Source organism: Netta rufina, assembly GCF_964035555.1.
Source record: "Netta rufina genome assembly, chromosome: 13".
Lineage (NCBI taxonomy): Eukaryota > Metazoa > Chordata > Aves > Anseriformes > Anatidae > Netta > Netta rufina.
Genome location: NC_140136.1, coordinates 14,599,675 through 14,671,763, shown reverse-complemented (window position 1 = coordinate 14,671,763; position 72,089 = coordinate 14,599,675). Strand labels below are relative to the sequence as shown.

General features: G+C 41.9%; 1 protein-coding gene across 1 annotated transcript; it reads left to right on the top strand.

Annotated features, from left to right (window-relative positions):
- The first annotated feature begins 31,578 nt into the window (after window positions 1–31,578).
- MMP2 (matrix metallopeptidase 2) lies at window positions 31,579–66,979 on the top strand. Its single transcript, XM_084294508.1, has 13 exons — window positions 31,579–31,741; window positions 36,610–36,836; window positions 38,901–39,049; window positions 41,142–41,270; window positions 42,875–43,048; window positions 48,992–49,165; window positions 51,217–51,390; window positions 52,533–52,688; window positions 54,126–54,279; window positions 58,874–59,010; window positions 60,903–61,062; window positions 64,749–64,858; window positions 66,009–66,979. The coding sequence occupies exons 1-13, from the start codon at window positions 31,598–31,600 to the stop codon at window positions 66,110–66,112; spliced, it is 1,992 nt and encodes a 663-aa protein (XP_084150634.1). The 5' UTR covers window positions 31,579–31,597; the 3' UTR covers window positions 66,113–66,979.
- Window positions 66,980–72,089: the final 5,110 nt, after the last annotated feature.

The following is a 72,089-nucleotide window of genomic DNA, read 5'->3' as shown; positions in this document are numbered from 1 at the left end:
TTCATCAAGCTCAAAAATAGTTTGATTCTATACGTCCCGCCAGTGCCTCTTTAAGTAAGCATTGCCTGGCCACAAGTAAGAAACTGAGCAGTCACAGGCAAGATGGCAGTACGCTGATCTGATAAGGCTTCATTACAATAGGTAGCTCCATTTGATGATACAAAAAATTAATTCCATTTCTAAATCAAGTCATTCAAAAAACAACAACAACAACAAAACACTAACCGTAAGGCTCAGGGGAGATGTGGAATATCAAAGAAATAAAACATTAGAATCGTAGAATCATTTTGTGTGGAAAAGACTTCTAAGATCATCTGGGCCAACCTCTAACTAGCACTGCCAAGACCACCATTAAACCATGCCCCTAAGCTCTGCATCTACCTGGTTTTGAAGGCCTCCAGCGGTGGTGACTCAGCCACCTCCCTGGGCCTGGGCAGCCTTTTTTTGTGGAAGCCAATTGTGTGTGGGAATTTTACAGTTAGCAACTTGGCAGCTATCGAAGAGTAGTGACAAAACATAAAATACCCAGTTTAAACTTCACTTTTTTGAAAACATCCTCATGGAGGAAATATTAACCATCTTCCCCAAGATTCCAACAGCCGCTTGGGCTTCAGAGCCCCCACAAGCTTCCTACCAACCTCCCTTCTTCGTGTCCTTCTTGCCCGTAGCAGGGAGCTGAGAACAGGACCAGGGGACTTCTGGGCTGGGTGCCACCAGGGCCAGCAAGAACCACACACACGTGGGCAAGCTCAAAAGGAAGCAGCTCTTCTGGAAAGAGCACCTGAAGCCCCTGCAGAAAGCCTCTCCTGAAGGAAAACCTGGGAGGCCGTAACCTGAGGGTGCATTGGAAGGCCTCTGGGTGTAACTCCCGGCCTCAGGGCCACTCAGGCCGAGTCACTGCTCCCGTGGCCCTGACGCTCTGCAGGCAGGGTTACATCCAGAAACCAAGTACATTATATACTACTTTTTTCCACAGAATAATTCTGGAAGAGCTCTCTCAATAAACCTGCAATACAGTAGCACCTACAGGCTGTTACTTCCTTACATTTCTGCTGCGTCCCATCTCACAAGAGTGGGATCCTGTGAGGCCTAATGGCCGACCGGCTGCTGGCTGAGGAGGTGTTTCACCCAGCCAGCCAGACTGGCACTTCTTCACACAGACAGGAACCACAGGCTGACTTATCACTAGCAAGTCCTTCACAACACACCCCAGCTTTTCTATTTTAATTATAGACGCTGGAGCTGTGAGTGGAGGCGAATGCTCTCATGTCAGTGAGCGATGCCCTGAGGGAGTCTGGCAGTGAGCTGAGGGTGGCTGCAGCAGCCGCTTGGTGGGACTGAGATGGACACAGAGGGCACGGCTTCGGCCTCATCACATGCAACCTCTGCCACAGACACTAAAGCCACAGCACTGAGCACCCCTCAGAGATTGGGATGGCCTTGTAGAGATCTTTGCAATAAAAGCTGCTTTGGGCTAACAAAAACATCACTGCACACATTTAAGACATGTTGGTTTCTTGGCCAAAGGACACAAACAAGAAATTGCAATTCTAGACAAGACCCAGGCTGGTTTGTGCGCAGTTAGATCAGTCCAACTCTGAAATCTGAGTAGCAAATAGCAGGATTTGGGACTAAACACTTGCACTTAATTGTTTTTATGAACATTGCATTTAATGAAGGTTTCTTAAATATAACAAACAAACTAAGGTTAGTTCTATTCCCAGCAGATCTGCAGCACTGGATATGTGTTTCTGTATAAAAGCAGATAGTTTTGGTGAAGCCTTATAAAGAAATTTTGACATCAACCTAAATAACCCCAAAGGTTATTACCAAATCATGCACATTCTCTTCCTGCCAAGAATCAGTTCTACTGTGCCCAAGTTTTTTCCTATGTTTCCTAAATTCAGAAGAATATTGTATCAGACACCATATAAACAACTGGTCAGGCAGACTTGCTAGACATGCATCAGAGATATCAGGATGTTGCTGATGTGCTGGTCGCTGAGCTGCCTCAGCATGGAACAGGCATTCCTGCAATTCTCACGTCAGTATAATACTTTGCTCTTACTGCTATTAACATTTCATCTATTTCTAATGCTTCTGATTTTCTGGTCATCCAAGACGCGAACAATTCTCCTGTCTCACCAGCAGTAGGAAATTCCAACTTTGTCTGAATATAACCAACATCTGCATTTAAGTTAGTAATTTAAAATAAAATGCATGAGGCAGATACTGGAGGAACCCTAGACACGTTTCTATCACACACACTGGTCACCATGATCTATCTTCCTGCAAAACCTCTAGATGCCACCTCAGTCTTCATTCAGGTAAATTTACTACTTCAAATGAAGCAGGTTTTTGAAGTTATTTCCTACAATCTCGAAAGGGAAAAAAAAAAAAAAAAGTAGAGACGAACAGTTGAAAATTTTAATCCAAAATTGAACCAGACTTTACCTGCAGTCCAAAATTGTTTAAACAACTACTCTTTAATTCCTCATCCTGGTTGTAGCTAACTCTGTGAGGAAGAGTACCAGTACAGGCTCCAGAAAACTACCAGATTACTCTGGAAGGTAGAAGATATTGGTGCATTTCAATGAAAAGTCCCAAATACTTATTATCACCCCTCCAAATCTGATATTTACCTATTACACCATGACTGTCTTTGCAGATACGTTTGTTATCTCATTATGGTTACTTCAGCTGAACTTGTAAATTACTAAATCCTTAACTTTTGGAAGGAAATCAAGGAAGAATAAAATTAATTTAGCAATATAAATACTGGCAGTAATAAAGGCTTCATGAGATGTTTGACCTCCTGATAAACTGTGCTGCCAAATGACTCAATTTCAGAGCAGTGATAGTAGAGTTTGATAAGTGAGGGATCGCATCTGTAATGTACCCATAGGTGAAATCATTTCTTCACTACATGTGGACTAAAGTCAGGCTTGGGAGAGAGAGCACAGTAGACTAAAAGGGATCAGTTGCTTATACTTTATGTATCTGCATCCAACCCGTCATAGAACGCAGTCATTCTTCACAGGATATGACCCAAATGCTGACACACAAATCCAGCTGATATTATTCCTCAAAAATTTATCCTAAATCCCTACAGTACCTAGCTTTCTTATAAGGCTATCTTATCCATCGTGGTGGAATACAGAAGGATGCTTGTGTGAAGTTCATTCCATCTTTTGTCTACTACAGGCTCTGCATCACACTTCTTGACAGCAGAAAGAGGTTAGAATTTCCTTAACAAGGAGGAAAATATATATGAGAAATAAAAATCAAAACAGCTGGGTTTTCCCCCATTTTTTGCTATCGGATGCAAGTCAGGAAGCAACAGGAAAGGAGAAATCGCAAGTTCAAGAGTATCAGGTACAAAGAATTAGGACATGGGACCAGTAAGTCTAGGGTTCATTTTTTCCTTTAGATTTCTGGAACCAGTAGCTTTGCATTGCCCAGGAAGTCAGAAGCACTCCTTTCAAGTATGCAAATAGCACTTCCACATGGGAATCAAGTTCAGGAGAAACTTTGGTCCTAAAATGCAGTGGAGCACTGTGTGGGAACTCCGAAGCAATCTGGATCCCAACCTAGGTCTGCTTTGTGCCCAGATCCCTTTTATATCTCCTGGTGAACACAGTTACTATATGAATGCACATGGCAACCCCCATCAGGATGAATTTCTGGTCAGAAAGTCCCCTGTGGACCAGCAAGAGCAGCAGTGAGGTCAAACTTCCTCCTCCTTCCCAGATTATTTTGATTTCTTGCTATTTCAGCACTTCCTGCACACAGATCTTAGGCCTCTTCTTCCCCCAGCTCCAGTTAAGAACCAAATTCCAATTGAGTTCAACAAGGACTCTCAATAGAACGTGTGATCTATCCTCAACAGAACCAGCAGAAACAAGTCTAAAAATATCCCTTAAAGATTCCCAAGTATTCTCTTCTGAAGGTTATATAATAAAACTAAGGGTAGTCGAGACTTTTAACCTTTTAAAACTTCTCTCTAGATGTTGACCAGATTTGTCTGATACTATTTATTTGGGAGTTCGTTAAATACTTTGAAACATCCTGTTAGTGGGAGCCCTTGAGGATGTGTGAAGAAGAAAATGGGTTGATAAAAAAAAAAAAAAAAAAGTGAAACCTTTGCAGTTAACCTTTGATCAAATGCTGAAAAAACTCAGTTTCATGATGTTGTCTGAGGAATTACAGTACTTGACATGTGCAGACATCAAATTTTATTCCCTAAGAAGAACGACTTTAATATTGAATTTTACAAATGTTGTGAAGACAAAGTTATGCCACGCTTTGATGTTATCTCTTTGTTATAATAAATTCCCTGAATTCATTTAGGTGACCTTGATTTCTTTAATCTATAAAAAGGGCAAAGTTCCCCCTCCCCATCATGTTTTAGCCACAGCACATAGCAGATTTACATGTCATTTCCATCAAGAATCCTCAGAATACCAAAACTCTTGGAGCTCAAGGCTCAGACATTCAAGGATGTCCTGACCAATTGCTCTTTCATGGTAGGATTTAGTTAGGAATCATTCCACAGAACACCAACTTAGTAAATACTTTAAAGAAGAGTTTTCTCCCCTTTTCTTAATGTCTTTCCCATCTGGACATGCATGTTTTGAAAGCTGGTGGGACGACACATCCTTCTACCTTTATTTCCATTCAGGATGAATCAGACTTGTCAAACTGTAATGAAGCCTTCAGCACAGCTCAGGTAATTAAGGCTAAAGCACAAACCTGAAAAAGAGGAAGGGAAGATCAGTATTAGCATTCTCCCCATATGCAGGAGCAGCTCTCTGAGATGTTAGCCACCGTAAGTGGAAACATAATGAGAGCTCCACTGGACCCATTCAGTGTTATGAGTGCTGGAGCCAGCTCCTGGCAAAGCAGCATCTCTCGTGCCACATCTGCCTCAACACACGAGCACTGCAGTGCTCCTCAGCTGTGTGGTCACTGGGCTTTTAAGGTCACTAGCTCTCTGCCCCATGGCGTTACTGACTGCCACACAAGTTCACAGTGCCATAAAGAAAAGCTTTTGCTGCTATCTGGGGGTCAGGCAGCCCGCACAGAGGCGATTTGAAGAAAGAACATGAAATCCACCCTACAGCCCCCGGCTCTGGTAAGAGCTGAAATCCCGCTGACATCTCTGGGACAGACAGCTGTTTAAACACTTTTACACCGCTCCACGATGCCTGGTCGTGTTCATACTTGAGATCAAAAGTCTTCCTAAAACTCTGCTGGTTTTCCAGTCAGGCTGTCTCTGCTTGCAGCCTGAAGAGACCCAGCCACTCACAGAGGGGTTTCCCTGCCACCTCTGGGGCTGGGCCTACTCTGCCCCACCAGCAGCCTGCTATCTCAGTGAGCCCGGACCTTACAGCCACCTGCTCATTACAGAAATGACCAAACAGCACTTAAAATGCAACATCCTTACGGGGAATTAATGCAAGATCCATGGACATTTCCACCAGCTGGCAATTGGAAAACCACGAGAGCAGCCGTGCTGGGTCTGCATGGCCCCCAGGCAGCAGCACATCACCGTCACTGGGAGCAGCAACTAACCGGTGCTACCCAGCACTTTTCAAAGCCAGCCTTTGTTTTCTGAATATTTGTGAAATAGCACTGTGGAGCTGGCTGCAGGTATCTGACCTTAGGAAGGGCATTTCAGAGAATTTAAGATGTGTTGAGCAACCCTGTACAGAACTGCCAAGCTGCAGTTTCGCTGTGCTGCACTGGTAGGGGACTCCAAGTCAAATGGCAAAGCACCAGCACTGCTGCTTCCCCACCTGCCTGCAATTCTTATCAGGAGGCTTGGGAAGCAGAAACCAACCACCATGACACAAGCAAAGGAAAAACTGCTGCACTTCAAATATGGTTTTTGTTTTGCTTTTAGTTTTTTGCTTTTATACACAAAAACAAATACACACAAAGGCTCTTCGCTTTTAAAAAGAAAATAAATGCACACAAAGGCTCTTTGAAGGTCTCAGGAAAACACCCAAACAGAAAACAACTTTGGATCATAAATATTTACTAAAACAATTCTGTGCCTATGTAAAGTCCTTAAGCCTGGGATTTGAAAGCACTGGTTCCAGCAGTAAGCGTCATACTCTGCTCTGCTTTTCCGTGCACACCAGCATCCCTTTCTGAGGTCACCAATTTGTACCAAAAACTACCTGAAGTTTAATGTGACCTCGTACCTGCCTCCCCCCTTTTCTTTTGTTTTTCTGAAAGAGCACAGAGGTCACATCAACTGCTCCAAGTAACGAGATGGCACTCGGGTAACGGAGCCCCTTAAATCCTGACTGCCATTGTAGCCATTATGCCAAATATTTTCCTCTGCATTGCAATAAAATATTTAAAGATAGCCTGTGTTTAAAGTCAGGGAAGGGAAGTGTGTAAAATAATCCTGAAGATAAACTAAATCCCTCTATCCCATACTAGCTTTACACCAGAAAAAGCCACATCTGACTTGAATTGTCTGAAAGGCTGCAATAACAAACTCCAGCAGCCTAAGGACAGGCCTAAATCACACAGCTTGGATTGATGTTAAACAGAGCCAAGGTTTCGGGTGTCCATTACGGGACCCTGAACTGTCAGGCACTGACCTACATTTCGGAGAAAAGAGAGTTGTGGTTGTACCGGCCAATTACTGAAAATACACAAGTACTCCAAGACATCTCAATTCCTCTGTCTCCTTCATATGCGAACAGTCATGGAAAAGTGCCATTTAATTTCCTTCACGCCTTTTTTTTTTTTTTTTTTTTTTTGCTGCTGTTGATAAAACAGCTTTTAACATTTCCCCGGCTTCGCAGAGGTGCCTTAAATTGCTTTACAGTTTTGGCAAGCGTGCAGCAATTTATTGAGCTAGACATTTGTCGCACGTTGCCCAACACCAGGACATTCCTTCCCGATGAAACACCGTCTTATGCCTCCCACCCCAAAAAGCAGAGCTAACTGGGGGGGGAAACGCTGCCACCTCGTAACCTTGCAGGCTGTGGCACCACCACCATTACCCCAAGCCTAGGGGTGTCTCTGCGTCCTGAGCTCCCAAGTGTTTACGTTTCTGCTGAACTGCTGGGGTCAAATTAACCAGAGGAAGGGAAGGCAACTCTATAACCTAGCTATAGCCTGCAAACAAATACCCAGACTTTCTTAAAAGATACAGCCATTTGACAAATAAACCTTTTTCCCTTTTGACACTGGTTCTTCCTTGCAAAAAAAAAAAAAAATAAACCTGCAAGATCTGTCACAGCCACTTAAACTCCTCTAGCAGCAGATCAGTAATAAAGCTAAACTAAAATGTGCAAACAGCAGAGTAATTTGTCTGCAGGTCAATATGGATTCACACAGAAAATAGAAGAAAATGGTAAGGTACAATTACAGAAGATAGAAATTGCACAGACCAGCAGCTAGAGATCTAGAACCTGATAAACCTACTTTAACTGGCCCAGCAACAGCAATAAAAAGATGCAAAAAATCACAACGGTCTTAGGGTGCATTGATGGACCGACTGGTTAACTTCCCTAACTGAGCTGACACTCATCTATATCCCCAAAAGGCTACAGCTGACTTTTTAAAATAAATAAAACCCTCTAAAAAAAGTGTTGTATAAGAGTTTGATTTTTTTTTCCTTTTTTTTTGTCTGCAGAATGAATTGCAGCATTATTTCTTGCGTGGTTTCAGGGGACTGCTGATGAAAACTTTCTAAAAATTAATGTAGGGTTATGGAAGATTTATGTTTCTGAGCATTATGTTCAAGGAATTGCACCATAAGTAGGCAACTGGGTCTAACGGGGGCGTCCCTGCCCACGGCAGGGGGTTGGAACAAGGTGGGCCTTAAGGGTCGCTCCCAACGCAAACCATTCTGTGATTCCAGGAAATATAATCACCAGCAGTTACCACAGTTTACATTAAGGTATCTGTAATTCCTCTGTGCTGGAATGTACCAGATTTGTTCAGAAATACACAGGTGACTCCCATAAGCTCTGCATAATTTCCATAGTTCCCAGTTACACTTAAGTCCGGGATGACCACGTAGTGCCAAAACAGACAGATCTACCGATCGACTCCATTGCTACAAGATTTGATCACTTAATGCCTTGAAAGACCCAAAGAAAAGAATTTTCTGCAGGCTCAGAAAACTCAGTTTGCAACTGGCAGCTTTCCTAACTTGAAAAACCTCCAGTTGTGGAATTCTCTCCTCTCCATCAACCTAGGTTCATAACTTCGCATTTGCACCACCACTTGAAGTGAGATCACTGAGCTGCGCATCAGCTCCTAGTCACCTTAACGCTTATGGTATCCACCATGAAACCATACACAAATACTCTTCAAAGCATTCACTGCTAAACTAAGCAATATTTTACATCTGCATAGAAATCTGCACCCCATGGTTAGCAGAGATTACTACTTATACACTGTAAATCACAAACAGAGTGGTAACACAACAGTTTTCAAGAATATTTCCAAGACAATGCCAGAACTACTGTCGAAGCTTTGCTTTTCAAACCGAGCCAGCACCAAAGCGTTCAGTTCAGCTCCACAACTGTAGGCATGCACTTACTGACAGGGCTTTAGGTGAAGCCGGCTTCCCTTACGTGGGCATCGTGAAACTGAAAATACAGTCAGGAATCCTCCCAGCTTTGTTCATTTCATGTTGAGAATTTAGGTACTTAGCACCATTAAGAAATCTGCACTGAATTTATGCTTCCCAAAACCCTGCAGTAATTTGTGATAACTTTCTCTCATCAGAGAGCTGAGTCTGGAAGCCAAGCTTGTTCCTAAGGAAGGCAGAGGAGCCTAAATTAAGGTTTGTAGCAGTGGGGGGGAGTTCATCATGGTATCACTTAAGTTGCCTACATAAGCAACCTAGTGGGGATGCTCCTACTCATTAGAAGTAACCCAAATAAACTGCATAGAGGAAATAAGGAATAATGAAAACACGTGGGTTCAGAATCAGCTGCTTTGACTGAAGTCTGAACTTTGCACTGAGATTACATCAATCTCCCTCCCCAGTACAAGACACAATTTTTAAGCAGGACAAAAATACTTGAAACATTATATTTTGTTAGGAAAGATTCCATTTGTTTTCTTCTCAAATGTTGAGAAGTTCAGCTATAGTGTCTGCAGTACCTCCAGGGTCTCCTGGCAGAACTGCAATGTAGGATAATAATCAGCCCAGGCTCAGTTATAAGAGTATTATTAAAATAAATAAATGGCCACAATCATGATTTATCTTTAACAAGACTCGCACACCGCACAACACTTAATTAACCTACTGAGAAAAATTTTAAGTTTTCAAGTTGCCACGTCAGATTTTATTTTCTGAGGTTTGCTTAAGGTCACCCAATGGTCAGGGCAGTTTATCACTGAGACATAACAAGAGCACCTAAACCCAGAAATGCAGTTACTCACCTCGTCTCAGGTTGCAGTTTTGTTTAAGATCTGCTAAGTAGGAGAAAAAAGTAAGATACCTACAAACTCAGCCTGCAACCAAATGCTTACTTTTGAAGGAATGACAATTGCTACCAGGAACATCATTGTCCCAAATGTAGTTTATTAGTCAGTAGCCTTACGTTAGCAAATAACTATCCACTTCATTTTATAATGTTGATCTATAAAATTTATTATAATGCATTTAGAGAAACATACACAGTTACCTAATTTCTGTGTTTAGGACAAATGTTTGAGACTGGATTTTTAACCAGAATAAACTAGCGTGAGGCTGCTGACCTTAACAAAGGTATGCTATATGGCTTCATTCTCATAATGGTTTTCAGTGTTATATAGGCACCAACTTAATCCCAAATCAAAAGAAAATATTTTTTTCAATTAGTAACTGAAGAGAAGAACTAGCTTCTATTTAAAACCAGAAATACAGAATCTCTCTGTTTGAAATTAAATTTTATTTTAGAGATGTGTAAAAGTCTTTTGTTCTCTAACTGGAGAAAAGTTGAGCAAAACCCCTCTGAAAAATTCTACATACTCATGTTGTCTTTGAGGCACACAAGAAAACTGACACTAAAAAGAGCCATTACTGAATAAAATCTACTTTTAGCAGATATTTTTTTCAAAGGCACAAAGTCTCTCTAACTTTGTGAAGATGAACTCCACCCAAGTCAACACAACCTTTCTGGAAAAAGGAAAAGAAACCTTAGCTCTGCCTAAAATACAGATTATCACTTAGATTTTCAGCTGCTGCAAATGGAGGTAGCTCAAGTGATTTCAATTTCCTTTGACTTTAATGGAGCTCATGTTGAGATAAAGCAGCTGAGGACATCCCTGTAGATGTACTTACTCGCTGAGACCTAATGCAACAAATCACCTGGGGAACAATGGTCTCATCTGCCCTGCTCTAAGTCAGCACAGTGCCATTGTCAGCTACCACAGGGATGCTCAGGAGCTGAAGGCATTCGTGCAGTTCAGTTCTTGGTCATGTTTGGTTTATAAGTGTCTTGCTTGCTTAAAAGTCAACGCTTTGTTGCTTTGTAAGAGAATTGTTCTATTTCTCCAGAGAAACAGATAGCAAAAGAAGGCAAGGAAATCTTAAGCACATCTCCCTCCTCACTGATTACTAAGGATGTGGAGCAGATAGCACAGAAGAGTGCTCTTGGAGACATAAGGCCTCTGTTTGCTTCTGTGAGCTCACTGATAGTTTCATCTAGCCAAACCTCCTTACTAGGAACGTACCTGCCCTCGGCTTTCTATGCCAGAAGTGGCTCCAGACAGGTTTGGTTTAGTCCAGCAAATGGCTCTGCTATCTTTTACCTGGAAAATAACTTGATTGTTTACTTAAGTTACTCCAATAATGCCTAAAAGATCTAGACGGTCCTAATGTTTACATGAAAACTCTAAAAATAAACCTAACAGAGAAGATGTTTTGTTGCATTTCAATAAACAAGAGACATCCAAGGCTGAGTGATCAGCTCTGCCTGCAATTACCCTGATGTAAGTGAAGGAGGGGGGATATTTGGATGATATGACTACAAGCTAGCCTTGATCTCATCAGATGTAACTGAGAACAGAATTTAGCCTAAAGCTACAAATTGTCCAAGTGAAAAAATAAAATCTAACTTTATCCTCACAAGCAGCCTGCACTGAACAGACAAAAGCAATAACATGTAGATTTGGCAAACAAGGTACTACTAGAGAGGGAAATGTCCCAGAGCAGCCCACAATAACAAATTGTCACTGTTCAGGCTAATAAGAACAAGCACTTAGCAAAGTTGATGCAGAGGAGCGGAGTGATCTTTACATGGCAGCAAGTGACTGCAGCAACAGAGACGTTTATGGCATTTGGAACAGTGCAGGGAACAAGGGGACCGCCGTCCTCCCACTGTGTGAGTGCCTTAGGCTGTACACAGAAGCATCAGGCTTTAATCTCCTCCGCCTTGCTCAGAACTGAGGCCATAATCAGACTTAGATAAAGAGGCATTTTCATATTTATTTATGTTCTGGGTGGCAGAGAAATGCATGCCATCATTTGAAGCCTTAGAAATCAGATGTACTGCGGGTTTTGAGTGTGTGTCACCAAGTATTAAAGAAAAGGATCTCCTGCTAATTTCCTAAACGCTACACTAGGCAGTTATAAAACAATTTATCAGCATCTGTTTGTGGTGACTGCTTTTTTTTCTCTTTGATGTTGCATCCAGATAGTACCCAACAGCAGAATACCTAGTGGGATCATCATCTACCGCATACCTAGGGCTTGTCTGCTTGCTTTTCTATGGAGCTACTTATAAGCTGTGAGGCAAGCCTTTGTTTCATTCATTTCTTGGTGCAGAATGCCTCTCTTCGACCTATAATAGCTATATTTATTATAGGCATTATACCTATCCTCTCAGGTCTGCTTCCAATTTGTGCGTTCATACAACAGAAAATGGTCTTGATCTAAAAAGATCAGTGTGGTGGGTTTCTGTTAAGCCTGAGAAACTGAACCTCTTTGCACAGTAGTGCTGCCCCCAGTGAAAATCACAAAGATGCATGTAAAAATCTTCCCCACTTCATGCCAAGAGGCATCTCCAGGTTCCCAGTCTTTCTATTCAGATCCCTGCTTGGACCTAAGCTTAAATTTAGTGGCACCTTTAGTTTAACAACTTAAGAAATGCCACAATACTTAAAGAAAGTCTCATTTATCTGTTTTGGCTGTCTCTGGCAGTCTACAGCACCTTTTAGAGAAGTATATCAGAGACAAGAAATGTACAGACCGATTTTTCCTCGTACAAACCTTATAGGCTTCTAAGAGTATGGTTCGGGGGCTGCCAGAGCTGGAGGATGCATTTAGACCACTTTGGCAGCAACTGATTGACCTGTCTTACATGGACTCGGTAAGTTTCGCACTGGAGTTAGGATCAGATCTGGCATTATTTATCACAACTCTATGTACACTCATTGACATAAACATTTCTTATCTTACCTGTGGGCTGTGAACACCAACTGCATAGGCTGTATTTCACTGCTTAACAATATATATTCAGCCAGCTCACCTTGACACCCTGATTTTGAGGTGGTTCATAATCTTTCTTTCTCAAAAGAGCTCACAGACCTGTAGTGTAAGAGCTTTCATCACCATACGTGCTTGCAATGAGCAAGTCAAGCACCTGAGAAAACACAGCCTACTTGGCAGTTCTAACCAGCCACCACTCTTGGATCTCCTCATGGTTTGGTGAAGCAGTTTTGCACGCTCACCATAAGACAATCAAAGGAAGCACAAAATTTCCAATGTAGCTTTCAGGTCACAGGAGAGCTTGCAGACCCAAGGGGCAGCAGCAGACACTGGCTGCTCTCTAAGCGCTTTCCCTTCACTGTGTGCATGTTTGCGTGAGTCTTCCACAAGTAATTCTGCAGTCAGTGTGAGCGGAGTACAGGTCCTGTTTGTCTTGGACTAACTTTGAGTTTTTAAGAAGGAGAAAAATGTGCAATTTCCTTCTTACACCCTACTCCGTTGTGTCACCATCGTTTACCAAGTCTGATAACACTTACCATGGTTCCTTTCTCCTGACACTTCAGCAAAGAACCTTTTCAGAAGAAAGCGTGACTCAGATGCCTCCTAAGAGTGAAAGCATTAGGGTTTTTCAGCTACACATGGTTCCAGCTGATATGCACTACGCGTGTTGGCAGGAGAGGTGGTTGGTGGCTGAAAGTCACCCACTTTTGGCTGTAACAAACTTCGAGAGATGTTAGCATCACTTCAGATGTTCGTGATGCCTTCATTAGTACTTACTGTCTGTAAACTGTCTTGCACTGGTTGACACAGAGGACGCAAAATAGATCGCAACAGTCAATCTTTAGAAGGTCTCTTTTTCTGCCATTGCTATAAATGATCTCTGGGTAAATACAAGTCTGGAAAATATATATTAACTGTAACTTCAGCAAATTCTAGTAAGAGAATGGGGAAATTAACTTCTACCTTTTTTACTTGCCAACTAACTTCACCCACGTGTTGGAAGTATTTAGATGAATTTAACATTCTTGAATTATTTGGGCTCCATATTCTTATAAATATTTATACTCAGTATGAATCCAAGACAGTGTCTCCATCTAAAAATAGCATTCTGATTTGTGGTTTTGCAAACATGAGATGAGGAGTCAGAGTATTACAAACCACATACAGTGAGTGTGTGTGATTATGTTCATTGAAGTACTTTAAGTGGAAAAATTGTCATTACCCTGGGATACAAGAGAAGCAGGGCTGATAACCCCTGGATCCTGGTTGCAAGCAACTTTTGCCGAGACCGTGGAATCCCTTCCTTATTTCTAACAGTTTGCTTGGACTGTCAGGGACCTGCTTCTAGCCCTGAAGCCAGAGCTTGGCTGCACGTAGCTGGGGCAGATGCACTGCCCCTTCCTGAGTAACCCCTGGATAAGTACTCCGTGGTGTCAGGAAGGCTGATGGGGGAGCTCTGGTCTGGACTTCGAAGTGTCACAGTTGGAATTTGAAAAATGCCATGGAAAAGCTTGAAGCAGGACATTCTGAGTCCTGCTCTTTCTAGACTTGCTGTTTAAAAAGCAATTTGCTTGACTGTAAGTGGAGGATTAGTGTCTAGTTAGTGTTGCCACTCAATGGATTCTGCCTACAAGTGGAAGCTTCTGGAAGCAGAAGTATAAATGAAAACATCACCATCCCGTAATTGCCATGTGTCTGATGTTCTACAGCTGCCTTCATTAGAACAGACATTTTGTATTTATTCTACTAGTGTCTGGCTTAGCTTTAAAAGCATCTATCTCCAGTACATGTTTTATCTGCCACACATTTAGACTTTCTCTGTTTCCCCTCCAAACACCTTCACACCATTTCCCAATGATCCCACTACAATTCTGCACTATGGAACAAGGGGGACCAGGAGCAGTTTTACTTCTCCAAAGGAAAGCATAGCAGGAAAAGCTCCTGTAGTAATGTTTATTCAGCTGTGGAACAGTCTTCCAAAGGAAGTAGCAGAATTGCTAACACCTGAGTCATTTTATCACAGTGATCCAAAGTCTTGCAGAATGCATGTCCTCCACTAGCAGGGGCAGTTTTGTACTGTCAAACCCAGTGTGAAATCTGTAACCCCACGCTCCCTTGTCTGGAGAACGCAAAATAGGACACCAACCAATAAAGCAGAAGTTGTGCATCAATTCTTCTTACTAGGGAACAAATGTTTTGTCAAGCTTCTGAGCCTTGTTCTTTTCCAATCCAGGCTGCATGGAAATGCATTTAACATCTCTCCTCTTGATAGGTGACTGCGCGCAGCTAGCAGGAAATGGACACTCTGGAGAACGCATACTTACTGAATGTCTTAGAGTAATGAAGTGACTGGAATTTAAGACTAAATTTAATCCTTCAGCACACTTGGCCTGTAAGTACTTAGTTATAAACCTAATCTTCTTGGTAAACTACTCTCTCTTCCATTTGTCAGGATGTCAGATACGTTTTTAATATATTTACTCCTTCCACTGGCACAGATATGTATCTGGAGGAAACACGACAGCTACAGCTAAAGCAATCACAGTTCTGGTGCATGTGTTAACTATAGTGCTTCTGCTACATTGAAGGTCTAGTTCTTTGGCATGGAGCAGAAGCAGAGTTGAAAGATGGCAAATGAGGAAACGTGGCTCCATAATTCCCCTTGCCAAACTCCTTCTCAAGGTGTCACCCATTCTCTGCACACACATGACATGGGAGCATACACTTACTGACGGGTCAGCCTGTAGAAGAAGGTCCTGCTTGCATTACTGGATTGCTAGTACTGCTGTGGCAAACATTTTAATGACCTAAATATAAACATTTTGGAATGCATTTCATGTTGATATAAGTGCAGAAACTTTAGATTATGTCTGACTTTTCCAATTTGAATCTTCAGAGTAAGAAACACCACCCACAGTCGCTGAACCAATTCAGACTCCAAATGGTTAATCTCTTCCAAAATAAAAAGCCCTTCTGGGCTTCCTCACTATAGCTGAAACTGAAAACAGAAGTGCCAGAGTACCACAATAAAGGCTGTTCTTACCGTATTTTTGAACTGACTAAAAGAGACAGGAAGATCAAGAAACCCTGTGAGAGATAATAAAAGACAAGCACTTGAAAACTGAATTGTGATGTGGCCACCAGAAATACCACTCTCAGAAGCAAAAATACTTGAAAGTGCATCCCCAGAGAACGGACTGCCAAGCCCTGGCTCGGCAGCTCTGCTCTTTTTTCAAACTAGATTATGCAAGAATTGTCTGCGAGCGCGTGGAAGGAGAGGAGAAAAGCAGCAGTGGCTTTTGTCAAGCATCAGACTATCATGAAAATCTAGGAATTACCATATTAGATTAGGCTGTGCCCCCTATCAAGTTCCTCTTAGCAGTCATTAGCACCAGATGCTCCAGAGGAAGCCGAGACAGTTCTGGTGTATCATATCCCCCAGGAGACGTTTCCCCCTCCCTCTTGTGGTCAGCATTTGGATAAAGCACTGCAGCACCAGAGCACTGCCTCCCTCTGCGCGCAGAAGAGCTCGGAGGAAATGCACAGAACTTGGCCCCTGACTGGTAGGTCTCTGGATCCTCTCAGAGCAATTCAGGGTTAGCTCTAGTCCAAAGAACATTTCAGTGGTGAATGTTTTCAATAAAGTGATGGAAACCACCCACACTCTGCTGGGACAGTACAGGTTGTGTTTCTGAGCTTTTGAACCTCTCCAGTGAGGTGCTTCCCTTGCAAAAAGCTGCCACACCCTGGCACCCTTTCACATGTCCTATCAGGCAGCAAGGGACATTTGCACGGGGAGCTAATAACTTTTGAATAAAAAACATGCATTAGCTTTTATTATTTTTTTTTTTTTTTCTACAAACACACACAACAGCAGCCTCAGCTCAAATGTTTATGCAGGATGAGTACACAGCCCACTTTCTTCCCTATTACCTTTTGAGAGGCAGCCTCAGGCAGGCCTCTGTCTCCTTGGGAACGTCACTGGGGAGCTGTACCACTTCAGACTCCTTCAAAATAGGAAAACATTTCAAAACCAACCACACACTTTAATTACTGGCAATTAGAAATTCCTGGTTTTGTGTATTTACAGCTCAAAAATGTTAATGTGTGCCAGTTGTGTCAGAAAGTTTGATTAAGCTCTTTAAACTGAGCTTGAAAAACTTAAAACGCAACAACTCCGTGATCAGAGCATCTTGGGGGCCTTTCCAGAGTGGCTGGTGGAAGTCAGAGCCGCTTTAATGGTCTCCTCGCTGCTCCCAGGGGACCACAGCGTGCCTGGCAAAGACACACAGCCAGCGTATTTGGCAGAAGACATTTCTATCTGACAGCTTTACAAAGGCTGGGCAACATCTTAATCACGCTAGGGTCGCTATCTGAATGGTAAACTGGAGTGACTGCCTAGGTTCGAATGAGTATACCTGGTGTGGACGGAGGGATAAGCAGCTATGAAATGACCTAAAGGTGGGCTGTACGGGTTAGTTTCTGGTTTTATTAATCTTAGAAAATTAACACTTGAAAGAAACAGCATCATTAAGAACTTGATGTTAGACTAAGTCCATAAGCGAAACACCAAGCGAACCAAAGGTGCATTTGCTGGCCTAACAGGGGTGGTATGTCCGTGGGTATGTAAGGCTGATGATGAATGCTTGCTAAAGAGCTCTCCAAGTGTCATAAAATATGAGCAATAAAATAGAGTCAAAGAATTGAAAAGACAAATGACAAGCCTCTGTGCATCATTAATGAATGATGAGGGGAGAAAGGCAGAAGATAACCCTCCATGCATATAATAACGATGTTTTTGACTGGTGGTGCTTCTCCATGCTCGCACGTTTAATAAGATGTGTTAGAATTAAAAATTTAAAAATCAAGTTCATGTGCTCCATAAAATATGAGGGAAGAAGCAACTCCAGGCTCAGTTAAGATCTCAGCATTGCACATCTTGGTGAAGAGTGAGATGTACTGATGTATGCAAGTGCTCCTAAATGGAGCATGGCAGCATTCTCTGCTGGTAACACGAGTGACACCGTCAGTAACCTCACGTCTCGTTGAAGAAGAGTTTTGATACACAGCAAAGGGTTGGTAGTGCACGGGAAACTATCCATTACTTCACCTGCTGACATTTTGCCAGTTGCTTTATACCCAAAGCCGCTACAGACAGCAGGCTAACTAGCAGGGTACTCATTTCGTCCTGTCCATGCATTAGAGAGTTCCCATTTTGCTTGTAACACTGTCTGATCCTCAGACAGAAACCTCTCCAGGTGTAAAAGTTTTGGGGACTCCTGAAAAGCAAGCCTTCAAATGCAGATGCCAAAGAACTGGAGGAGCAACGGGCAGATCCCTTAGCACTGCCTCAAAAGGCAAGGAGACATCAGCCACGGGAGCTGTACTTTGCTAGGAGGCAAAAGTACCTGCAGCTCTCTGCTGCTGGTGGCAGGGGACGCAGAAGACAGGCAGACTGGGCTGAGATTGCAGATCACAGCGTGGCTAAACAGGATGAAGCCCTGCCCGTTTGCCTGCATTTTGCCCAGCACAGCGAGGAAACAGCATCATGAGGCTCAGAACCTATAAAGCCGTGATCTTAGGGGGACAATGGCACCTCTGCAGTGCCCAGTGACAGCGATCACCACCCCCATGAGACCAGTCCCCATCCCACACCGCAGCACCGGAGCTGTTAGCTCCACCATTTACAGAGGGAGAGAAATGGCCTCTTACACCTCCAGTAAGCTGCACAAGTACAGCAGGTATTTTAGCAGCCTGTTGGCTCTGTATTTAGTTCTGCCCCAAATGTTGCCAGTTAGACCACACCAAACAGTACCTGCTGTTATCCCAATCACCCCCTGACCATGCCACGTTGTTTCTGATAATCCAGCACCATGGCATGTCGTGTTTTTTTTCCGTTCTCCTTATGGGTCAGTTCAAAAAATGTTGCGTTTCACATTCTTCTCTGTCTGTCTTGTTCATCTCCACACAGCTGGAGACATCTCCTAAACTTGCCTTTGTGGCCTGTCATATTGCTATCGTCCCTGCGTCTTGTTCACTCAACTATTCAAAGCTCAGGTAGGAAGAGGCAGAAATCTCCAGTAAAAACAAATATTTCCTGTACTGTAGATAGCAGGACAAATAAGGGTGTTGGTATTGCTCTCTGGGACAGATTCCACCAGCCTTGGCTGCTCAGTCACCATAACCTCAGCTGAACTGGCTGAATAAATGGCACTGACAATTGTTTTGCATTACCAGGCAGGAGAACAAAAAAAAAAAAAAAAAAAAAAAAAAAGAAAAACAACAACAACTTGCCAGATCTAGTCCTGTGTATTTAAAGAGAAAAGACACAGCAGATACTTCCTGCCATGTCCACAGTGTGGGAATGGCTCAGCTCCCCTCAAAGTTCGTTTGATGCTGTTTTCAGACTTCGGGCAGGTATTCTGCAAAGCCTGCAGCACGGCTGGCACCTCCCAATAACACGTACATTGGAGAAGGAAGATGGGGAGCTTTGGAAATGCCATATCTGAAGAAAGCAGTGAGTGCAGGTTGTTTAGATGGCTGGGATGTGGCTGCCTTATGGAGTGGGAGGCCGCTGGCTCACCTGGACAACCCTTCAGCAAGTGCCTTTGACTCGACTCCTCACCAACGCCCCAGTGGCTGGCCCACAGCAGCTCAGGTGTCTTACAGCCGGTGCAGCCCATTCAGAACAAACTCTCAGGAACAACTGCTCTGAATGCTTCTGTCCCGTGACCTTTGCAACAACAACACAAACGACACATCATAAAACAGCTAACGGAGTAAGGGCATGATGGGCTGTCCATCATGGTTTCTCTCATACCTTGACCTCTTTTTCCCCACAACCACCATTAGCAACTCTTTTTTTTCTCCCCTCCAAACTCTGTTTGGACTTAAAAATGGAAATGTGCTTTAATGAACCATTAGTGTCTCTCGACGTATTCCAGGCTAAGTCTACTCAATTTACAAAGCAAGCCATTTAAAGCAAGCCATTTTCTTTTCTCCTTTTTTTTTCCTTCATGCTGCAAGCTCCTTAAACGTAACCTGGAATCTGAAGTCCGATCCTAAGAGCTCGAGTATCATCACCAATAGTAAAAATCTGGTAACTGAAATCTACCTGAGAGTGATGCTGTTGATGTGCCAGACAGAGCAGAAAACCAGGTCACTTTCCCACAACTCTATTGTCCCTTAATTGTTAGCAACAATAAAAGCTCATCCCCGTTAGGTAAGCAGATATGTCAGACATCTGGGGAGCAGGTCTGTGGGGCTGAGTGCCGCTGCTTTACAGCCAGTTCCCTCGCTGTTATGGCATTTCAGAAGAAGTTACTTGTGGCATGTGAAGGAGAAGTGGGATACGTATGAGGATGGTGTGTCAGAGACAGCTGGACTAAGACAAGCATCTGGCTTCTATAAAATGGAAACCTTAAACCTTAACGCAAAGTCTCTAAAGGAAGGGACCCTGTCCAGCTCCCCAGAGAAATGAATGCCCAGCCTCCTGAGGCCTCTGAGAAGAGTCCACCAACAGGGCTGCAAGGACCTTAACACCTTTCTGTTTCACCACACTTTGAAAGTTCTTGGTCAAAACGTGAAGATCTGTGCTGTGAAGAACTCATAATGTTGGGTTCTTCGTTACGCATTTTTCCTGAGGAAATAATTGCAGAGTTCACCACGTAAGAAGAACAGAAGTATTTTTAGTAGTATATTCTACACAAAAACAACTGTCAAAAATCCACTCCCAGACTTACAGAGGGGAGAGAGGAGCACCTTCAGCACCTTTAGACTTGGCAGCCAGTATTAGACAGCAGTAAGAGGGGAATGGCTTTCCAAAGCCTTGCCTACTCGCACATTTCTTTTAGCAGTGTACTACCACTGGACGAGTTGACTTGGCCAGTCCAAATTTAGTGCTCAGCCAAAGCAAAAACCAGAATGAACACAATAAAAATTTAAATCCACTGCTTGGTGCTATGGGAGCGGAAAAGGCAAACTTCTTATTAAAACCAAACAAAACACTTGGAGAATGGTAAGAGCTGTTCTGAAATCATATTTTAAAAATATTTTCATCCACTGAATGACAGAGCTTGTCACTTCTATACAGTATAAATGACTGAGGAGATGGGATGAGCAGTAACACCATGGCAGATTGAGTCAAACCAAGATTTGATTCTTAGCTCTGCTACCAGCTGATGCAGATAAATCATTCAAAGTCTTTGTACTTTGACTCTGCCATCCGAGAAAGGAGATATTCAGTTTAGTTCACAGAGGTGTTGAAATGTTGATCATTTTTATGCATACAGCAATGTGAACTCATTGGGTGAAAGGTGCTTTGGAAGTATTAAATATTCTTCGTGCCATTCCGCCTGCTTTGCTCTTCACACTGTTTATGAGCAGTGCTATTCTTTTGACTGAACTTCAGCCCATTAGAAGTTGACAGTAGAGAATTTACATCCTTTGCAGTGATAAATGCATTTAATTTTCTCCCAGCAAATACATTCCAATCCAGCATTTAAATATATGACTGATCTCTTTTGTTTCACATCAGTATTGAGTACAAACAAGCGCCCAAGTGCTCTGTCAAATTGAGGCCATAAGAATAAAGTGCCTTTGGCAGTCAGACCCTGTGACTTGAAAAAAGTTCCAAATCTTGAATAAACTGTTAATAATTTGGTTACCATCCCACAAGGATGGACATGGTGTAGCAAGTGGCACATACAGTTTAAAAAATAAAAAATAATAAAAAAAAGAAGATAAGAAAATAAATAACCAAATTTCCGATCCATCAAAGTCTTTATTCTTCCCCTAAAGCTGCAATATTCCCTGTTACAGCTTGCTAAAAAGTTTGATGGAAGATACAGATCCTTCCCTTCACCACCTTTACCAGGGCTGGGTTTTCTTTCACAGTTATATCAGGTGTGCTGCATTTCCTAAAACTAGGAGAATTAAATACATCAGTGTATTTGGCCTTTTCTGCTGCCTGCATGTACGAAAAACAAGAATTACTGTTGTGTAAAGCAATCCAAAAAAATGAACAAGGATATAAGGAGGCTTGTGCAACCTACGAGGTGTAAAGTCATCAATTCCTCTACAGACATGCACTGAAATAAGCCATATCCATGCATATTTTGTTGATTCAGATCTGTATATTCGCATTAATAACAAAAGATTGCCATGAATCAGTTCTCGTGATAACTGCAATAAAACAGAAAGCAGTGTAAACAAAGCTAAGACTTGTTTTCCTGAATCACTGTATTAAGTCAGAGATTCACTGCGATGAGGGCAGCATCTTGTAATCTGCAACATTACAGATTATTAGAATTTCATCTGACTTCAATATAAATAGGTTTTCTTGATTAGAATTAAATCCAGAAGGCTGAGGATGATCTTCCATTTTTTCCCCCATATCAGAACTCCGAAATCCTGAGACATGACAAGCCCCAGCTCCATACACGGTGCTGGGAAGCCTTAAAGAGCATCTTGCAACTATTTCATCAGCTTTACTGGAAACACAAACTTGAGGAGCTTAAGTAAATCAAACAAAAATGGAAGTTTCTGTACTTACAAGCTATTGTACCTATGAAATAGCTTAGTGCAAAGCACTGTAGAAGTAAATCGTAGTAAGCAACATAAATGCAGCTGTTCCTTAGAAGAGTGAATTCTGGGAGGAAATCTGGGCCTGTTCTCTCTGGAGCAAAAAACTGGAAGAGCTCATGTGCACAAATCTCCAGTGGACACAGTGCAAAACCTAGTAAGGCATCTGAGAAGCTGGGACAACTAAAGAGCCCTCCTTCCCCCAAACTCAGGTATCGTTAAGTTGAGCAAAAAATAAATTCTGCCTTCACAAAAGGTATTGGATCAGTTCTCTAAGAAATATGTTCCAGATTACTTTATGCATGACCCCCAGCAGCAAATATGAGTGTCACCGTGCTCCAAAAGGGTTTGGGTCTCAGACCAATGGTGTAACAAAGCTTCTTGTCTTAATTGATGAGATCTCTGTAGACCAAAATAAATAGTCTTATTTAATTCCCAAAAGAAGCCTAAACATCCAACCTTCCCCCTGAGAACACAAGGTTGTTTTTTTTAAAGGTTACAGACTTCTGATCTGCGAATTACTCGACAGAGCTTTGCAGAGGGTGGGCACAAGCCACCAGAGCAGTGGACAAAAGCTCGGTAAAGCAGCATCCAGAGTAAAACCAGCATTGGCAGTAAAACATCGTGTCTCAGCCCAGGTGACCTGGGGACTGCTCTACCCAAAGCTCTTGAGGAGATAAGGAGTAGAAGAGGATTAACTTGGACTGCTGAGGCTGCAGAGCCTCCCCATGTGAAGAGCTGAAAGCAAGAGGACTTGCTGGATTTTGAAGCATATCCCTTCCTGGAACAGGAAGATGACTCCATCAATGATGGTAATACTAATTAAAAAATAATAAAAAATAAAGAAAACTTAGTAACACTGCCGCGCCAGCATAGAGGATGGCCTGCTTTCAGTAATGCCTTTTAATCCATCATAGCACACAGAAGTTCCTACTGCTTATTTTACTTTCCTCGGAAAACACAGATTGATTTACTTATGATCATAACTGCTGATACAAAGCCTTGTACATGACATCATGGCATGGGGGGGACCAGAAGAAATAAAAACAAAGTAAATTTCCATTTAGATCACAGAGTAAAACCTTAAGCACTTTGGCTCTTTCTAAACACAGAAAAATGTGATCCAGATTTTGTGTGGAGCAGTAGCAGCATTATTTAAAATTACCTTAAAATAAGGAATAAAAAACAGCATCAAACCTGTGCAAATGGCCCTAGAATCAGTCTCCCTGTCAGGAAAATGTAGACATCCTCTATGGCCCATCAAGTTGCCTCTGGAAGTAGTTTAGCCATTTATTTGCCCTGTATTAATAATGGTCAAGCATGAAAGAAATTAACAGCCCATAAAAAGCATCGGAAGAGTAATAAAAATGTTAAAAGACAAAAAGTTGGAATTTAATCCCTTTGCAGCAACATTCCCACTGCCCATTAAAATGCTGCCTTTATTCCCTTCCCGCATTAAGGGCCGTGCAGACGGCTGAGGGACAGGCAGGTGGTGCCGCTGGTGCAGGCTGCCGCCTGATGGAGATTTCCTTTGAACTCAATACCCCCCTTGTAAGCAGACGGGGCTCTTAGGCTTTCCTCACTTCTCGCCTTTGGGATTCCCACTGGTCCCTTGGTTTTTTCCTCCTTTTTGGCATCTCTGAGGTTGTGGTGCTGCTCCTGAGCGCTCTGTGATGGACCAACAACCTAGCAGTCTTATTAAAGAAAAATAAGTTGACCTTGATGCCTAATAATACCAGAAAGTAAGTCAGCAAATAAAATCCATGAGCCTCCGTTGGCTAAATAAAATCCACAGTTTACTCACCAGCCAGCCCCTGTGATTTGTGCAATGCCTGCAGCTGCCCAAACAGCCCTGGTACAGACAGCGAGCACACTCCTGCATATCTCATCTGAAAGCAACCCAAAGTTTTTCTAATACAATGCCACGAAACGTTGCTCAATCAGTAAATAAGCTGCAGTTGGATTACACATACTTTAACACAGCAAGCTGCCGATACAACTCAAAGAAAAACTCCAGATAAACCTTTTCCCTCCAGTTGCACCCAGGATTTAGCAGCAGTTACAGCAGCAGGTTGAATTACTGTGTGAGAAGTCAGTAACATAAAACTGACCACATTTTTGCAACATTACCAGGAACAACCACTGAGGAAATCAGGTACCTTCGCCTTTCCAGGGAAGTTAGTTTGTAAGATTTATTTCTATTTTGGTATTTATAACAGAAATTATTGCCGCTGTAAAGATGTCAACTAGAGATGTTTGAATTACGTTCAAAATATATTAAACCCATTTTTTTTTTATCAACTGTTGAAAAATTATTTGTGAATTGTAGTTTCCTACTGTTAAACCATTTCCATAGCCAGTAATTTCTGCATTTTCACCAGCTTGCAGTGACTAACTTATTCAAATGCTACCTTTTCCATTATTCATCTCTCAAGGCAATTTCTTCTGTGAAAGATCCTGATGTGACTTATTGATCAATTTCCCTTAAATCTGCTCAGCTGTAAATTCCGTTCAGCCTATTAGCTTTTGTATATGTAACAGGTAGTTTAGGTTTCTTGTTTCTGGAGGTAAGATCACAGACTGGCCTCCATACACAGGATGGGGAAACTCAGCAACCCCAAAGGAAGGCCCACCCCTTAGCAGACCAGACAATAATCCTTAAAACACAATCCTACAACTATAAAATCAAAGCCACAAACGTCCTCTGAATTTTTACCCTAAGAAGGCAAAGAAAGCAACAAGAGTCCATTCTAAGAACTTCACTGCAGTAACGGGACAGCAATGTACGTCCCCTAGATAAAACATACTTGATATGAAATTCAGGTGAATCACAGTACACAGTAAGACCAAACTGAAGCAAATTAACTTGCCATAAGAGAACCACATTCTGTGGCACTACTTATGATCTAGAGGAATGTATTCTGTTACATATTTGCCTAAGTTCAGCTAACATAACATAGGCCAGAAAAAAATGTAATCAATCACTGCACTATGCTGAATTTTTCAAAAATACATTAATTTCCCCTTCACTGGCTGAAAACGGTGGTTCAGTTTCCCTTTATGTGCAATAAGAATTCACTCATTGCCTTCACAAGAGTCCTAGAGTGAGTACCTGATCCATACACAGCATTTTTACACACCATCTGTATAAATAAGGAGAATGTAAGCATTTTACAAATTTATGTCCCCCCTTTTTTTTTTTTTTTTGACTAATACAGACATGTAAAATATATGAGGATTTTAGAAAGAGGGAGCAAGGAGGGGGAAATCAAATGACTACAGGCCCCTTGGCCTTACCACTTTCCAGAGTCTATAACAACAGGGAGCTCTCTGTTTTGAAAAAAGCTCATTCTGTTCTCCGAGTGCTGTAATGAAACAGAATTTGCATTCAGCATACAGCGCTGGTGGTCAGAGGGAATCACTTTCTCCATCAAAGATTGTGCACTTTAAATCCTTTGCTAGTTCAACTGCTATATATTTGATTTTAATTAAAGTTCTGCCATGAATTATAAAAGACCAGATCTTCAAAGTCATTAATTAAGGCCCCTCGGTGTCTGAGTCGTAGCATTATAATGACAAGTGAGACGTACAGTGCCTATCAACAAGCGGCGGCTCGGCAGCGGCAGCAAAGCCAGCAGACCTGTTATTGTGACCTGCTCGGGGTTGTTCCAACAAAGATCTCAGCCATGAACACGTGAGCAGTGGGGAACAGCCCAGCTTTGGCGTGGTGCTGTTTGTAGGTAACGTGCACCTTCCTGCAACCTGGTAATTGGGTCACTCGGGGGCGTGCTCCTTGGGGGCTCTGTCTGAAATTCAAGCAGCAGGAATTACGTAGCTCTCCACCAACAACAAGCCAGCATCAATATGGACAGCAGGATCCATCCCCAGTGCAACTTATGATCACGCCGACTTTACCAAACTTAAGCAAATACTGCAGCATCAGGACTTTGGTCTTTGTGGAGGAATGGTTAAGTGAAATAGGACACGTGGATGTTGGGCAGTTAAGAGGCAATGGGCTAGTGAAGTACCGTACTCAACTCACATGAGTCTGGCACGTACACAGCTGGCTGAGAGCCAATCAGGCTCAAGGACACGATGCCCTTGAGCGATGGGGACAGTCCCTAAGGCGGGACGGTGGCTAAAAGAAGGAGGAACTACCTGAAAAAAGCGGGAAATGTTAGCCAATCCTGAGCTTAGTTTTTGCAATATGTATGAGTTGATTATGTTCAAACTAGATAAAAGGCGACTGAGCTATCCATTAAAGTTGAAGTTCATTGTTCACTCATATTGAGCGTCTGTGTCTTCCTTCCGTCGACAACAGGTCTTGATTCAAAGCTCAGCAGATGTCCCTTCATCCTAGCAGATACTTGAAATAAAAGTACTTAAAACATGCCAGAAATAAACCAGGAAAATGTGCAGGGACAAGAGTGGAATTTACCCAAGGAGCTGGCATTTTAACCCTTCTCTAGGATAGCTGGCAGTGCTAAGTAGGCACACAGCAGTTTGTATGGGTGACACACGTAAGCCTGGGTTTTGACCAAGGTAGTTCAGCATGTCTCTGCTGAACTAATTCACCCAACAGGAGCTTTGCAATGCCAGTTAACACCAGCTGAGGTCCCAAGCAGGAATTTCTGGTTCAGGCAGAAGCATAATGAACAAATGTAGTGCAAAACGCCTTGTCCTGAGGTAACGGATTTACTAAAAATTCATTTCTAATTTAGCAGCAAGCTAACAAACCAAATCCATGTGTCAAAGGAACTTCATGTCCTTAGGACCCAACTTCCCAAAACGGAAGGGATGAGAGAAACAAAAGCAACAATGTAATTGCTACCTTAAATGCTGAAAATCACATCTGGTACCAACTGCTGACCCTTTGTACGTTTTTCCGTGCTCCCCCCTCCATGCACGCACACACACGCAGGCACCGATTTCCCAAGTTTAAAGACTCCCTCGTGTGGTGGTCAGATATGCTGAATTGGATCACAGGGGTTGAGCCAGCCGCTGAGCAGGCAGAGGGCACATCCAGATAATAAATGATGTGGATGTTTAAGGCTTACGCTCTGTTAGGATCAACTCTTCACCATACGTGTCTTACAGGAGCTCACTTAACTGCGGTATAAATTAATTCTTGCTGAAGTTATTAATCCCTTTAAACTCAAATGGGCGCTGCTGTGACTAACCACTGCTTTCCGGAGACAACTTGACTAAAACAGACAAACTGCTAAGATTATGTCTTTCTCTGTTCCTACACGGCCACTTGTCTCCATCAGTCATCTGCCGCCGGCACCCCCCACTTCTTTTTCAGGTGCAGAATGGCAGATGCTTGGAGCTCGGCGCCTTCCCTGTGCAAAACACCAGAGGAATGTATTCCTTGTATATTAACACCACCTGCATAGATGGTCTGTCTTCAGCCGAGGTACTGCTAGGAAATAGCAGCGAGTGGATAAATGAGCCCTGTGTGCCCCAGGTTCAGGCTGGGGGGCTTCACGCTGGCACCACCACGGGAACCTTGCAACTTTCTACTGCAGCACCCCACAAGTCAGACATGTGGCAAGAAGCAATTTAAAACATAAAAACCCACTATGAATAATGAAAAAGCCACTAAGAATAAATCCATCATCCTCCTGTGGACTGTGCTTGCTGACACTCTGCCTAACGTTTGCTCTGAAACCACCAGGAAATCATCAGCTTTTGATATAATTTCGGAATTAGTGACAGGAGGAATTGCTACAGTGTATTTCTGGAAGGTTGACTACTCTGTCAGCAAATTACCCAGGACACCATCTGAAGTCTAATCCTGAAACTGCTGAGTGCTCCTGAAACATTTAAAAAATAATTTTCTGGAAACAGAAAAATCCTTTGATAAAAGCAGCATGTTCATGCATACTCATGTGTCTCTTATCACAGCCAGATCTACTAAGATATGTAGCTTATGGCTCAATAACACAAGACATCATGATTCCCTTTTTACTGTTATTACTGAAGTATGCCCTCAAGAGAGGCATTTGGCATCTCAGAATGTGTGGTTTCTGCCATACAGTTCCTATTAATGCATGAAAGTAGGCACTTAGAAAGCAAATCTGGCACCTTACTTATAAAGTAGATGGTTTTAAAACCTCAACATGGAGTGGTTCTGACCTGAAACACACACAATAACTGGAGAGCGGCTCTCTATGACTCAGGAGAGATAAATTAATGTGTATGTTGCATAAATGTCTTATCTAACGTGGAAGTTATATGCAACATTGGCATGATTTTTTTCCAGAAGCACATAAAGCTTGTAGATGTGCTTGTAATTGTGTTTGCTCTCTGTAGCTAATCCAGAGGTAGCAACTCTGTGCATGGACAAAAGTATCTTGCAGAGTGAGTATTAAGGCAAGAGATGATTCAGCTCTTCCATGAAGCAGGTAGATGGCCTTATGGTACCTTCTCAGGGGGGCTTATTCTTCTGCCTCTTCATTGGCTTTTTACTGTTTTCCCCTTCCTTTTACCTTCCAGGAATCAGTTCACTAATTGCCAGCCAGCATAAGAGGAAACCTCTTCAGCGCTTGGAACGACAAGGAGCAGTTATGAAGTAAACATTAACAGCAGTCAAACTGTACTCTGTAAATATCAGAATATATCAACTCAGGTGTTTCAGGGCCTCCCTCCCTGGTTTTGAGCTTACCTGAGAACAGAAAACACAGCATAGTGTGCTGTTTCAAATTCAGCAGACTGGTAGGACCATGGAGTAATTCAGGCTGTAAAGCAGCCCAAGTCATCCGGCCCAACCATGGGCTCAAAACAAAGGCAGCCCTGAGGCGCGAGAGCAGCAGGAGCTCCCTGCTCCCAGGACTTAGCAGCACTGCAGTCCTTGCCTGAAAAATCATCACCTCCATTGCCCTGTGAGAACAGGATGGTCCTATGGAACTCAAAGAGAAGCATAAGGAAACAAGAAACATTTTATCCCAAGCTTAGTCATATAATGCTAGGACTTCTACTCTTGGCTAGGATCTCGTGAATTGCTTCTGATCCCATGTGATAATGGATGACACCACCTTTCAGGGAACAGTCAATGTCCAGGTTCTCCCCAGTGCCCCTAAATCCAGTATTCCATCGCCCATTATGCTTCCTAATTGCACATAACTCACGTAACTGCTCGCCAGCTGAAGCTGTCCCAGGAAAGCAGTTTGCCAGCAAACCCCAACTGAAGGTGAGAAACACTGTTCCACAGCAGATCCACATCTGTTGCTTTTTTTTTTAAGAAACCGTATTTAAAAGGTGCCCTACACCTACTGCTGGCAAAGATAAGAAACTAAATACAGCGAGATTCTCAAGCTGCAGGGATCTCACAGCCCATTCACAAGTGTCCCCATCCGTTTCTGATTCCTCATTCACTGGGACACGTGGAGAATGTCTGGGCATTCATGAGACTTCAGGGAGGCCTACAAGCACAAGGGGAAAGTGCCAGGACACACTTGGCTTCAAACGGCTTCACTGCAGTACCCTTCAAAGCAAAAGCTACTAAGCCATCTTACAAGACATGAAAGCTCCTACAGAAATGACGTGGCTTGTATGCTTTAAGATTTACAGCAGCCCTCGACCTACTCCACAGCAGAGATAACTGCAGAGCCTTGCAGCATAGCACGCAATATTTTTACTTGCTTCATTAAGGATAAGATAAGAGTAACTTGGCACATCTAGTTAGTCTTTCCTAGCTTTTGCTCTCCTGCAGTTTTGTGTAGCCAGACCCAAATAGAAGCTGTCATCACAAACAAGGCAGGAGAGCCGTTCCCCACAACAAAAAGCAGGGCTGTGGAAAAACGTGATCACATTTTCAGAGCTGCCATTTATTAAGGCAACGCTTGGAAAAGAAGAGGATGTAATTTCAAAGCTGAACCATTAGGGGAAAGTCGTTCATTGTAACTCAGGTGCTTTTAGGATCATATGTGAAGGGTGGGAGAGCTACCTGCTTACAAAGAGAGCCCCACTCATGTTCAAAGCTCCTGCAGCTCCTTCTTCTCCTCGAGCATTACGTGCTGCTTCCCACGGCTGGTTCAGCCAGTGGCTGGCCGTACAGCTGCAGTGCCTGCTTTTCACCAGAGCTGCATGGGCAGCAAAAGGTCCTGGGAATGCTCCTCCCTGAAGTGCCTGGCCCCCAGTTTGAAATCGATCATTTGGTTCACAGGCGATGGGCTGCAGCTGGCAGAGCAGCTGGCAGAACAGCTCGGCATTAGTTAAGTCGAAGAACTGTCAATATCAAATCCCAAAGTATTGTTAATACATAACCGAACACCAGCAAAATATTTCCTTTTCATTAAGAGCCCTACTTGGTAGAGATCGTTGTATCCAGATGCATTTTGCTCAGCAACATTTAGGGGAAAGGTGCTGCAGCCCTGCTGACATAGGGCTCAGAGGAACCCTGGTGGCTGCACTCGAGTTTAATAGGAACTGCTCCGTGCCAGCTGGCTGGCCAGAACACAGTTTGCATTCATGCAGAATTGCCAGCCTCCCATCTTAAAAACTCACGAGGAAAGCCCCTACGATTGAGGACGTTCAACTAAAATAACATTTAGCTTGTAATAACACCTCCAAGCTGGCGATATTGTGAAGGACAGAGTAAGAAGCTTAGCCATGACAGTGGCCATACTTGCACCAAAATTTCAGATGAAGGCAGCTGCACCAATGGGCCAAACTCACGCCACAAGCCCTGAATTTGGCACAATTCCCTCAGCTCCAGCCGTTGAGCACAACTTCTCATTGGAGAATTTGCCCAATTCTCTCTTACCCCACAGAGAGTCAAAGGTGACCCGCCACAAACATGGTGGCAAAGCCTCGAGCTGGCTACAAACACCGCACCGATCCGGCCCCAAGAGCCTCACCCAGAACTCGGCACCCACGTTCTGCACCGAGCAGGGAGGGAGCGGTGCCAGTGCCCCGTGCCGGTGAGCCCCACGCACACAGACCTGGGGCTTGTGCAGCAGGAGGGGGACGAGAAGCCTCGCACCGCTCCATGCAGGGGCTGCCTCAAAGTACGTGATCCAAGTGGTTACTGAGGGGTAGGAGTGTAACCATATATATGGCTAAGGCAGGTTGTGATGTCTGTGGCAAGAATATAGGCTAAAAATAATGCAAATACTTCGGCAGGAAAACGTTTTGTTTTGTTTTGTTTTTTAAATTTAAGATTTACATCGGACACTTCAATATGAAGTATGGTCTTGCCTTTTGCTGCTCTCTGGCATTACTAACTGCTCTCATACATGCAAATGAAGAAAAAAATGTGCCTCTTTCAGGAGTAATGAATATCTGCCTGTTGCTACCTTAAAATCACAGCAATCACATCTGGTAACTGCCTTTTCTCATGTTTCCACTAGTTTTCAGACTTCCTCTTGTGGTAGCTTGAGACTGCGCATCTGGATGTTTTAAACATACAAAGGAATTGCTAGAGCAAGCAAAAGAGAAAACGGTGCAGAGAGTTAAGATGTGTATATAAGCAACTGGTGTACTGTGCAGCTAAAGTAACTGACAGGCAGTCAGGAAAAAGCTTTTTCCAAAGAGGACAGCACAAGTTTAGGCAGAATGAAGACTCACATTGTCTTTGGCTTAGTTTTTAAAGTCCTATTAATCCAAGTGTATCTTTTTAGCAAAACTTTAGCTGCACCGTCACCAATCATTAAGTTTCCGGGAGACAGCACTCCAAAAACAGACAAAGAACTAGCAGTGGTAAGTGTTGGTTTCATCTTTGCTTCAGATTTATATTGTTGTTTCATAAGCAGATGTTTCTTTCTTCTTTCAGCTGGGGCTAGGAAATGACTGCAGCATTCTCTCTCTAGAGTCTCTGGAAGCGCTCGCTAGCGAGCAAAGGTATCAGCTTTCAGAAGGGAAAACTAGAGCCAAGCAATGTTTCCTCTCTTAAAAATTTTAAAGACAGCAAAGAAAGTTGGTTTGTTTTGTGGTTTTTTGTTGTTTTTGTTTTTTTTTTGTTTTTTCTTAAGTCTGAATGTATAACGTACAAAATAATGTCATTAAATCATCATGGCTGTAATCAACAGATTCCAATGGTAAGAGGGGAAAAGAGCAAATAGAAATGTCTGATTTTTGACTTAAATCAAACAGAACAGAGGGCTGTTGCGACTCACTTATGTAAACCTGGGCTTAATGCATGCATCACACAGCTCTCAGGACTCTGCTCTCAGATTGTTTGCTGTGCATTGCATAAACAGCTTTAAGGGACAATTACAATTGAAAGCTAGCTCGAGTTTCATGAGCCATTATGACTACTTCTGACTTCAAAAACCAAAAAAACTCAGACATTTAAAGAAATAGTCTTTTCTAAATTCAATCTGGAACAAAAAAAAAAAAAAAAAAAGGAGTTTGGATTTTTGAAAGTGACATTAGCAAATTATGGCCATAACTCTACAGCGTTTTATTCTAACCTGATTTTAGCCCTGTGGACCTTCATAAAAGTGACATTATGGGAAAGTCCATTTAAGGGGAGATTGAGATGGATTAACCTTATTTTAGCATGTAAATTATAGATATCTCTCTTCTTCAGCAGCGATCCCATATTAAGAAAGATTGAGATAAATTATTCTTATTTTAGTATATAGAGGCTTGAACGTTGGTCACTTTTCTTGAGGAGCTGGTGTGCATCCTGGGAAAGCTTGCCAGGTTAAAGAAGGTCTGGGGGAGGGTAGAGAGACTTTCCAGATGGGGGCTGTCGTGGAAAGTTTAAGAAAAACAGACAAAACAGACCCAAAAAGGGCACTCCTCAGCCCTTAACTAAACACATTCACCCAGGCTTTTGTCTTGGCAGCATGGCAGCCAGGGGATGGGGGGCAGCATGTGTGGGAGAGGAGAGTGGGGTCAGACATGTCTAATGGTAATTTAACCACCCTGAAATAATCTATTTTCTTAGACACAGTCAGGCTTTTATTCAATAACAGCAATCCACATCTCCCCTCGCCTCTGTTTCTTTCAAACAACCTATTTATTATGTGTACTCAGAGGAAAATTACAAGCTGCTTTAACACTGCACTTCTTCTTTGTCTTTCTGCTTGTGTCCCTGGGTAAAGCTCACTGGCTGCCTTTCTCTCACCCCCTCCACCCGCACAGCCCCAGCACTCAGCATCGGGACACAAATTGCTATGTTGCAGCTGGACCCCGTTTCATTAATGGGCTGGATCAAAATTCCTCATCACCACAGCTCCCTGCTGACTCTGGGGAAACTGAATTTCGCAGCCTAGGCCAAGATGTGGTTTACACAGACACTACATTTCCTTCAGGATTCTCTCCTCATAGAACAGCTGGTTATGTTCATTTCTCATCTTCACTAAAATCTCCATTTTAGGAAAAACTGAGAGGGGGTTAGCTTGTTATTTAGAATCCTACCAAATACAATTCTTTATCATGCCTCATTTTCTATTTTTTTCATTCTATACCATGCCTGCAAACCTAAAATGGCAAGAGCAGCATCCTGCTTCTTCAGTAAACTTCAGTTCTGATGTACAGTCTGTGCTATGTCATGGTACGTCATTGGCAGATACAAACAGAGGGTAAGACAAAAAATATCAAAACTACATTACAACCAGGATAGGAGCAGATGCTCTAAACAGGTCTGTTTGATCACGTTCTTGGTGCATTGCACAGAAAGCCACAAGGCCCCACTAGCTCTGAGCAGAGACTTACTGGTAGCAATGGTGAAACCATTACTTGCCAGTGCTGCAGCCCTCACTGGAGAAATACCACATCAGAAGACATTGTTATAAAAATCATAAAGTCTAAGCATAGTCTATGCTTAGTCAGGAGGTGACTGGAGGACCTCCTGAAGGAAATGGTGTAAAATCTTGATTAAATCCTTTCTCTGAGTAAACTCCGAGCCATTTCCTAGGCAGGGTAGAATGAAGTACTCCAGGACTTAACAAAAAGGTTGGTGCAATCCATGTCCTGACCAACAGCGATCATCAAATACCCTTTCCTGTTTTGCTGATGTAGAGGTCTTACCCCCCATCTTCTGGGTGAAATTCAGTCAATTAACTACATAAAGTAAGGTTTCCCTCGGAAATAACTCAAATCACAAAGATTCACATGTGCTGTCATTCTGTCAAACTTCTTGGATTCCTTGGTTAAAGATAATTCTCTATAATATTTCAGATACATTTTTGGAAAGTACACCTTTACCTTATCTATTTGGGTTTCTTTCCTGCCATGGATTTGTAGTTAATATGTTGGGTACAGTACCTGCAGCATGCTTCTTCCTCTCCTGTGTTACTGGTAACCTTTCTGTCTAGCAGCATCACCGGCCACAGCATCCCTGAGCTCTGTGCCTCGCTCAGCACCAGTGTGGGATGCCCTCACAGCAGTTTGGGAACACCTGCCATTGGACATGGCTGTAGCACTCCCTTTAGAGCTAGGCACACAGTAAAGCAACCCTAAACTGCAGCCTGCGGTTCCTGAAATCTCTGTGCACATAGAAGAGAATGGCAAAGTTCACTGTTGGATAAAGCCTACAGCACCAGACTGTTAGTCAAGCTGTTTGGACTCTGTGAAAGAAAATTATTAGATGGCAGTAGGTAATTAGCATTCAGGATGCTCCCAAACTAGCATCTTCACCTGAATCCATTTATCTACTCTTCAGTGCGGATGTGCATCCAGCAATCTAAGGCTGTACCTGTGCTGAACAATGTGATTGAGCTGGCCTTTCTAACAGTCCAAGCAATGGCAACAACTTGAACTAGAGGTTTTCCGAAATTCAGTTTGGATCCCAACGCTGAAGCCAACACCCCTAAGTAGCCAGCAGCCTGTTTGGCCATATCTGTTAATCTCCAGTTAGGAATAGAGTTGATTAAGGATTTTACACAGTTGCTGGAGATATGAGTGGAAATTTTCTTGTTTGCTTTGTGTGAGGGGTCATGCTGTTACTTGGAATGGCAATGTTTTCATGGCAGCTCTCACCACGTGCTAGAGGCTGCCAGACATTCCTGCAGGGTTGGTCCCTGCCTGAGGAAGTTCAGTTATTCTGGCAGTCAACGCTGAATTTAAGGAGAAAAAACTACTAAACCCTAAATTGTTTGTGTGAGCTCACTTGTGTACTGCACAGAAGGTGGGGAACACGTATGGATCCTCAGGGCCACAGCTGCCTACCTTCAGTTTAGTTTAACATAAATACAGCGTTTATCAGCACATATTTGAAAAGTAAGGCTGCTGAACTGTAACTGCTACCAGGGAACAGACTGCCCCCCTGCCCCTCTGGGATGGGGCAGCACATCACAGGAGGCAGATTTAACACAAGTGGAACCACAGTGGTGTGTCTGCAAAGTGCATCCAGAGGCTCAAAGGCATGAACTGATGCCTCACCTGCTCTTTGCCTCATTTCTTTCTTTCTTTCTTTCTTTCTTTCTTTCTTTCTTGCTTTCTTGCTTTCTTGCTTTCTTGCTTTCTTGCTTTCTCTCTTTCTTTCTTTCTCTCTTTCTTTCTCTCTTTCTTTCTCTCTTTCTTTCTCTCTTTCTTTCTCTCTTTCTCTCTTTCTTTCTCTCTTCTTTCTCTCTTTCTCTCTTTCTTTCTCTCTTTCTCTCTTTCTCTCTTTCTCTCTTTCTCTCTTTCTCTCTTTCTCTCTTTCTCTCTTTCTCTCTTTCTCTCTTTCTCTCTTTCTTTCTCTCTTTCTTTCTCTCTTTCTTTCTCTCTTTCTCTCTTTCTCTCTTTCTCTCTTTCTTTCTCTCTTTCTTTCTTAACTGAGCTACATCTCCTAATTAGCTGACTAAATCAGGTGATTGCCAATCAAAATGGGAACTGAAAAAGACTTGGGTGGATGTTATTTTGGAGAAGAGATCAAAGTAATGGACTTCTGCTGCCTTTTTAATGCTTTATGACCACTGTTTTCTAAGGAGAGAAAACATGGTCATCTGTCACCACAGACACACCAAAAGGCCCAGCCTAACAATTGCTGGAGCACTCAATGGTTTTTAAAGCATGCAGATATTGTTTGGCCACTCTGTCCAGGCAACTGAGATGTTTCAAAAGTCTTTGCAATGGCTGACTCAAAACCAAACACACACAACATTTAAATAGCTTTATGTGGTTTGAATAAACAATGCTGTTTTGTGTTTGTTTTTTTTTTTTTTTTTCCTTTTCAATTAATGTGCTCTCATTTGTGTGATTGCTTTGATACCTTAACTTGACAAGTTTCTCAATAATCCTCAGAGTCTTCCAGGAAAAAAAAAATACACCAAATCTAAAACTGTAAGCAGATTTATACATCATAAGGAAACCAAAAAAGATAAACTCATTTTTACTTTGTAGTTTTACATTAAAGCTCTATGCTCTACTTATTAATAAAGCAATTCATTAAGTAAAGGTGATAGCTAAAAGTGGAAATGATTGCTTAATTAGCAATGTTGCGTGATCAAGGACGGTTTGTGTCAATTAAGGCGATTCTGCTGGTATCTCAGTTACTAATAGGAATTTTGAAAAGAAAACTTGCAAATTACAGATGGAAAGCTAACATGGAATCACAGGTTGTATTTGTAATGATTACCTATCACTTTTATGAATCTTAAAGTTTTTGTTCTGTGCCTATTTTTTTTCCCTTCAAGCAATACCTGAATAAGTACTATGGATGCCCAAAAGACAATTGCAATTTATTTGTACTGAAAGATACCTTGAAGAAAATGCAGAAATTTTTTGGGCTGCCCGAAACAGGAGACTTGGATCAAAATACAATTGAGACGATGAAGAAACCCCGCTGTGGTAACCCAGATGTGGCCAATTACAACTTCTTTCCAAGAAAGCCAAAATGGGAAAAGAACCACATAACATACAGGTACTGCCTGACGATGCGGGGTGTTGCTCGTACGTAACCAGAGCACTTTTAAGAAGTAGTGCCTTTGAACAAGGCACTTTGAAGCAGGGAAGTTGTTTAGCAGCCTACAGAGGATTCCTTGAATTATGATCTCCTTGTGTTTGGACAACTCCTAGATGCTTGAGCAAACATTGAAATTTCTAATTGTAAAGGTTCAGGAATAATCATCTAAAACTCAGTTTTCTGGTTCTGGATGGAACTAAAGAGATTTTGGTTTTCTCCGCTCTGCTGCAAGCATCCTACGGGATCTAGAGCAGCAGTCCCATGTGCTTTGTGGGACTGCAAGACTTACAAACTGTAGAGGATGTGGAGGAGGACACAGTCCTCCACATTCAGCAGCCATAAAAATGGAGATCACCAAATAAACTTTAAAATAAAACAAGCATTATTTGCTTATCAGCTTACAGTATTAAACAATCACGAACCCAATGAAATGAAATTTACCTTCTGTGGCCAGCCAATAAGAAAAAAAGTAGTATGCAACAAAGGGAGCAAACAATTCTACCAAATTTAAAATTAAGATCTTTCCCTATTAAACAGATGATCTAACAACATGAGGAACATGAAAACTTAGGCAATATAGTATTAAAATTTAGGCAACATAGTATTAAAATAGTATGCCCAGTATATGCATTATTTCTAAGAGTTCAGAAATGCCCACTTATGAACACAGAAATTTCTAATTGCTAAGCTGCAGTCAATTGCCACAGCCTGCCAAAGCACCACGCTTAATTAATCCACTGTTTCCATACCCTGTACTATGGCAAATGCAAGGGATTTCAGCCCCAATGAAAGAAGGCTGTACCATCACACCGTTGTTTGGGGATCTAAGCAGCCTCAAAATTGCCTCACAGACCAAGCACATAGATGTGAGCAGCAGTTAGAGGTCAGGTGAAATGATTTAAAGCAAACCTATTGCAATAGGTTCAGCATATTTTCATTTTTAACTCTTGCCCTAGAGGGTTATGGACCAATATAGCTCTTACTGAAGTCCATAATAAAAACATCTCATTGGCTCAAGTGGGCCAGGACAGAACCTCTGGCAGGACAGAACAAACAGCAAATTTGTCTTAGGTGCATGACCTGGTGTGCTGCTGCCTCACGAGTTACGACTCAACACATCCTGCATTCTGGGACCATTTAATGAATGCTGAAAAAACCTGTGGCAGCTCTCACAGCTCCATATGGCTGCTATGCCTCCTCTGATAATGTTATCCCTACGCGTGAAGTAGTTTCATCCCTTACACACAACAGCAGAAAAGGGTCAGAAACTTTTCTTTACACAGCTGTTAGCTGGCTGTAATACAAGGCACTAATAAGTCCAATCAGCACATATATATTAAAATACATATATATATATTTATGAGTTTTCCCTTTTTTTAAGTCAGGTGTAGGGCTTTATCCCACATGCTTTAACCTCGTGCTTCCTCATATATCCTACCACCAGTGTAACCAACGCACTGGTGGAGACTTAATATTCACTTGGCATAAAACAATACATAGCTAGTTATGAAGGTGAGGGAGAAGGGCTGCTTTTTTCTTGATATTAGAGGAAAAGCAATCCAGCCTTGAGACTTTCAGAATTATATTGAGCTTTTTTTTCTGGCAGCTAAATCTTATGAATCAGGGATGTGCTGGTATGTTCAGGTCTAAAGTGAGAGCATGACCTGTGAGCTCATTATGTAGGTCCCAAAAATGTCAGTCTCACATCTAACCAAGTGAAAGAACATGAGGTGTTGTCTTGCCAGCACCGATGCAAATCCCTGAATATTTTGTGCACGGCCAATGCCACGCAACTTTCACAGCCTCTGTCTAAATAATTCATGGTGCTGTGTCGATTCCAAAGGAAAATAAATAGTAAGTGCCACATCTAAACACGCCTCTGAAGCAGCGTGAAGTCCAGACCTCACATGGAGCAGTGTTACCTCTTAACCCCTTTCCAAGTCTGTTCAGCATTAAGATCAGTAAGCAACAAATACTGGGAGGAGGCTTATGTGTTTCTTAACTCTTCCTTTTACCTCGAAGGATTATAGGCTATACCCCGGATTTGGATCCTGAGACAGTAGATGATGCCTTTGCCCGAGCCTTTCAAGTCTGGAGTGATGTCACACCGCTGAGATTTAACCGAATACACGATGGAGAAGCAGACATTATGATTAATTTTGGCCGATGGGGTATATTTTTCTGTTTTTCCATATGTTTTTGGTTTTGTTCCTTTCATTAATCCTTAGTATTGGAATGACTTACCCTCAATAAGTAGTACCCGTGAGCCTTTCTGGCAAACCTTGTCCTAGTTTGCACTTGGCTTACACAGGCTAGGATCTAATTTCACTTTTTTTCTTTTTTATATGAGAGTCAGAGAAAAATATTTATACAATATCCTTATTCTATATTTATCTTTCCAAAAGAGAATTGCTAGGGGCAACGTTTTATTTTTAAATTTACAAATCAGAAATAAAAACAGGAAATATTGGTACAGATCTTCAGATGATGCGAGCTGGCATCCCGCCACAAAAAAGAATGAAAAGCCATCGTAGCCTTCATTTGTAGCTCCATGCTCAGTTTTCCAGTAGTAGCGGCAGAGGTCCTAACGTATGGGACCTTAAAAATGGATTTGATCCTTTCAATTTTAACTCCATAGCTGGTCTCTGTTCTTTAGCATAGCAAACTGAAGACTTTCAATACATTCTTTGGTTTTGAAAAATTTCAAAACATGGATCTTAAGCTAAATTCTGGCTTTTGCTCAGCTGATGAGCAACTTGATTCATTTTAGTTGTACATGCCTTCTCAATTATTTTTGGTTTCCTCTGAAAGAGCATACATAACTGTTCAGTGTATACCTGAGGCATTTTAGCTTCTTACAGGCAGTCATAGAATTTTTAATACTAATGAAGATACTTGTACAGCCAGTCACTTGGGAGGTAGACTTGGGAAGTGAAGTGAACAGTTCAAAGAATAAGAGAGCTCTTTGTAAAAGCCTCCATTTCAAGCTGGTTTTCTTTGCTTTAGCTACTGATGAGTTGACCTCAAAAGCTTCAGAGATTCTGTACAGAACCCAAAACTTCAGATCCTCATCCAGGCTGGCTTGGTTCACAAGAAAGAAGTCTTACAAAAGCAGAAGTGTTCCTGCTGATTTCAGTACTTGCTGATTATACTCAGCTCAGAAATAGTGGGGGAATTTCTCCCACATTCATTCATCCTTATCACCTTACTGCCTACAGATTCACAGGAGTTGGGACATCCCCAATGCTGTTCATTTTTAAGCAAAGCATGGGAGTGAAGTATCTAAATTCATTTCAAAATCTCACTCCCTGAACAACTGACACAGTAGCCTACTGAAATGAATGAACTGAACTAGTATTAAGAGGCTGACAGCAGCATGAAATCAGTGTAACAGAATAGAGAATCAAGCCTGTGTATTGAAGGCTTCTGCTAAATGGCAAGCCATCAGACCAAAAGGCCTGAAATGATGCAACTGGAGATGCTGGCAGCCAGCTTTGAAGCACAGGTCACTGCGGTGGGGAAGCTATGAATACCAGGGTTATGCCCTTGCCAGCCTGCCTTACCCACATGCGGTGTACTTCCAAGAAAAGCCTACAGTGCAATTACAGGAGAGCTACTTAAAATGCTGTTGCCCTGTGAGCAGCCTGAGTCTCGGAGTGGTTGATGTGGAAGAGGGATAGGCTCATTCAGAGGACGCAGGGCGCTGAATAAGAGCTAGCTTTCCAGATGCTCACTGCTGAGAAACATGCAGATCATTTGCTTTCCTGCTTAAATAGTCGGTATCCTGTGCAAAGAAAAGAGCACAGCAGTCTGAGGCACAAAAGCAGCCTGCAACAAGAAGTCTGCCTTTACCTTAAAGTCTGTGCTAGGGACCAAAACAAGTACTCCAAAAAATCTCTCTCATTCACAACATTTATTTTATAGCTCCTACCAGTCTCCACAGAGAAGTAACAGTGTGCATGCAGTCGTACATCCAATGTACTACATTTCACTGCTCTTCTCAGCCTTTGAGTCCCTTCCACAATACTTGTGATATATAAAACAACACGCTCTGACAACCACAGGACTGTCACTTCATGTTCTCTGTAAGAATTGGCTTCCTGTCTTCCAGTTCAGTCTTGCCAGCCCAGCCCATACCACTCACTAGAATATTCTGTTGCTGCCTTGGGTGGGAAAGTACATACGATAATCATTATTCATGTACACACTCTGACAGAGTTGAGGTCATTAGAAACTGCTTTATTTGTCTGCTTTCTCCTGCAGAACATGGCGATGGCTATCCGTTTGATGGCAAAGACGGTCTCCTGGCTCACGCCTTCGCGCCGGGGCCAGGAATTGGAGGAGACTCCCATTTTGATGATGATGAACTGTGGACTCTTGGAGAGGGGCAAGGTACCAAACTTAAATGCTTCAGAACATATGGTCTGCTGACTGCTCTGCTTTAGCGCTGCTTCAGGCACTGCATTAAAATGTTTTCATTGACACAACAATAAATGTTAGGGAAAATATTCCTACAGATGAAAATTAATTCACACAATTTAAATTGTTCTCTACACAATGCTTATGTAATTCCTGACTGTTCCGTAGGATTTCCCTTTCTGTTCCTCTACCATTACCCCTTTAAAAAAATGAATTAATAACAGGCCTGATGCTGCACAAAGGGTGAGAAAAGTACAAAGCCAGGACTGTGATTCTGAATGCTTCAGTGCACAAGCGGCAATACCTTGTTCACTTGTAAGAGGCAGACTGTCCGGCGCTTTCCTGCTGACCTCCCCTTTATGATGACTTAAACTGTGGCTCCAGTCTTTAAAAATGGAACCATCTGCCTGAATAAGCATGTATATACTCATGGTGTTTGTCATAAACAAATGAAATATAAATCCCTCATGCCGAGTGGATTAAGAACAACTCCAAGTGTCCTTAGCAGGCAGTTGGCCACTGCCTTTTACAATAAAGCAACTGAAGTCCAGAGACCATCACCTGACCTAGACAAACAAGACCAAGCATTAGTAGTTTGGAACATGTTTTATTCTGCCTAGACTTCACCACAATCATATATTACGAATTATAACTTTCTTACTGTAAAATAAAGTGGAAATCTTAGAAAAAGAATGCAAATTCATGTTTACCTTTCATTTCAAAATCTAGTTTTCTCAGTTGTCCTCTCACTGAAAAAATAATTGAACTTTAATACCAAAATAGTCAAATTCCCTCTGTTTGGCTTTCTTTTGACTTTAGCAGAACCTCAACTGGTGTCTGTAGTAACTGGGCTGGATTCCTGCCTCAGAACAATAACGAACAGGAGGAAACTGTTTTCTGTATCACTGGATATACTGCTTAGGTAGTTCCTGCTACTAGAAGTGCTATGGATAAGCGAGTTATTTGTACAGTAACGTATGCTAGAGCACCAGTACTGCAATCTTAAGAAAAAAATGTTTACGTGTGACAAATGGAAATAAAACCTGGGAGCTGGGTGTGCCTGCATTACCACCATATCCCCCAGTGCAGCAGATCTTGTTCAAGTCAAATTGCAAATACCGATGTGGTTTATGAGGCACAAGGCATAGTCAAGCTCATGCTCAACTGGAACCTTTCAAACTATACTGAACACTTTAGACCACATTACCAAAGAGGCTAAATTACTAAATGTATTAATGGCATGTTTAGAAGTTTGCATTACCATAGTAACAACAACATATATATTTTTCTGGGCTGATTTTAAGGCCTGTTCATTCTAACACTTCACCATGAGTAATATCTATGTAATTCTCTCAAAATTACCAGTTATTATTTCAGCTCTGATCATCTTGCCAATAGAGAGACTAACAGCATACAGAATTTCAAAGTGGAAATCCACATTACATTTCTGTATCAGTATTCTCCAGGAAAAAAAAAAAAAAAAAAGACAAAAAATAGGAGAAAGAAAAACAGGTCCAAAGACTAATTTTGATATTGGTCGGTGACTAATTTCCCCATTGCATCTGTTCTCTTTGCAGTGGTTAGAGTGAAGTATGGAAACGCAGATGGAGAATACTGCAAGTTTCCCTTCTGGTTCAATGGTAAGGAATACAACAGCTGCACAGACGCAGGACGCAGTGACGGGTTCCTCTGGTGTTCCACAACAAAAGACTTTGATGCAGATGGCAAATATGGCTTCTGTCCCCATGAGTGTAAGTAGAAGTTTTTTTTCAAATGTTTTGCTCCCTGATAGGTTGGTCCCTACTTGCTTTGTTTATCCCTTCTCTCTGTACTTTTTCCAATTCCTTTCTGGTAGACCTAGATTTATTGATCTTTAATATCTCCATTTTAACACTCCCTAAAGAATCCCTCAGTGTAGAAGAATTTGTAACTGACAGTGACGCAAGGCCCAGTCCTCTCCTTAAAACCAAGGACACACTGAAGACGTGCCTGAAGCACACAGGCCCCCCGTACACATCAGGGATACAAAGGTTCCGTTTCACAACCCGGGAGCAACCAACCACATTTTAAAATAAGGATAGGGACAAACTCAGAGATAAAGCACACTAAAGGACCAAAATCTCTCCCCAGATCACAAGCCATTCCACTAACAATTGCAATGGCATCTCCTTCAAGAGCAGCAACTGAAAAAGCCTGACAGTTCAGGAGGAACCCCTTTAAGCCAAGTCTCTGTAACCTCACGTACCAAGTGACCGGTTTTAGCAACTGCTCGCCCAGGCCACCTGAGTCTGGGAGCCCTCTTTGGGCAACATGACACTGTTAGTGCCACAACAACCCTTTAAATGTCCTTTGACTGCTTTTCAAAATGAAAATGATTGAATTGCAAGTGGATGTCCATGCTGGTACAAAGTCATTAATAAATTGGCGCACTGCTAATTGCTAGCTAGGAGAGCACTCACGTTTTGAGTTTAGGGTTTTGTTTCAACATCTGCCTTAGTACTCTTACTCATGGAGCAGCTCCAGTCGTTCACTTTAGGTACAGGAACACTGTCAGAAATCCTAACTCTGTGTCAGCATCTGTACAAAAAGTGGGTCTAAGACAGCTAAAATCATACTGAATTTCCAGCTTTTTGAAATCTGAACAGAATCCTTGGCTTCACAAGCAATTTATTTTGCAATCGGACTTTTAGGAAACACTCATTTGCAGATTAGACAAATTGTGTAGTGCTGTCATGCAGCCGTAACTTTATATAAAATACACATAATATCATTAACATGAAATTGTATGATAACGTGTTTCCTGCTAAGCATCAGGAGTGTATTCATACACTTGAAACTCTTGATGAACCCACTGGATACAAGATTTCAGCTAATTCATTACTGTGCAAGCATTACTTTGATCTTCTGTATAGCACACAGCAGGAAAACTTTAGAGAAGCAATGAAGTATAACTAGCTGTAGCTGCAGTGCTGACTTACCAGAAGAGAGAAGAGCAGAGACTCGAAGGGGCTTTTAACCATTTGTGCCATCTCCTGATTGCCAGCTCCAGTGCTGGCACCTGCATTGCCGTACACTCCCCATACTGCAGTTTCCCGTATCCATTTTTGCCCTTTGTACACAACCAGTTGCTATCAGCTTTTGGCAGCAGGCAGTGTTTCCTCACTCCTGTTACCTGACATCCTTAGCAATGGTCCCACAGCATCACTAGATCTCCTGCCTGCTACTGCTAGCGCATAGCAAGTAACAGCAGGGCTATGAAAGAGATCAAAACAGAACAGTGGAACTTCTGTTAGACTTGTGCTAATCCTGGTTGGAATAACAGTGCTAAATTTATTTATAAAGTTATGGCTACATGAAGTAGGAGGAAAGAGAATGCAGATTGCTTAAAGAAAGTTAGTGATGCTTAAAATGCCAACATAACAAAATGAGACATGGTCAGGGTTTTGCCAGGACAAGAATGCACAAGCACAGCCTGACACGTCCCAGGAAGCCTCAGCAAATACTGTAGAAACACATGTGTGTGTTACTCTGCATGTGTCAGTTAAGTACACTTTTTTTTTTTTTTTTTTTTTTTTTTTTTTACAGATCACAAATATGCATGTGTAGAAAAAGTTTGCATACCCTGTTTTCAAAAGTTCTTTGCTATCTCTGGTTTAGTGTTGTAGCCAAACACTAAACAGATGGGGAATTTCTCAAGTTTAGTTTCAGGATTGTACACTTTCCAGTATAAGTTTTTCTGTATTATCATGGCAGCAGTTGGCAAAGAAAATCTCTTGTGGAATATAATCAGTCTTCTAGCCCTACTATGATTTAAAAAAAAAAGTTTAGTTTTGTTTTTTATTTCCAAAAACCTAATTGCTCGTTATATGTCACACCACAGTAGATCCCAGCTCTCGATAACAGCTATTTAGGACTATAGCAGGTAAACAAGCAGGGGTATGAACTTTTAACAGATTTCAGTTAATCAAAATATATATATGTAATTATCTACATCCCTTTCAGAACTAGCCTCTTTAGCCTAACATTTACTTGAGTACATTGCATGCATGCACACAACCACAGAATCATTCTTTCCTCAGACTTTGTCATCTCCTTCATTCCCCATATTTCCTCAACTCTTCCCTCTCAAAGGTTAATCCTTCCAGCTGGAAAAGTGCAGAAGTGGGTTTATTCTTTTAAAACACATGAAATTGTATCTTCATTCCTCAGATACTGTAGGAATGAAGCCCAAATTATAGGTAGCTGGACAAACAGGCATTCACATACCATGACTGATACCTTTGTAAAACCCTAGAACTGGATGAGACAGAAAATGTGAGCAGTGAAGCACTCTCAGTAAGTTGTTCAAGAGTTGGTTCAAGAAATTGGTGTTCCTGGAAATGCTTGTGTCAAGGTTTCTGAAACGGAACAGAAGGGTTTCAGCCTTTTGTTTCTGATGTAATTGTTTTGCAAGATCCTTGAGCAGTTATGCACAGATGTTTCTTATTAAATTCAGAGCAGTATTGTTCACTCATTATTCCAAGACTCCATTTGCTAACCCCTGCTAATAAATTCAGATAGGGAAGGATTTACATCATATAGCCTGTGTTGGGGGCAACATTCCTAGTTGTCAGTGTTTGTTCCTCCGCCTTTTAATTCACCAAAGTTAGTTTCAGTTCTTCCCAATATGCCACACTGCACATTTGGAAACACTTTCCTTAGGGCTGTGGTACTGCACCAGGCCTTTCTAAAGTTAATCTCAGGTCTGCATCCTAATTTTGTAGCCTGATTCAACTATGTTTCCAAAGCAGAATAAGGGAAAGTAGAAAGTTACCCACCTACTACATGAGTCTTACGTAGATGTGTGGAACCTCTCCTTTGCCATATAGGATCCAAGGGCACTGAATCACTCTACCAAACTCCACTAACACTACAGGGAGTTTGGGCTCCTAACTTTTGTCCTCCGACACCTACCATTGCTGCTAACTGTCTAACTCCACAACCTCCCCTATGAAGGAGAGATGCCCACCCTAACCCTAATCAGCTGGTCACACATCGCCGAGAGGTGGCTGGGGTTTAACCCAGCTTGGTTTTCCCTATTATGCCATCTTTCACACCAAGACCTTCATTCAAGGCAGAAGGCTGGGTCAGACCAGCTCAGAACCCCAGGCAGTGTCCTGAATAGGAGCAACAGAAAAAGGTGGGCTGCTAGGCTTGCAGAGGAATCAAATACCTCCCTTGCACTGGACACTGATAGCACAGCCTGGCACTGCTGCTTGCCTGCTCTCCCAGGCAGAGCCCTCACCTCACACAGCTGCAGCTATCTCCATCTTAGGTCTGTGCCACTGGGTTTTGAGCAGCCTTCCAGCCCAAGGTTTCCTTGCATCACAGGAGGCTGATTTTTCTGGGAAGAACCACCAGCACAGCTCACGGATTAGCAGTGTCCAGTCTGAATCTGCTGTCACAGCTGTAGAACTTTACTAATTCTTAAATTGTTGAACTTGGCATGATGCAGAGCAAGAGTCAGGCCCTTTTAAAGATCTTACACGTCACTAAACCTTTTGTAATGTTTTGGGGGAAACTGATCTCGTCTCCTTAATTTTTGTTTATGTTAAAGCAAAGCCTCTTCCAGTTAATCAGGGAGCAGGGGGGCATCTTTGCAATCTTAAACCACGGAGGTTACCGTCACATGATGTTACCTCAAGCAAAATTAAAAGTTGTTTTCTGACTGTGACTCAGAAGGACTCCTTGCAAAGCAGTATGAGACCAACTTTCTATATGGTCTCTGCAACTGAGCCATGTTTAAACCAATCCTAAAAAAAATAAGCCATTAAAATACAGAGCGTGCCAGGTCTCGAGCTGGAAGCAGCTCATGTGGTAAATGAGTCATCTAAACAACTCAGCTTAATTTTGCTTTCCAAATCTATCATTAAAAAAAAAAAAAAAGCATTTTTCCAATCAGTATAAACATAATTCTAGTTAGTATGTTCCCTAACTTGTTTGTATTTTCCTTTTATTCTGTTACACTTGCAGCTTGTTCTTTGAGGAAGGCACAGTGTGTGTTGCAGTTACACTGATAGCACCTTTTGCCTAGAGACAGGACCTCTGAGGCTGCTTCCACGCGAAGGATGCTGGACACAGAGCTTGGCAGGATCAGAATTGCAAACTCACCCACGTGAGCCAGGCCTGCAGGGTCCAAGTCCTCTCCGTACTGGGACTGGAACTTATTTCAGTAGCCTGCTGGTTCATGCCCCTGATGCAGTGGCCAATTACTGATTTAAGTGGAAAAGGCAAAGTGAATCAATCACTCGTGTCACAACATCCCATCATCAGAACCATTCTCAGTTGCCCTTCAGCCTGGAAAGGTCTTGACTTTTTATTTATCCCTACTCTAAAAAGTGAAGCCTGTTCATAAACAATGTCTCTTCCCAGCAGTGCATCAGACTAAGCAAAGACAAAAACCATCAAAACCTACACAAAGACACTGGGGCTACAAGAGCTTTTTGGTCATCAGAAATGATAACAGCAAAGTTATAAACAAATTAGCAAGCCTTCCTGCATACGTGTTTGGGTTTTAGCTTTGGATTTAAATGGGGAATGAGGGAGAGGTGACCCCCTGGGCACCTTAAAAAGGCCACATTAGTTGTTCTTTATACTGGGAATTCATGCAGAGTTATTTCTTTTCAGGGTGCTGTTCTTAAATCTCAAGGAGAATTAGCATATGGCTGTACGGAGGATTTGTTTTGGTCTCAGTTCAGTGCAGGGCCTGACCCATTTTGTTGCCCTGAGGGCTTCCTCCCACCAGCATGTGGCACTCACAGACACTGAGGATTCCTGAAGGAGTGGCCAGGAGAAGAGACAGGCAGATTCAAAAGACATCAGATGCTCTGAGGCATCTGCATTTTCACAGAATTCCCTTTGGACTTTTTTTTTTTTAAACCAGTACAGGATTACATGTATATCTGTCTTCCACTGGATATGCCAGATAATTTACTAAAATCCCCAAACAGGTCCCAGAACTCCTGGCTCAGGCTAACTTATCCTTCTTCACCCACATGAGAGAATTGTGATTCTCAATGGTGAGCCCTGGGGACCTGTCTGTGTATGTGCATGAACAACAAACACCCCCTAGAAGACCTATGGCTGCTTCAGCTACACTGGGGACCCTGACAAAGCAGGAGGCAGGAGGAGCCCCCAGTGTTCAGCTGGGTCGCAGGACTCCTGTTCTTCCTGTCTTGCTTATCTAGGGAGCGCCTGAGCCCAGCTGCAAGGACTCTGGAAGTGAGAAGCAAAGCCTAGGGGAAATGCCTCCAGGATATATCATCTGGCTAACTCTGCCATAAGCCAGCATCTTAAAGAAGCAGAAAACTTAAGCACAAGACAATTAGGAAAACCAATCTAGCCTGTCCATGGTTTTGTACGATGTTTACCATCCTAGCTAACATTCCAACAGCTTAGATTTTCTTCATTCTGAGTTCACTCATAGCGAGGTCTTCCTTTGTGCTCTTCATTCCCCTACTTGACAGACTGTAACAGCCCGTCTTCTCAAAGCATTTCCTTTTTGGTGTAAAAGAGAGGTTTTAAGTGAGCAGCACTGCACACAATGCATAACTAATCACTGTCAAGACCTTCACACATCACCACTGGCACATTATGATTCCTTGTGGATATTGAGCATTGGGTATTGACATCTCCACCTTTTGGTTTCCCAACAGCACTTTTTACGATGGGTGGCAACGGCGACGGGCAGCCGTGCAAATTCCCCTTTAAATTTCAAGGCCAGTCCTATGACCAGTGTACAACAGAAGGCAGGACAGATGGGTACCGATGGTGTGGAACCACTGAAGACTACGATAGAGATAAGAAATATGGATTCTGTCCAGAGACTGGTAAGGGGAACGTTGTTTGTGGAACAGTCTCATTTGTCATTGGTTTAAGTAATGAAAATTGAAGGTTTTTGTTGTTGTTTTGTTTTACACATACACCAGAGCATGTAAAGGTCAATGAGTAAAGCACAGTTTACCCATTGGTGGCCAAGGAAGTAACTAAGACAAGCAATCTATTTAAAGGATACTGCATGTAGCATACAGCACTACACCAGACTTACAAGGGACACACGGAAGTCCTTGAACCGTAGGAATGTTCATTGAGTAGACTACAATTTGTTAATGGCCCTGGAAGAGAAGTCTCATGTGACAGAATAAACCATGACTGATATTTTAGCTTATACCTGTCAATAAGTAACACTTAACATTTACATTGGAAAAAAAGGTAATCCTGTTTAGTATGGTAAGCTCCAGCTAATAGATCTTCTGAGCAGTTCGGGAGAACTAAGGGAAATGGTTTACCCAGAAAAATAAACATCTGCTTTCTTCACAGTTTTTGATATTTTGAAACTTGAATTTTACTACGTAGAAGAACAAAAATAATTTATAGCTTGGCAGGTGTTCAATTTAGGATATAGGCTATAGCCATAGCTATTTAGCTGCTGCAGTTCTAAAATCTCAGCCTTTTACCGGAGGCAAGGCACAGCTACGATCGTACATGACAGACCATAAACTTCAGCCCACCGCTGGCACAAAGGCCAGCTGAGAGCACACAGATGCACCCTGTATTTCAAGTCCTTTGAAAACAGCCTAGCAATTTCAACTGTGGATTTGTATCAGTGTTTGGTTTCTTATTAATTCTGACATCCAGGTTTAACCCTTTAATTTTACCTTACAGATGATTTAAAAAAAATAGAAATATAAAGGATCAAACTCAATATAACTTGCTACATAGTTAGGAAGGTAGAAATCTAAAGCATGGTCCAACAAGCAGAAGAACCAATGTATCTGGAATCAATACATCAAAACTCCTAGATAATAGAGTCTCTGTTACTGGAACAACAAAATGGTTTAAGTTGTTCCCCCCTCCTCCCCCCCCGGTATAAACTGTTATTGGCAGCTGTGCTCATTATTTCCTGGCTTATTAATTAATAGTGATCAATAAATAATAATAATCAGGGAGACAACCAGCTTTACCTTTGTGCTGCTCTTCTGTACCTTCTAAGAAGACAGACTATAATTTGAAAGGAATTGTAATTCCAAAGAAAGTAATTCCTAGGTTGTATTCCTATTTAATTAACTCAATTAAATGAATTTCATATTTCTGTCATATTTTTTGTGATACCTACTTCAACATGTAATTTTTGATTTAGTTTCATGCTCTTCCCTCCAGAAAATATTTGTATGTGCACATAGGCAAGTGCTTTTTCCTATATATTACTGCCATATGCTATATAGCTGAGAAAGCAGTTGCAGGAAAGTTCTGCAAGTTTTTGCATTAGTATTATCAAAAGAAAAAAAAAAGCCACCCTATTTTATAACTATTCTGTGAGAGAACGTTTGAATGTTTATAACTATTCTGTGAGAGAATGTTTGAATGTTGTCTCACTATTCTGTGAGAGAATGTCATCAATTATTAGGAATTGATGACATTTTGACTACTCTTCAGGACACTTTTTTCCTTGAAAGCTAGTACTTCAGTGGGACAACTACCAACCAGTTGATAATCAGTAGCCCTTTAACCTTCCTGACACTAAACCTAGCTGAGACACTTCAAAGCATTGTGAGGAAAGGCATTATAAGTGGCCCCACAGAAGTACTCACTGTGCAATCCTCTTCCACAGAACACCACTAACTGCTTCTTTCTCTAAGCTGTGCACCTGGGTCCCGGGCTTGTTCTCTTTCCCACCAGAACTAAAGGCAAGTTCATTGCAGTGGCCTCTTTCCTGTGTCAGAGGATTTTGTTCTTCACTATTAGTTTTAATCATACTCTCTAGTTAAGAGGATTGCAGATTTTCTCTCTCTTTTTCACGTGTAGCTTAGGAGAAGATGCATCAGCTTAATCCTACAAAAGGGATTCCCTTCTCAATGTGTTTTCCGATCGCTTTCCACAGCCATGTCAACAGTCGGTGGAAATTCAGAGGGAGCCCCTTGCGTGTTCCCCTTCATCTTCCTTGGGAACAAGTACGACTCCTGTACCAGTGCAGGTCGCAATGACGGCAAGCTGTGGTGTGCTTCCACCAGCAGCTACGATGACGACCGCAAGTGGGGCTTCTGTCCAGACCAAGGTAACTCCGCTTCTCAGAGCCATGCAATGGGAACAGCACACTGAGCACAAGGACGGCACCACGCTCGTTACAATTTCATTCTCACACCTATCACTCCTTTCTGTTTATGGCACTTCTCCCCCACCCAGTATCTGAGCAAAACCCCTACATTCAAATGGGAGAAAAACCTTAACAAGTCATGCCAGGGCTCATCTGCCTGAAACATTAAGTTTCCCTAAAACTGCAGTGGAAGTGTATTTCCAAAATATAAAAACCACCCTCCCCCCCTTTAAAAAAAAAAAATAATTGAAAAAGTGTTTCTTTCATGACCAATTTTTCCCTCCAAATCCAAACTCCCAAGGACTATGGTACTTCTCTAGTTATGCAAGAACGGACAAACCAGGAACAAATGCTAAATGTAAACAATGAACACTTGTGACAGATATTGCTAAAGATGAAGAAAAATGTTTAAAAAAAGAGAAAAAAGGAGGGAGCTTTATGTTGTGTCTGTGTGGTGAATATCAGTATTTAAAGTTATTTTCATGAATATTAGCCTTTATTTGTAACATGGATAAAATTAAATAAAGCAAAAGGCATTTTACACATCTACAAACAAGTGCTAGGTTCAGGCTTCTGAATATTTTTCCTTTCTCTTTTAGCAGGAAAATAAATGCCATATTTCAGAGACTGTTTGGACATAATTGATTAAAAGCCATCCTATGATAAAAGATTTTTTTTTAAACTTAGTATTTGGTACAACAGTGCTGATTCAGGCTTTGTTCAGAGACAGAGGTACACAGACCTGTTAAACATTTCAGTACCATTTCAGGACAGAAGAAGATTTGAGATCTAGATTACAAGTTTAATTCTTCTGTGCTTCAAGAAAAATCTATGATTTGATACACTTCCTTTTTTCACAGAAGTACTAAGACAAAGTCACAAGTGAGGCTGTAGCAAACATCAGCTACAGCAGAGGTTGTAGACTCTCTCCACTGGAATATTTCTGGGTGTATCTATGACATACATAATTAGAGACTGTAATTACTAATTACCATGTTTATGATTAGGAGATTTTCCTGGATAGCAAGGAAAATAAGACCATGACTAACCTGTGCGGTACATTTTTGACACAAAGCAGCTGATACGAACTCTGTGTTACTCAGGATACAGCCTCTTCTTGGTCGCTGCACACGAATTTGGCCATGCTATGGGACTGGAGCACTCCGAGGACCCGGGAGCTCTCATGGCCCCCATCTACACCTACACCAAGAACTTCCGACTGTCTCAGGATGACATTAAGGGGATCCAGGAGCTATACGGTAAGGCCTTCCTCAGCAGCAGATTCAGCAGAAGAGCACACAGCACAGGCTGAATTTTGGACTCAGAACTTGCAGGGGATTTCATACTGCCCAATATCATGAATGCCACAGACATCCTTTGTTTCACACTACTAGCAGGGCTCCTACTCCAAGCAAGTATCACAGTTTAAGGATAATGAGTCACCAAATTTAGTGAACTATCCCCAGAGCTCCCCTGATAAATTCCCAACTTGTAGATTCCAGTTCCTCTTGCCTCTACTAGGACAATGAAATGTTATGGTTTTCTCTAGCCTGAAATACCCAATGGGGGTGTTTTTGTCTACATCACCCTGAGCTTCCCAGACTGCAACTGTCTGTAGGAGGGGAAGGGGTTTGCTTCCTCTCCCAGCTGGAAAAGAGATCCCATTGACTTCCCACATTCAGGTTGTACAGGCACGATAACATTTGCAGGTAATGTGTGGAAGGTGATAGATGTATGTAAACATATTTGGCAAGCTCCTGGAGAAGACAGTGTTTTTATGCTGGTACATCTTTAAAATTCATTACTTTCTCCACAGACACACTTATATAAATGGAAGGTACTTTAATCATAATCATTCCTTTGCATTTTACTATCTTCCACGTTCTGAAGGCAAAAATATACTACGGTCAATTAAGCAGCCTAGGAAAATCCATACCATTTCTCTTTCTGTACTTTTCCCTTTTCTACTGAGATATCTTCCTAATTGTGACTACATCCTACAGTATTTAAGACTTTAAAAATGATAAGAATACACCAAAATGATTACCGCAAGAGACCTTTTTATCAAAAATCTGATATCAATCTTTTTTTTTTTTCCTCTTGTTCTTAGGTGCTTTAATTAAGAGTGGGAATTGAGACATGGGCAGGGTTAAGTGAATTTCCTAAGCTTGCACAGCATATCGCTGAGAGAGTTCAGAATTTAACCCAATTTTCTCAAGTCACACCTCAAAAACCAAGACAAAACTGTCTTTCATGCTTCTTTGTACCTGAAATAACCCTTACACAAATGGCTTTCTATATAATACAATTGTTTGGGGAAAAAAACTTGGCTTTTTTCCATTCCTATCACCTTAAACCCACTACATGCACATTGTGTTTAGTGAAGGAAAGCAGACTGATGTCTAAGAAACAGCCAAAAAGTAGAACAAAATAAAATAAACCTGATGGCAAAGAGCACGTTCTAAAGAACACATTTTGATTAGTGATAAAGACACAGAGGCCACATACAAATTGTTCCAAATTCATCTTCATAACTTGCAACCACCCTTCTTTATTAGAATTTTTAATACTGAAGTTGTTTCCCCCTTTGAGCACCACCTCAGAATCATTCCCCTTCTATAAATTTTGTGAGTTCACGTGTTACCCACCCGGCGCTGCCTTTCAGTGTAGCAGGCTCTCTCTGTTCACCATTACAGAAGTATCCACCGATGTCGAACCCGGACCAGGGCCAGGCCCAGGCCCAGGCCCACGTCCTACCCTTGGACCTGTCACTCCAGAGCTGTGCAAGCACGACATCGTGTTTGATGGAGTCGCACAAATTAGAGGAGAAACATTTTTCTTCAAAGACAGGTAAGTGAGATATGTTGTTTACTGATGGGCCTCAAGCAGAGGAATCTGTCAAACCTATTTGGCCAAATCTAGAAAGTTATCATCAGCCACAACCTCTGCCTTTTCTTCTGTGTGCTCAGGGATAGCAACGTGTCATAATCAGCTCCTAGGGGAAAGAAATGGCAAATTGTGATGGTTTGATTTCTGGCTTCTGCCTACACTGGGATTGCTCATGCCAAGATGCTATGACAGCGACTGGGTAGTAGTTATAGCCAAGATCAGAACAAAATGCCAGTAGCCTTTCAAAAAGAGCCTGATCTCATGGTATCTTCAACCCAATTTAATTATTAAAGTGCCAAAATAAACCTTGGTGCCACACTCTGCTGGTTTCTGTGGAATCACACAAGGGTTGCAACCAGCTCAAAAGGGTCAAGTAGCTGGGAAAAGCATCCAAACTTCTAAACACTTATGCAAACCACATCTGACCCCTCCCTCCCCCCAGATCCTTAGAGATTTATGCATCTGTAATATTAATCACAAAATTAGCAATGGAAGAGATGCATTAGTCAGTCTATTGCCTGCCAAACAAGGATTCACTCCCTATAAAATATTTCCGGATGCTGACTGTAGCAAGAACTGCAAGGACTGTTAACTCGGCACTGGAAACCCCATTACTTCTGGTGAAGTAGAGCTCTGGAGGCACGATCCTTCCTGATTTCATTCCATATAGTCTGCAATCTGGAGGAAAGTTGCAAATCTGACTGCAGGAAAACTTCTAATCTGAACTTCCAAAAACACACCCCAAAAGAAGCACACCACCCAGGGCTAGTGGCAATGACCCCTAATGCCTCCCCCACCAGAGACTGTTTTAGCAAAACTTCAGTGTAGGCATTACGATGGCCTGGCCTGAAGAGGGCCTGGCCTTTTCCTGTGTTCCTAAAGACACAATTATGGACATCTGTCAGCAAATCTTGTCCTTGAATCATTTAATACAGGACAAGTCCAGAAATCATTAACAACAGCATTCTGCAACTCACGGCTGCCATAACGACACATCAGAGATGCTGATGATTAGGATAGGGAGCAGGAGGGCAAAGGCCCTAAAGCAGAAGACACAAGAGGCTTTTCTTGTGCAAGAGCAGAGGTGTTCCTGAGAGGACAAGGTGGCTGCACAGCTGCAGCTCCTTTGCCAGGGTCCTGTTATTGCCCAGCTGCTCAGCACTGAACAGCTTCTCCTAAAGACTATGAGACTTGGCAGCACCATGCCCGAGAGACACGAAAGCTCTTTCTTCCCTGCCATAAATCAATGCCCAGTTTTAAATCATTTACCCTCAGCTGCTCTGAACGTTCTCCCAAAGCAACTGAAGATCTGGGCCCATGTTATGTTCAATGCATGTGCCCATATCAAACATCTCCTAGCATATACAAGCATCTGAGGCTGATGGACATATTAAAACTCACCTTTTCATTGCTCCTAGACAGATTGTTTTGGATTTGAGGGTTTACAATCTGTACTGCACTCTTGGTGTTTCAGCAATGCAGAAACTGGGATTCTGTTCTTCTAACTGGGAATTGTTAACGTAACCATTTCTATTACAACCACTATGTGCTAAAAGGATTCATTCAACACGTCCATGGGGACACCTGGGAAACCTTCTGTGCTATTCCTCTGGGCCCCATCAGCAGCAGGCCCAGATTCCTTACAACCCAGTGATCCTGGATCACTAGTAATGGCTAGCAATAGCCCTCTCTTGGCCCAGAAAGGGCCCCACTGTACCAGCAGATCAGCCTCGCAGGAAACCAGTGCTGGGCCCCTCCAGTAAGCAGTGCAGAGCTGGTCCCACCACCCTGGCTTACCAAGTTTGCCAAAAACAGTGCAAAAACATCTGCTAGCGTAGTCAGAGAGCTAAATTATTTACCTTATCTCAGTGCTTTCAAAAGGAAAAACACATTCTTATAACAATAAAAAAGCCTTGCAAGTTCCACAGTATTCACAGCATCCTGATGTCCTTTTGCTCACTCGTGGGCCTTGATTTTCAGCCCTTGCTTCTGCTTTGATAAAGTGGTAACCACGTACAGCCTGATTCAGCAAGGAACCATTTGAAAACTGTCCCTAAATCAGCAGAGCAATTCGGTGTTCCCTGTAATCTGAACAAAACAGAGGTATTTCACATTCAGCTGGTCGAAGAACTACACAAATACTAAACCAATCTGTTCAAATTGGCTCATTCTCTACCCAACATTCAGCAAAAGCAGACAATTGTTTAATTGTTTTCCTCTGGAATGGGTTTGCCTGTCAGTCTTGCAGCATTCAAAATACCAGGCAAGCAACATTATGACTCACTTTTGGAATCCAAAAAGCAAGATGTCTATCATGTCGTGTGACTTCTATGATTCACTGAAATGACCCCAGCACCCAACTGTCACATTGCACAGCCATAAGAAGCAAGTAGCAAAAAGGAGGTCAGATGAGATGAATTATTTTTAAAATTGTTTTTGTCTTCCCCTCAAACCACATCTCAAACCAAAGAAATCAAAGGGACTACACACCCAACAGTTGAGCCTTTCCACTGGGCACAGGATTCTCCAAGCAACCAGCGTCTAAATACAACCCACTGATTTGGTCCCTTTACATAGCTGCACATAATCATAATAAGTAATAATAACGACATTGATTATGTTACCATATAAAATTAAAAGTATGAATTCTGTCTACAAACCTAATATTAAAATATAACCTGAACGACTTTAAACATTTTAATGTTTTCAAAATGAAATGAGAAAGCAAAATTTCACCGTCTCCTCAGTGGCATGAGTAGAAATAAAAATACCTCTTACCCAATTCAGAAACAAAAGAAAATTCAACTTTGACAAAGCTTCCCTCCCCACAGAAAACCTCACCATTTTAAGAAGTTCCTTGAAATGTGGGCTTTATTAAAAAAAACCCCGTGTTCAAGTCTCCATTGACTCCAGAAAGTTTTGAATTCATGCAGATAGCAATTATTAGTGCTGACTCAGCCATGAATCAGGTCCAAACTTGACTGAGAATCCTGTAACCTGGCTTTTCACAGGAGCTTTTTTTTTTTCCTTCTTCCTTTAAGGAGCTACTTTTAGGAAAGAAGCGTTGTGAAAATTTGTTACACAGATATCTATTTCATATATTGGATCTGCTTTTCTGTCTAAGATGAGATGTACAAAATATGTTTTATCATTACCTTTTACAGTGTTTCATGTATGCCGAAAAACTGTCACAAATAAGAGCAATTAGCAAACTGCTCTATTCTTTGTCTCTCTTTTAAATGAAAATCATGGGATATGCTCAGATTTTTTTTTACATGTTAAAAATAGATTTGTGCATGCAAAATGAGAATAAGTTTATCTACTATCTTAATTATTAGTACCATATGTCAGGTTAAATTAATATGTATTTATTAATTAAGAGAAAAAAAGATGCACTTTGCCAGTTGCACTCTTCTTCATATCAAACACTGCAGATTATCATAATTCAGTATGCAGCAGCTAATTATACTTGCAAATGCATTTCAAAATGTTTTATTTGTCCTAGCTAATGTTGTTTGTTTCAAGTCAAGTTTCTGTTGATAAAAACACAGCAATTTATTGAATGAATTTAGGACTGATGCTCCAACTTTTAGGCAAAAGCAAAAATCAATTTCAGCTCCTGGTTTCTCAAGCATTTGCTTATTCTAGGTAGGAACGAGTAATGACTACTTGCAGTCTGCAAAAAATAAGGTGCCAGTAGCATCTTGATCTTCAGAAACATAATAATGGTGAGAGCTGTTTGACCTTATAATTTAATAGCTCCAGCTTGATGGTATGACTATACTTAGTGGTATCACTAACCTGCTGAGTTTGATTTATGACAACAGCAAAACTTTTGTTCTTCTGAGGGAAAAAAGTTGTTTGTTCTATGGAGGAAGAAACTGCAGAGCTATTTTTAACACCAAAAGCCCTCAGTACAAAGCTCTGCCACTTAAAGATAATTACAGCTTTTTAGAGCTTAAATCAAATGATGATCCTACTTATCCATAAAGTAGCCAATAAATCACCCTTTGCATTTCTCTAATGAACATTTTTAGAGCTGGCAGTTCCTTTTACAGCCCAGCTCACTTCCAAGCAGTTTGATATACAGTTATTAAATCTGAACTTTCAGTCACTACAACAGCCATTGCAAGAGCAATTCATGGAATACAGATCTCTGCTTTTGTCCAACACTCATCCATCTGCTCCATACACAACAGCGGGAGAGCTTTAATAGTTTAAATGCCCTGTAAATGAGTTTATTTGTATAATCAAAGCACAGACTGCATTTTGCTCTGATGCAAAGAGCAATGCGAACTCCAAAGCAATCAGCGTAAGCAATTTCATCCGCAGTCCAGCATGCAGCTCATCGTGCATCGTTTCAGCAACACACATCTAAGCGAATGGTTTGGCTTTCCAGTTGCTGTAGGAAAACAGTTTTAAGTGTGTGTTGCTGATGATGTGGGCGCGCACACATGCGTGCACGCGCACCCGGCCTTTGCCAGGAATGATGAGAAACAGATGTGCTGCTGAATTAGTTCATTGTAAATCTCGTACAATTTTGTGTTCTGCTCAGATTCATGTGGAGGACTGTAAACCCTCGAGGAAAACCCACGGGTCCTCTTCTTGTTGCTACATTCTGGCCTGATCTGCCAGAGAAAATTGATGCTGTCTACGAGGCCCCTCAGGACGAGAAGGCTGTATTTTTTTCAGGTACTGGTTTTTAGCTTTAAAATGCAAGTAGTCATTTGCATAAGTGTTGTGTTCGGCTTGGTTTCCTCTGACTTGTAACCAGGCCAGGGCACGGCCTGCCTGGGAGCCAGTACAGCCGCTGGTAGGGGTGGCAGATCTCAAACGCCCCGTGCCAGCAAAGGCTGGGTCTAGAGGCTCTGACCAGCATTCAGCCCCGTTACAGCCACAGCACAGGGGAGCCACAGGCCCCTGGAAGGATACATTCACCAACAAACAGAACTAAACAGGGATTAGGACTTCAAACACAAAGCAACCCAACAGCAACAGTGGGAGCTCTGTTTCACCCTGTGTTTCTTCCTTTTCTTCTCATTTTAACCTATTGTCTGTCGGGGTTGCTTGAGAAGACTGCATCCTTTTTTCCCATGCCTTCCCCAGCCTTCTCCTCCTTTGCCAGAGGCTGACTTCTGCTCTGGCTCCCCAGGACCTGCCTCGGTGGCTCTCCAGCAAGGACAGAGGCAGTCATGCCCGCCACCTCTGCGGGAGGGGAGGAGCAGGGGAAGGGCTGCCCTGGCCACCCTAAAGCACACACATGGTTCAGCTGTGCTGGCCGAGTTAGCAGGGCTGGGAGGCTGCTTTCAACATGACAGACTGAGCCAGCAAAAACTGGGCTGCAGTGTCTCCTAAAAACATGACTAAACATCTCCAGTCATGTAAATACCACATGGCCGATGCTGCTGTACGTTTTCTGTACAGGATGGAAAAGAGTAATGATAATCTGTTCCACATGGCTCAAAGGCTATTTGCTTTAGTTTACATCAGGAAAAGAAACACTTTAAAATGTTTTATTTCAGCCAAGTCAAAACACTTTCAATAATGCATATACTATACATAACCCTATTACATCTGCATCTCTCTCCCTCTCTCACCTATGTCAGCCCCCTTGTTATGTTTTCCAGAAAAACATAACTAACCTGCTTTAAGTAAATAAGAACTATCAAGCCATCAAAGATTGGTTTGAAAGTCACCTGAAACCCAGCTGTCTGAAAATACTTGCTGGCGAGAGCCACCCTTTGCTCCTGAATGGTGAAAGCGCAATTTCACACCCCGCTTTTTTTTTTTTTTTTTAAAGTATTTCTCCAATCCTGCCCTTTACACCTGTCTCATTAAATATTTGACTTTCCTTCCCACTAACTGTATCGCAGGATCCAAGAGACATCCCTTCATGAACAAATCTTTCCACGGTGTTAAGTGAATCCAGTTGGGGTGTTTACTAAGGAAATTACAATTCCACATAAAGAATGCAAAATCAGACCATCTTCCACCAGTACATATTTGGAGAGACATTAGAATATGTCATATGACAAAAGACAACAGAAGCAGGAACTCTGGGCAAAAAATTCCTGGTAATTGCTCAATAAAATCACTAAATAAAACAAGACAAGGAGACAAATGGCTAAAAAAAAAAAAAAAAAAAAAAAAAGTAGTGAGTTTCTGCATTTAACCTCCAGGTGCCCATGTCCAATTTCAGCCCATCTTCACCATACAAAAATTTACCAATATTAACAATTTAGTTTTACAATATGCCAACTGTTGTGTTGTGTTTTGTTTTTCAAAAGGTAAACAGCTGTACTTTAGAAAGACTTTCCCCAAGAGTTCAGAAAAATGAGACAGACAAGGAGAAAGAGGAGGCAAAAGCACACTGAGGTGATATTTTACTAAGATCAAGCAACAATTACAAGGCAAAAGCAGAAACTGTGATCACAGTACAACTGCACTCTAGTGTTTCATAGATGGAAAAATATTAGAGTGTCTAGCATTACAACTAGAACAAAACTTCCCATATCATAGCACAAAAGAAGAAATATTCCTCTGTATTTGATTAATAATTAGAGTTTGTTTCTTACTTTTCTTAGGAAATGAGTACTGGGTTTATACAGCCAGCAACTTGGATAGGGGCTATCCAAAGAAACTCACCAGCCTGGGACTACCGCCTGATGTGCAACGCGTCGATGCAGCTTTTAACTGGGGCAGAAACAAGAAGACGTATATTTTCGCTGGAGACAGATACTGGAAGTAAGAGGCAAAGAAGTGGCAGTGGCAGGACGTTGTTAGCCAAGCTTGGATCTCTAGGGCTGAATGCACACTCACGTGCAGGAGGAAGGAGTCAGTCAGACTCAGGGGTTTCATCCTCCGGGGGAAAAAAAAAAAATAAAGGAGGGCTGCTGAGACAGCACTGACAGTGGTGGTGGGCGAGGATGCTGAGGCAGGGATATGGTTGGAGAGCACTCCAATACAACAGTGGGAATCTAGTGTGTATTTGAGCTAACAACTTGCTAGGGAAGAGGAGATCTGGTGTCTCTGCCACGCTGCTCACCACTAACAACCCATCCCTCGAACCCTGCGTCCCAGCAACTGTCCCACATCAGTCCCAGGCTCCTACAAGGGGCAAGTTGGTCCTATCACCAGCTCATAATTAGGAGAAAGCTCTGAAAGGACTTAAAAAAAATAAATGCTAATCATCAGTCACTTGAAGCCAGATTGCCTTTGAAATTCTTTCACTAAGCCACCAGGTCTGAAGGCGCTGTATGCAAAAGAAACACCAACCTGCGGCTAGCGAAGCTCACTGGAGATGTGGGGGTGACTGCAATCCTCTCGGCAGCTGATGTACCAGTCACTCACTATGAGCTTTACTCATAGAGTTGGCACTGAGGAGATCTGAACAAACTGCAAGAAGGCTGTTAGTACTTCAGGAAAGAAATCACAGCTTCAATGCATTTTGACAGTCTCAGCAATCCTTTTCATGTTTCCAGTGCATGATCAGGGAAGATTTGTTGCAAAGAAGTCCACAAATACCCACAAATGCCTGTAAATGTGTATTTACACTAGGGTTCCTGTTAAAAGACTGTTTGAGAAGCAAAATATGATGCAACATAAGCAACTAAATTCACACCTTTTTATTAAAACAATTATCATATTGCGATGGGGCTGAGACACCCTAACCAGCATGGGATCTGTGTTACTATAATCATCACCCAATAATTCCACCCAAGGCTTTATGTTTTAGATGGGCAAAGCATAAAAAAGAAAGATGCACAGACTTGACTAAGCTTATACAGCAATCTGTGCCAGAGCTGGGCACCAAGCTATATTTCTAAGTAAATTTCAAGATATCTAAACTGCAATCAAGGTGCAAGTGACCTGCTACAAGAACACGCTCTGTCCAGGAAAGGTATCAGTCTCAGAGATTAAGAAGGAATGTCTTGAAAATGCCCCAAGAGTACTGCAGTGTTAGAAGTAAATGCCCTGCATTGCACCTGATGAATAGTGTACTAAGCTTATTTAATGGAATTTTACCGTCTTAGCTGGCAGGAAGACTTGGCACAAAAGATGGTCTTACAAAGCAGACGTGCCTTGGTGCTTTGATAACTGGGTGAATTACCTCTGTGCTGCCTAGCAGAACAGTGTGAGACCAGAACAGAGACGCTAACTCCTGCTTTTACCATCTGAGGTCTCTTCCAGGAACAGGGCTGTACTCCAGGAATGCCACCATTAAGCAACAGGCTGAAAATTGAACCACCCATTAACTGACAATTTAAAGGAAAGCTAAAAAGTAGAAACAGCAAGAGAAATCTAAAAGATTCTACAAGCTATAAGGGGCCCTTCTGAGAGATGATCTATATAAAATATCAAAGGAAGTATCAGTAAAATTGAGTCCACTTTATATGAACATTAATTTCATGTTATTATCAAGTTGGATGAATGTCTTTTTTATATCCTAATGGCTGTGGAGTCCTGTAAGTAAATAAAATACCCTTTTACAAGTGCCACTTAATTATAACTTTCTTTCAATTACTTTGAAGACTCTACTCTCCTCTATAATTTAAAGGAAAAAAAAGAACTTAAAAGCTACAGAACATTATTCATCTTTTAATGTCACAGAGACCATCTTGTTAAATTATTTCAAGTAGTTTTAATACAGCCATTTGCAATACTTCTGATTTCTATCAGAGCCTACAGACTATGAGGTAGCAAAACTGCCGGGCTCCTTTGTACCAACCATTGTTGTGATTAACTGCACTCCAGGGCCTCCACGTAATTCACTACTCTAATCTCAGACCGTACTCCTATGCATTCCAGAACGCATAATTTATTGTTAAAAAATCAAAAGAAGCTTAAGTAATTTCTATATGTTAAAGATGAAAGCAAGCTGTTGACAAATATTTGAGAAAAAAATGCATCAGATGCAGTAACATTTAAGAATGTGCTTGTTTCATTTTATACAAGGACTTTGCCACATAGAATCAAAATTGTTTCATACCATAATCCTTTCTTTGCTATTATCACACTTGCTTTTAATGGATTTTTGGAAGCCTCCTCCTCTCCCTTCATCCAGCCCTGAGCTATTTTAGCGTTATTGTAACAAGATTGTTGAACAAAGAGAAGTTATGTGAAGAAGAAGCGGAGCTGGCTCAGATTCCACAGCTCAAATTTTAAAGCTGCGTAAGAAGACACTAAGCTTTTCTTTAAATACCCAAAGAAAATATAGGAAGTAATTTAAATTATTTATATAAATTGATTTTAACCAACCTACTGCTCAGTTGTACTAGTGTACCTTTGGATAAAATCCAAGTAGTTTCATAGTGCAGTAAGGGAGAAGTGACCCAAGGTACCCACAGATGTGAGAAGCAGAACACACGACCATAACACTTTCCTCCTGCCAGCGCTGGTCCCAGAAGAGCTGTCTGAAGCCTGCCCTTTTTGAAGAGGTGCTGGTGGAGGGACTGAGGTCTCACGCACTAGAAGCCTGCTTCAAAGCATGTCCTGTGTCACTGCTCCTCAAGACATCTCCCCTGCTCCAGCCCAGCACTGACTGAAATCTATACGCCAGGAAAAAGGGGAAACCAGGCTGCTGTCTTGCTGCTTTCCTCTGAGCAATTAAGGACCTTGCATCTGTGGGACATTTATTCCCTGTGTATGGAAATGGAGATTCTGGATTACCTGGGGGTGTGCAGAAATGACTCCACACCGATCTACCTTCATCATGTATAGCGGGAAGCAGTCAGTGAAACAACTGATCGTCTGCCAACATGGATGCACGCAGGTCCACTCACTTTTGAAGGACACTGAAATCTAAACCCTAATTCCTCGGAGTTGTGTGGATTAGCATCAGATGAGGTTTTCTCTTCAAAGCAGTGCACCAAAGCCATCGTGTTGTTCAAATAAATGCACCCATTTTAACATGGCATTTACCTCTTGAACATCACAAAGAGAAAAAGGACTGTGAGAAATCAATAGGGTTTTTTAACAAAAAGTTAAGGGAAGAATTAGGGTGGAATTTGTAATTTAATAGTAATCCATCAGTTACATGGAATACAAGCTTAATTTATTTAACAAGTGTGTTTTTTTTTTTTAAATATATTAATTTCTCATTAAAATCTGGTATCTCCATATGTTGGTTGCTGCCTGAAAACAGTCACCTTTCCTAAAATTATCTTTGGAATTTTAAAGCTCGATTTCTGGAAAACATTTTGCTTAGCAAAATTTCAATGTAGCATGAATTACAGTTCCAGAAGGAAGGATTTCACAGGGTTTTAAAGGAATTAAGAATAATAATAATAATTCAATGTAAACAATGTTACAGTCTTGGTTATCTTTTCTGTTTGATTGTTTTATACAGTCACATGAGGACTCCCTGAAAAATTATGCTAAATTTCTACGTTAAATACAGATATGTAATGCAGAGATATAATTTGCTTTAGGTACAATGAAGAAAAGAAAAAAATGGAACTTGCATCCCCTAAATTCATTGCGGATTCCTGGAATGGAGTTCCAGATAACCTAGATGCTGTCCTGGGTCTCGGTGACAGTGGTAAGCTATAATCTGATCTAAGTCTCTAACAAGGTCTCTTATTTGTCTCCTGTGACACTTACTGGATACTTCAATTCCTTGTGGTCCATAAGAGCCACTGCTGCTCACATCTGCAAACTACTAGATCACACTAACTTTCTGGGCTCTCTCTTTTTCCATTGAACATCAGTTGACAAACACCCTATTAATCACAGCTCAAAATACTTTAGATGAAACTTTTACAGAACAGAAACTCTCCTGGAATACTTTTATACAAATAAATAATAACAGTTTTGCTAACAGCCTTTTTCACAAAGCTCATTGAATTTCAACCTGCTACTCTTCTTTATCATTTACTTCCTTGATGCTGAACACTTCACAAAAACTTAACAGGGCAAAAATCAGCATTCAGTTGGATTTTTCTCCTTTTCTTCCTTGCTATTTTCTTGAAAATAGCAAAAGCGATAATAAGGCTATGCATGGCTTGTCAAAGCACCTTGAAGCATCTTAGTACTTTCCATTGCTTTGTTGTACTGGCCTGAAAGCCCACTACACAACCGTCAGGCTGTTATGTAAATGGAGAAGAGCTACCGATGACACAGTCACTTGGATCTCCAGACATCACACTCTTCTGTAGGCTGTTCAGGATCAGCACCACTTCAGCACCCTTCTGCTCTAGCATAGCAGGAACTAGAATATGATGTTCACCTTGATCACAAACAGGTGGTGTTTTGCTCTTATTATTATTAAAATTATTAAAAAAAAAAAAAAAAAAAAAAAAAAACACTCCTAGCAACTTCAGCTGAAGGCCTGGCCCATGGCATGGCCTCCTATTTTGCACAGGTATGTGTAGAAGTTTGGAAACATCGCTAATATCACAAGTCCCAACTTGTTTACAGTTTCAACAGCAATTTTGCCAGCAAATATTTCTGCCCAGAAAATTCTGGCTCACAAAATGGTAAAGTGACTTCAGGTTCTATTTAGGACAAGACCTTTGTTCTCCAGAATGGGAATTTCTATTTATTTTTTAAATAAAACTTTTTTAATGTGTGCAAATGCTTCAGGAATAAGCTCTTATAGTTCATTAAGCTTTGTGAAATCAAACAAAGAAGCTTTGATCAAGAGTCCTGTGCTCCATAATCTAAGCATACTGTTTTATTTGCCTTCACAGGGTACACCTACTTTTTCAAAGACCAGTATTATCTACAGATGGAAGACAAGAGCTTGAAGATTGTTAAAATTGGCAAGATAAATTCTGACTGGTTGGGTTGCTGAACTGTATGAGATATTAATAATCAAATATTTACTTTTTTGTTATACGCCTTATCTGTAATTAGAAATAGATCTGAATGCTAATTACTGGACCAGTCTGGTACTGGCACCAAAACATTAAGTACCAGTACTGTACACATCAGATAATTTAAAACTGTTTGCCTCCTCAGTATACAAGAGATGTTTACGTATATATTCTGGTACAAGTTTTCAGTTTTTCATGCTAGTAATAGTAATGCTAGTAACAGAACACCCGTCGGTCTTTATTCCCCTGGTGCTTAAAGAAAGCATTGAAACCATTGCAGACTGGATCAGGCCCCTGTGTTATCTTACATACATCCCCAATAGCCTCAAACGAGATGTACCAGCAGTGCACTTTGATATATATTTTTTTTAATACAACTCTTTTATAAATAGATGGTTTGTCCTGATGTTTTTCACCCTCTTGAGAGTTTGATCATTACTTCCATTTATTTACATACTACAGAAAGACTGTCAAAGGCACAGGTTGCCTCGGGATTTGATTTGTGTTGATGCATGATGGAATCATGGCAAGAAACTGTATTAAAGTATTGTTTTAAAGTACTTTTTATTTTAATACCGTAGTTAAGTCTAGCAATTTGCTTCATGCACTTTGTTACTACTCTATAACTTGTTTATATGGACAGAAGACTCAGATTTTTGAAGTCAATGCGTTATACATAAAAGCCAAGTATTATTGTTTAACTTGTTTTATTTTTCCATTCTTTCTAATATTGGGTTTTTGTTTGGTTAGGTTTTCTGCTTATGCATTGGGCAACAGAAAGTGTTCTCTTCCCATTTGATGGAATGTTTCTCATTTAAAAACAAAACAAAAATGTCCCACACATGAAGTGCCAATGATACAAATAAAATCAAATTACACTGTCAACATTTCTCATGGCTGTGCTTTCTCGTATCATTTGGAATCAGAAGTTCAGTAGCATGTTACAGTGGATACCGCAAAGGGTGGGCAATATTACCCCAGTATATAACTGTATACTGGACTTATTTAGAAACCTGGGTTAACTTTTCTGTTTGTTCTAAGATGGAAGGCAGCAGCTTGCATTAAAGAGATGATATGGCCCCGCATACCATAAGGTTGGAAAAGACCTCCAAGATCATCTGGTCCAACCATCCCACTACCATCAGTATCACCCACTAGAGAATTGTCACCTGGATGAATCACTACTACTGCCAAAAGAAAAGATGGATATCTCCCTTCTGAGCATCCTTGTTCCCTTCAGCCACCATTAACTGCCTTCCTAACTAGTTCTGCACCACAGTTAACAAGGTAAGGCATAAACCAGAGTAATTGTAACTGCAAAATGCTAGAATTTCAGTTTTTGCAGACCCCTGGCAACCTTCTCAGGACCACAGGACCTGACGACGCATTGCAGGGATGTATGGTCTGCCACAGACATCTTACACCAGTGGTGGAAATACTCTACTGTGTTCGGACTGCCAGGAATTCCTCCTGAGTGTTGCAGTAACTTCAACCCAGGGAATTTAAGCGCTTACTGCTTTAAGCATCCTCAAGTAACCACTCCTTCAAGACTTCTGGGTTCTGTGTCAAGACTGCCCCAAACTGCATGCTCTAACATCTGTATTTAATACAAAGGTTTCCAAACATTGATATACCAGAAGAACACTTGCAATGAGTCTTTCCAGCTCTGAGCTTGCTAAATCACATTTCTACTGATGACTGCAAGAGTTTCCTGTTCGTCTCCAACTTACGTGTATGTTGTGCAACACTGGCTGATCCACCAGCATACCTTCGGCAACAGTAAGACCGTAAACCTACAAAACTCTGCACATCTGGTGGGTTTAAAAGAATTCTGCACAGCTTCTTGTTTTGTTCTTGCCTGTGTAAATCCATTCCCCAATGACTACATCACTGTCAGAAAAACAGAAACAGATTTTCTATCCTTAAACCTACTTACTCTTCTTTCAATTCAGTTTCAGACTGGCAACCTTAAGCTTATCATAGCTCATTTGTAAACACATCAGTTTCTGTTCATGAACTGTTATTTACCTAGGTGACAACCTAGAGGGTATCACACAAGCTGGAGGAATATACTGACCCTTCCCATTAACATTTCATAATTGACCACTGAATTGCCAGAAGTCACAAAACATCCTGAAAAAGTCCCTGGGTTTCATTTCACTTGAGGACAGCCACTTTTAAAACTCACTGTTGGAACCCAAACACAACCTGCTCTGTCTCTCAGGTGTCACCCAGTCATAATCACAGAGAAGCAGCTCTAAACTTACTTCAAACCATTTTCCAGTTAGGGATGCTATTTTCTTCCCTATGGCCAAAACTTAAGAAATCATAAATTTCCTCCCTGATTTTGTAGGTCTTTGCAGTGAGTAAGCCATGAGATAGAAAGTCCTTTCCCAAGCAGCTCTGGCTGTGTCCCACACCAACCCATCCAGCTCACTTCCCTGGTGGGTTTTGGAGTTGCCCCATCCCCATAGGTTTTTCTGGATGTCCCTGCTCCTGGCTGAAGCTGCTTACCCTCACGTGCTCTCTTCACCTTGCTGAGGCACTGCAGGACTGCGCCCTTGGCAGCGAGACCACTGCCCCTGCCTGCCCTGCTGCCACACCATCCCTTAGGGAGCAGCCCGTTCTTCCTGCCCTCTACACTTCTCCTAAGACACCGTCAGAACTGAATCAGCATTCTCACCCTCTTTTTTTTTTTTTTTTTTTTTTTTTAAAACAGAGGAAGAAACAAATGCTATTCTATTTTTTTAAATTGAAGTCCTGTAAAACCCCAGCACAAAGCTCTATGAGCCCCTTACCTAACTTGCTCTGCTTCCACATTCCCATTAAATGGAAGTCAGGCTCACTTCAGCCTCCTGGTGTCGGGGCAGGCTGCACACGTGCTGCACAGGGGCTCGCTGCTCCTCCAGCTGAAGGCAGTTTTCCACCAGCTGTCTGCAGGGCAGGCTCCATGCCCCCAGCAGGGCAATTCCAGTCCAGTGGAGTAAAGGGCAGCGGTTTGGTGCAATACAATCTGTCACAATACATACAAGGCAGCCAAGGCTCCAGAGAAACACCACAGTCTGAACACTGAATAGAAACCCCAGCCCGAGCCGTGAGTCATGCTCAACAGCTTGTACCTCACTAACCCTCTGGTTTTGTTAAAAATGCATTTTCTTCCTGCTATTTTGCCACGACTTTACAAAGCAGTAGTTACCCATAAATTTAAGCAATTGACAGCAACTGTGCTGTTCTTTGAATCAGGAGGAAGTACGTCCTTCGGGCCTGGTTTAGACAAAGTATTTCTACTGACAAACACAGACGTGCGTGCTTTTAGCAGCAAGGACGGGGTGAATGAACATTCAGCTGCTTTTGGAAGTGACTAAGCCAACACATGACCAGGCACCGGGCTCCGGGGGATCTCTGCAAGTGCAGAGTTTTATGCCTGCAGGGGAAGCTGCCTGCTCCACACTGGTTATGTGGAAACTCCTCAGTGCTGAGGTATTTCGAGGTAGTGAATTGTAGTAAGGGCAAAAACACAGAATGGGAACATACTCCCCAAAATAACAAAACCCAACAACTCAGAGACTGACAAAAAATAAGCCAGGGGCAGGGGCAGCAGGGTTGCTGCACACCAGGCCTGTCAGAGCCACGTGCCGTTACTTGTAACCCATCTCCCTCTGGCACTGGCTTTCAAAGTAGAACTGAGAGCAAAAATGGCATCTTCAGGTAAATTCTGAGATGTACATTTGCACACGATGGCTAGGATTTCAGGCACAGCTGGCAGGGAAGCTGGCTGCCACCCCCCTCCCAGTTTAACAGCAGGCCCCTACTTGCAAAGACATGGGCTCCACTTCCCCAGCCGCATGACATTCAGTATAAACCAGACAATTCAACAGCATCCATGCATTCTCATCACTACATGAAAAATGTTTGGGGTTTTTAGTAACATCTTCCATTAGTCTTTTCTTAATGGAAACAAATATCCAGGAACTCACTGTCTCAGAACTTCTTAATCTAATGGAGAAAGATATGACCAGAATCTGAACAAACAACAACAACCAAAAAAAGCACATTAGAGCTAAGAATAACAAAGAAGAATGACAAACCTGGGTACCAGGCTACCAAGAGAAGTCAATTTTCTTTTTTTTTTCTTTTTCTTTTTTTTTTTTTTAATGTCTTTAAATCAAGACATTACTTTTTGGAGAGAATCTTCCATTTAAACATAGTATTTCTGGCATTAATCCAGCATAACTTGGAAAAAACACCTGGCCTCAACAGTCTGGAGACTGAATTCAGTGAATCAATGGTCTCTCCTAACTTTGGACTGTCTTTGGATATAAAACTAATTTGTATATACATCTTTAAGTTATATAATACATTTTCTAAATTATGTATTAAATAGATGCCTGCATGTATACACGCATATACATGCACAAAAATAATTTTTTGCTATACTACGTTCTATTCTATATTAATAGGATAGCACAAATACTTTGATTAACTGCATGCTAATCAACCTTAATGACCTGCTCAGCACATCGCACTGGTTTCTCTCTCCTCCCCAGAACACACCACGTGCTGTGTGAAGGCCAACAAGCACACTGATACGGCCACCAGTACTGGCTCTGCACTGAAGGTGTTCCTCCTTGGAGGCACTGGTTCAGATAACAGTTGACAACTTCAGGCTTCGAGGCTCAGTAGTTAATTTGCCCATAGTTGCACTAGCTCGATGTGTAATAGCAACTTCGGGGGCAGCCTAACAAGCCCTGGGAAGGCTTTACCCACATTACCAGCTGATATAACCTTAGGACCATCCTTTCACCTCTTTTTCCAAGTCCCCAAATTCCTGTTACACTTCTAAAGCCATGCTTTAGCCAACCTCATCACTCCCATGCTCGGACTCTAGGAGACAACCAACAACCACTCTGAAAGGACAGGGAGGAATGAAGGCAGCACATCACTCCAGTTCTGTGTGTCCCTTGCAAACCCTGCTGCAGACTCTGTCCACACAATGAACTGGAGGGTGACAAAAGAGAAGTTGGTTGAGCTTTCAGCTTTCTGTTATTGCCCAGCACTTTCCTCTGGGACTTCTTAGAACTGCTTCTGAGTGACTAACCCACTTTGCAGTTAAGAATTTCCTACCATTGCCAAAATAAACGTAAAGTTTTAAGAGGATAATTGTTTTAATTTGTATTCGCCTGGAGCTTGGCAGCCTGTCCCTGGAGTCACTTGGAGGTGGTCTCCCCTTCTAAAAGACAGGAATTCACAATATTAACCTATCCAAGTGGGCTTGTTTTGGGGGTTTGTAACCACTGCTTCAACCTTAGACCGCTTCACAGCTTTATTCTGCCTTCCCTATGCCCCTTAAAACAACCATAACGCTGCTGCCAGAAGGGCTGAAGCTGGAAAGCAGCTTTGCACTTTGTAGTTGGAGGCCAGACAACGATGAAGACCCGGCACCCCCACAGCAGCAAGCTGCAAATCACCACGAGCCAAAGAATTAGGAAATTCAACCGCAGGTCTCCCATCCAGTGTCACATCACACACTCAGTTCAGCCACGAAGCCATGACTTCTCCTCTTGCATTTATAACAGATGATTCTGGCCACTGCCTCCCTCCACTGCTCCCTTTTTCAAGTTCCTTCATCCAACTTACGCTGCGGCAGAGTTCGCTGCCCCAGGCAGCAGCTGACCATAGCATTGGGCAAGCTGAGCTGAAGCAATTCACCAAGAGGCAAGGCTTGCCTGCAAAGGGAGGCAAGTCAGCCTGCTTTCTGCCTGGGGTCAATGCTGTAAGTGTTGAGCCAAGTCTTCTAAAGAAAAGGAGTGATTTCTCACTGTTTGAGGACTAGGCAACTCTCATTACATTCTCCTATCTTACATTTCCATGCTTTTCTTTTCCATTAAGAAACTCTGCCTTTTCGAGGCCACTGGCAGTTCTCTTCAACAGCTCAGAAGTATGAAGGAGGATGAC

What these genes read in the sequence shown, in the direction of transcription:
- MMP2 (XM_084294508.1), top strand. Translation starts at nt 31,598, where the DNA reads ATGAAGACTCACATTGTCTTTGGCTTAGTTTTTAAAGTCCTATTAATC. An exon ending in CAGACAAAGAACTAGCAGTG is followed by an intron (nt 31,742 to 36,609) that starts GTAAGTGTTGGT and finishes TTTCCCTTCAAG; the next exon opens with CAATACCTGAATAAGTACTA. An exon ending in TGGATTCTGTCCAGAGACTG is followed by an intron (nt 49,166 to 51,216) that starts GTAAGGGGAACG and finishes CGCTTTCCACAG; the next exon opens with CCATGTCAACAGTCGGTGGA.